Here is a 72,089-nt window from a genome sequence, read left to right as displayed (position 1 = left end):
GTTGGCTGCACCTCCATGATACGAATCCCCCGTAACCCGTTCCACCACACCCCAAAGGTGCTCTATTGGATGAGATCTGGTGACTGTGGAGGCCGTTGGAGTACAGTGACCTCATTGTCATGTTCAAGAAACCAGTGGTGGTGAGATGACTTGAGCTTTGTGACATGGTGAATTATCCTGCTGGAAGGAGCCATCAGAAGATGGGCACACTGTAGTCATAAAGGGATGGACATGGACAGCAACAATACTTAGGTAGGCCGTGGTGTTCAAATGATGCTCAATTGATACTAAGGGGTCCAAAGTGTGCAATGAAAATATCTCCCACACCATTACACCACCAGACTAAACCGTTGATACAAGACAGGATGGATCCATGCTTTCATGTTTACACCAAATTCTGACCCTACCATCTGAATGTCAAAGCTAAAATTGAAACTCATCAGACCAGGCAACGTTTTTCCAATCTTCTATTGTCCAATTCTAGTGATCCTGTGCGAATTGTAGCCTTAGTTTCCTGTCCTTAGTTGACAGGAATGACACCCAATGTGGTCTTCTGCTGTTGTAGCCAATCTGCTACAAGGTTTGATGTGTTGTGCGTTCAGAGATGGTATTCTGTATACCTTGGATGTAAAGAGTGGTTATTTGAGTTACTGTTGCCTTGCTATCATCTCGAACAAATCTGCCCATTCTCCTCTGACATCAACAAGACATTTTCCTCCACACAACTGCCTCTCACAGGATATTTTCCCTTTTTCGAACTATTCTCTGTAAACCCCAGAGATGGATGTTTGTGTGTGAAAATTCCAGGAGAGCAGCAGTTTTTGAAATACTCAGACTAGCCCGTCTGACACCAACAACCATGCCACGTTCAAAGGTACTTAAATCCCCTTTCTTACCCATTCTGATGCTCAGTTTGAACTTCAGGAAGTTGTCTTCACAAAGTATAGAAGCCTAAATGCATTGAGTTGCTGCCATGTGATTGGCTGATAAGCAATTTGTTTTACCAAGCAATTGGATAGATGTACTTAATAAAGTGGCCAGACAGTTTATACATGCCACTATATTTTGTTTTTCCTTAAAAACCTTTATTCCTGCAGCGCTGTTGTGTGGCCACATGATCTTTCCTTGTTCTTTGGCATCTGCAGGGAAGAATCCTTGGGAGGGGCTTTGTAACGGATCAACCGCCACCCCGACCGGGTACCTCCGTTGATGGATGCTCCTAGTGCTTCCCGTGGGCTCCAAGCACTCCACCAGACACCATAAACACCTCAGACCCCACAAACTGCCACAGCTTGGTTAGGGCATCGCCGTCTCCTACCCACCCTGGACCTACGACAAGGCTCCAGGTTCCAGTGGGTGAACCTCTCTTTCCCCAGAGAGTGCAGCAGGAACAGGAACAAGCTATTACACAAGCTCTTACAAGAGCTTAGTGATTATCCAAGGGAGTAGGAAGGACATAGCAATCCCTTGTAGCATATTCCCCCAATGAGTGACAGGACTTTAGATTGAGGGTGAAGTATAACTCTTTATTGAACAAGAAACATACTTTTATACAGTTTTCCCCCACAAGGTTACCGCTCGGGTGAACCATGTGGAGGACTGGACATGACATTCACAATCCAATGAAAACAGAGTTTTACACTCCCTTACAGTGTACACAATCCCTCCCCCCTGGCTGATTACAGTATCATATGCAGATGAAAGTGTATACAGGAACAGAACTAAACAAATTATCTAGCCATCTGGACAGAACAATGTGAGGTCATTAACTACTTGCCGACCGCTCACTCACTCAAGCTCTACTGTGGCAAAGTGGCTAGTTCCCGTCCAGCGACGTAGATCTACGTCGCTGGACTCCTCCCCTTGTGGGCGGCGCTCACGCACCGCCAGAGGCTCGTTCCCGCTGTATTCATTCACAGCGGGAGTCGGGCCAGGGGAGGAGCGGCGGCGATCACCGCTGCTCTTCCCCGATCGTCGGGGAATCGAGTTTGGAGATCCGCCCGCTTGTGTAAACAAAGCGGGTGGATCTCCTAAGTGACAGACAGTCACAGATTGCAGGGTTCAGCATAGCTGAACATGCGATCTGTCCCTGTGTCACTCAGTCACCTCCCCCCACACACGTAGTAAGCACCAGGCATACATTAACCCCTCCCTCTCCAATAAAATTAACCCCTTCCCTGCCAGTGTCATTTTTACAGTAACAGTGCATATTTATAGCACTGATTACTGTAGTAATGTCACTGGTACCCCCAAAAGTGTCAAAAATGTCAGTCAAGGGTCCGATCTGTCCGCCGCAATGTCGCAGTCCCACAAAAAAATCGCAGTTCGCCGCCATTACACGTTAAAAAAAACCCACCAAAAATGACATAAATCTTTCCCGCAGTTAGTAAACGCAATAATTTTTGCGCAAACCAATCAAAATACGCTTATTGTGATTTTTTTTACCAAACATAGGTAGCAGAAAACAAATTGGCCAAAAATTAAAAATAAAATTAGATTTTTACATTTTTTTTGGGGGGGAATTTCATATAAAAAAATGTGAAAAATATTGTTATTTTTTCAAAATTTACGCTTTTTTTTTTGTTTATAGCGCAAAAAGTAAAAATCGCACAGGTGATAAAATACCACCAAAAGAAAGCTCTGTTTGTGGGGAAAAAAGGACATAAATTTAGTTTGGGTACGGCATCGCACGGCCGCGCAATTGTCAGTTAAATTCGCACAGTGCCGAATCGCAAAAAGTGGCCTGGACGTAAGACAGCAAAATCCTCCGGTGGTAAAGTGGTTAATATTTAACAATGGGACAGACACAATCCACATTCCCTCCCAATACACAAACAATAGGGAAGTCTGCCAATGACAGTCTGTGTCTCTCTCTCACAGACAAGTCCACTGAATACACATTATCTAGAAGTCAGACTTCATGGAAATTGTCTATAACAGTCTAAGTCTCCAAGTGTAAAGTGGGAATAAATCTTCATATTTCAATATGAGGCTATTGCTGACAAATGTTACTGTCCCATCTGAAGCAATTCAAACCATTAATTATCTGCTCCTCACCTTCAGTGACGGTGAATACAGTCACAGGCTTCTATTACTCTGCTGATGTATGCTTTCTACAGTATGAGTCTGTGTCTGGCCAGCCCTGATTGTCACATGACTAAAAAAAAAAAAGTTTCAGAAGAGCAATTCAAATTAGAATATAATTATCAAATACCTGTTTTACCGATCCCAAGAAATCTTTATTGACCATTAAATCTGTATTTTTGTGCATTAATATGGTGTAGGCGGAGTCAAAGATGACTGACACTAGCTTTCGTTTTGTTTAGACAGCATCTGCATCCAAGGCTCTTTTTTTACTTTACAGCTATTAGCAATCACATTGGATATGTTTAGTACAGATTTATATTAAAACTAGTTTTTGTGAGTTTCTTAGTGAATGTAATCAATCAGCGTACTATATCCCCCCATAGTGATTCGCAATAAGAGGACATAGAGGATGAGAGAAGGAGGTGAGTGTCATTTACCGCTGTGTATACACCTACATGTGTGACTCTATAGTCATATTGGCTGCACAGATAAGAAAAAGAAGGAAACGAAGAGCTTAGAGAGGGAACTGAAATTGAGCATGCTCCGTAGAGGACACCAGCTGGTCTACACAATCTCAGGCTGCAGTGGGGACACAGAGAAGTTCAGGGGGACAGCTAAAGGCAGACTAAACAAGTGCTTTGGTGGCTTTGTGAGTATGAACACTCTGTTATATAACATGTAATGAGAGTTTTTCGAAGTCTGGGTTTAATGACACTTTAAATTATATTTAAACCCAAGAACAAAAATGTGATATATTGCAGCTTACTGGTTCTTGGATGTGGTGGCTCCTTACTGCAGAAGAAATTCAGAGAATAACCATACACTAAATATAGCCAACTCCTTTCTGCCAATAAAATAAGAATGAGGACACCATCCACAGTATAACTGGAGGAAAGAAGATGGCAACGCGTTTCATGAGTCTGTTCAACTAAGCATATTGATTGTTCAGCTATCCTCTGAATTTGTCATGCAGTAATACAGTGGCAAGCTGAATCAGCACCTGGACTAATTTGCGGCAAACTGACCTGTAGCAGTATTCCATTACACATACAGTATACTGGTTGTGGCATTCGTTTTCCTTTATTAGGCTACGTACAGAAATATACCTAGTGGCCCTGCCGGGAATCCTGCGTCCTTGTAAATTTCTGTATACTGAACTCAAATCTCTGCCATAGTTGTCAGCTTTTTCAGCTACCTTCTGTGAACTTTTAGTAAATCAAGCCCGTAGTGACAACGCTGCTCCTCTATATATAAAGTACAGTGAGTGAGGGTTGTCACCCTAGAACAGGAAGTATGTTACCGACAGAAAAGAAAAAAAATGGAAAAAGAAAACGAATGCAGCTATCACATTTAAAGAACATCTGTAGAATTTTTTTTACCCCCTCTCATTTCATATCACTGATTGCTGAAAAAAAAAAAAATCTAAATGCCCATTTCACTTTTTCGCTGTCTTTAAGGCGCAGTCACATTCCTCCTCTTCTGCCTGCCTGCCTGGATGACATGTAGTAGACACTTTCCATTGGTAATGGCAAAGCTTTCAGTGGTGGGCTGTCTCAAATCTCTCAGCACCAGAAGACCTACATGGGGGTGGTGAGGCAGGTTAGTTCCCAAAGGGTTAATGACAAAAATAAAAAGATAGGCTGGCGCTCTGGTGCACTGAGATACGGTTTAGTGAAAAGGCAAGATCATGGATCAGAACATAACTGAGTGAACAAATAGGTTACCTATATAACAATAGGCAGGGGTGAAGTCCGTATGGTGGATGAACTGGAAGAAAGGTGAACAGTGGAATGGAAGTCTGCACGAAGGGCCGGCTCTGCTGCACAGGAAGTCAATCTGTGGACGGAGTGAAGCAAAAGACAAGCGGAGCGCCTCTAAGTGCAATACGTTTATTAGGTTTAAAGCATACAGTAAATAATAACTCACTAGAGGTAAGATGAGTGAAGGCTCAAATGCGGAGTCATGGGGTCAGACTGTCCGTAATGCTGCTGCCGAGAGGAGGGATATGATGGTGATCCTATCCGGTAGATGAATGGCGGGGAGATGCCACTCTCTCTTCCGGGACCGGACTCTCGAGGCAAGCTGGGACTCAGCGTCGACCACGTGACGTAGGCAGGGTCAAAGTGCACACGACGCGTTTCAGATCGTGCGCCAAGCTCATGGGGAGCTTACGCGCTCTTTTCTCAAGTGTAAAATCGGCAGCAGCATTACGGACAGTCTGACCCCATGACTCCGCATTTGAGCCTTCACTCTTCTTACCTCTAGTGAGTTATTATTTACTGTATGCTTTAAACCTAATAAACGTATTGCACTTAGAGGCGCTCCGCTTGTCTTTTGCTTCCCAAAGGGTTAATGGGAGGCACATCGTGGCCAGTCTACAGATCCCCATTCCCCATAGAGGAAACTGGGACTTTCAGTAAGGACACAATGGGATGGGCTATGAAGAAGTCTTCAGCAGGAACACTGAGGAGTAACGTAGATAATGCACTATTGATATTTGATTTTTGCCTTAAGTTGAACTTATGGGCTGTATATGTGTCACATACCTGATAGGAGACTGAAGTGATGAGGTCGGCTTCACTTGTATCCCCAGCCTGGGCCCCACTGTAGGTAGAACAGAGAGTACCAAGGGACAGGAGGAACACGAGTGCCTGCAGCAGGAGATGCGGTCCCAAGGAGACTTGCAAACCAATGGATCAAGGACAGTAGTAAGGCTCTGAGGTTTAGCCCTGGTTAAGGGGGTACTCCGCTTACACTGTTGGTTCAGGGGGCGCGGATTGTCAGAGCTCTCAACAGACTTGAGGCAGGAACACCCTGCAGTTCACAGAGCTGGGACAGCAGACAGCCAAACAGGCCCTTGGACAGGACAGGAAGCCAGCATCAGCGACAGAAGCCTAGTCACAGGAATAGCCAGAGTCATCAACAGGTGGGCAGCGAGGTACCAAATCATGAGCAAAGCTGAAGTCAGTAACGGAGCCGGGTCAAGAAATAATGACAGGTCAGAAGCATAATCCAAGATCAGGTCAAGAGCAAGTCAGGTCAACAACAAGGGAATCAAACAGGATAAACACAGGACACAGGGAACTGCTGAAGATCAGTCAGCACACAACATGGGTATGAGCATCCTTTAAATAGCCGGTCTGGCGCCAACAGGAATTGTGCATGCGCGTGTGCCTTTGTGAATTCTTGTGCTCATGCGCATATCTGTGCACTAGACATCTCACAGGGATTCCCTGACAATATGGCATTGTTGTTTTTTGAAGTTTTTTTTTTACATACATTTTAATTCCTTGTTGGTTGTGTCTTACAGTTACAGCTGTTGTCAGGCTGCCAAGTGATCTGATATTAGAATACCAGCTGCAGAGCCATGAGAAGGTGCGGGCTCAATGTCACCTCTAGGCTCCTTGCCTTCTCTCAGAGTCCCCATATGCCTTACACTTAGATAGTTTATCATGAAGAGGAAGCTGCAGAGCAGTGGAACATGTAACAGGAGACTGCAGATCCACCCAGAAGTACATGTGAGAACTTGTTGCATTGAGCTATAAAAAAAAAATTCAGACTAAGGTAGACTGAGCGAACCATCTCATTGCCTGTAGCACTGGATCAGGCAACAATCTCACTGATGTGGATGTCAATCAATTAATCAAATTTGTTCTGATCATTAAAGTCCCCTTGGAGATAAGCAGCCATAGTCACCTGCACCAGTCATACTTTCCCACCCCTCTCCGTTCACATAAACCTGTGTGCTCAGAAGATCCAGCTGTGCAGGTTTATGAAATACAGTGCAGGATCATTCCCTGGGCAGCTGTTTCTTGGTAGCAAATTCCTAATAAAGTAACAGAAAGGGAAGCTCTGGTGGACACAGCACCGCGGTCTCTGTTGCGTTCTTCCGCCTTGACCTTCTCACTGAAAAGAATAATTGGACTCATCAATACTCATTAAAGTAGAGACAAGACAGTCTTTGTTTTAAGAATCGATCTCATATACTGAAAACCCATCTAGTGCCTGTGTTCCCATTAGCTCTTATAGCCGCTCGCGTCACAGCCAGAACATTTATATACTAATAGTAGTCAAAAAATGCGATCGCCTTCCTGTCTGTGATTGCGGGTGCGGCCTGATTACAGTTCAGCAATATTTGGTGCTGATTGCCTCCGACAGATAACCATCACCTTTAAAGCAATGTTTGTAACAACTGTAATTTTTTCTGACTCATTGCAATCATTTATTATTATTTATTTTCCATCTGGAGAGCAGCATGGCCGTGTCTGTTTTCCAGCAAAAGTGACATGTTTAATTGGGTCACCAGCGAGGGCGCCTGTCAGACGCTTTTTATTTTATTCCCTGAAAGCAGAAATGCCATTAGGCTGGATAGGATATTTTCATGGTAAATTGATGCAGTACAAGGTGAAGTAAAATTGTTCCCACTTACCGGTGAACGATGGGGTAACCTCAAATCCGGCATTCCTGCTACGGAGAGAAAGAGAGTCCCACTTACTGGTGATTGATGTGGTGACCTCGGATTCTGTGTCCCCGGTACAACAAGAGAATAAGTTCCGCATTTATTCTTGGGGAATGTTAATGAGGTGCCCTGAGATCTGGTCTGCCCACTACAGAAAAGAAGGGGGGTCTATTTATAAAGGATGGTTTTCAGCATGTAATAATGGGGAACATTGATGGGGTCACCTAACACCCCGCATCTCTGCCACAGAGGAGAAAGGGACCTATTTTTAAAGGACACAGTTCAGCATTTAATCACAGGGAATGCTGGTGGGGTGACCTAGGATCCAGATTCCTCAATATAGAGGAGAAAGTGGTCTATTTATAAAGGATGCTGCTCAGCATTTATTCATGGAGAACATTGATGGGGTGACCTGACACACCGCGTCCCCACCACTGAAGAGAAAATAATCTATTTATAAAGGATGCAGTTCAGCATTTAATCATGGGGAATGTTGGTGGGGTGACCTGGGATCCAGATTTCTCAATATAGAGGAGAAAGGGGTCTATTTGTAAAGGGGGCTGTTCATCATTTATTCATGGGGAACATTGATGGGGTGACCTGGCACCCGGCATCCCCACCACAGAAGAGAAAATTTTATAAAGGACATCGTTTAGCATTTAATCACATGGAATGTTGGTGGAGTGACTTGGGATCCATATTCTCAATATAGAGTTGAAAGGGGTCTATTTATAATGGGCACTGTTCAGCATTTATTCAGGGGGAACATTGGTGGGGTGACCTGGGATCCAGATTCCCCAATAGAGAGGAGGAAGGGGCCTATTTATAGAGGACGCAGTTCTGCATTTATTTATAGGTAATGTTGATGGGGTGATCTGGCACCCGGAGTCTCCACTACAGAAGAAAAAGTAGCCTATTTATAATGGATGCAGTTCGGCATTTAATCATGGGAAATGTTGGTAGGGTGACCTGGGATCCATTATCCTCAATACAAAAGAGAAAATGGCCTATTGAGCATTTATCCATGGGGAATGTTGATTGGGTGACCTTGGATCTGGCATCTCTGCTACAAAATGAGATAGAAAGACCTTTTTTTTAAAGTGACCCACTTTTACTTGTAGTGCCATTTGAAGCAAAGGAAAGAGGAATATATGTTGTCCTGCTGGCCACAGGAATGGGGTGATGGTGTGAAATGTCACCATACAGTATATCTTACAAGCAAATGCCACCGCTCTCCCATCTCGGTCTGTATTGGTATGTGTGTGTGGTGGCTTCAGCTTGCTCCGCTCCACAACCTAAGGAAACTGACGTGTTTCGTCCCACCCATTTGGGCTTAGTTATAGAGCTCTATGTATAAGCCACGGTGGGTGGGCCGAAATGAGGCAGAGGGCGTGACTTGTGAAGCGAAGCAGGCTGAAGCCGCCACACACAAACATACCAATACAGGCCGAGCCGGGAGAGCAGCAGTATTTTCTTGTAACCTATTTATAAAGGACGAAGTTCCTCATTTATTCATAGGGAATGCTAAAGGGTAAAACTTGGATCCGGCTTCCCAGCTACAGAGAGAGAGGGAGGCATGTTTATGAAGGACACAGTTCCTCATTTTTCATTATAAATTATGATAGGGTGACCTGGCAGGTACCTGGTGTCCCCACTAAAGAGACAGAAACCTATTTGCAGTAGGATGCAGTTCAGTGTTTATTAATATGGAATGTTGAATTACATGGGTGAGCTGGGATCCAGGGTTCACGCTACAAAAAGAGAGAGAGAGGCCTATTTATGAAAGACACGGCTCAGCATTTTTTATGGGGAAAGTTGATGCCGTGACCTGGGAACTGATGTTTCCATTACAGAAAAAAGGAGAGGTCTACGGTATTTATAAAGGACGCAGTTCAGCATTTATTCATGGCGAATCTTGATGGTGTGACCTGGGGTCTGTTGTCCCCGCTACAGAGAGAGAATGAGAGGCTTAAAAAGAACTCAGTTCTGCTTTTTAATCATGGTGAATGTTGATTGGCTGACCTGGGGACTGGTGTCCCCACTACAGAGAGGGAATGAGAGGCCTATTAATAAAGGACACAGTTCCACATTTACAATGTATCTATGGGGAATATTAATAGGATGACCTGGGATTCCCCGCTACAAAGACAGCAAGATCTATATATAAAGGATGCAGATCAACATTGATTTATGGAGAATGTTGTATGTGACAGCTCTGCCTCGGGGAATCTCTCTACCCACATATCAAAATAACCCTTGCCCAGTCATTTTGCTTATTTAGAAATTGTATGCTTACTACACTGTAAACTGTTTGTATACTGCCAGTTTTAGTGCATTGAGTGCTGAAGGATGAATGTGTATATATATATATATATACTGTATATACCATAGAAGAAAAAAGTTCAGTGGCAGTTTTTTTCATCACCAGAATGGGAAGTTAGGAATTCAAATTCTCCAATTCTCTATTCAGAAGGAAAAGAAAAAAAATTGACTAGACATACACTTAGCTTAAAAAAGTGCAGGGTAAAAGCATAGAAAAATCAAGATTTTTTTAATACCTAATTGCATTTTTTCCTTTTTCTTTCTGTAGCAGTGCTCCCATGGGAGCTGCTGAGTGTGGGTGGGTTCCCCTGGGTTACCATTTGCAACAGTAGGGCGTTTCAGCATGTTTCCAAGTGTGATTACCTCAGACAAGAACCAGTCCTGTTTCTTTGGTTTTTAGGGTTTCTTGAGAACTTGGATAGGAGAAGGGATGAGTGGGATACTTCAACAACTGAACTATGCACAAAATAGGCTGGGACTATACAGAACTGCTGATTGATGCTGGTTAGCGCTGATTGACGCTGATTAACGCTGACTGACGCTGGTCACGGCTATGCCGCTTACTTTAGCTTCACCTTTGACTGTGAAAAGTCCTTTAAGCTCCCTAAGGTACTCTTTCCTGAGGTAGCTGACTTGTAGTGCAGACTGTACTGCTAAGACACTTTAGGGCCCTTCCTGGCGCCCTCTTTATTCCCTATTCTTCAGGGCTTGACAACTGGGCACCCCCTTTACTGCAACATCCCGGGTTAGCTGGCTCTCTGATCCCCTTGACCTCTGGGCAGATCTTGAGTACTCACAACACTGGTTTTCCAGAAGAATCCTGCCCAACAACTCCACTTGGTCAGCGCACACTGGATCCTCCACAGCACAGCTCATCCCCTGGTCCCTAGGCCGACTGCCTGGACTGCCTTTCTTAGCAACAGGAGGAGAGACAGCCATCACCCTCCTCCTGGGACCTGGCTTCCCGCCCAAAGACACTCTGTCACATGCTCCCCTCCTATTTATGTGCAATCCCAGGATGCATTGCAGGAATGCCCTCCCACTGGAACTGACATAAAACAGGGTGCGTCACTGGCTAGGTTTCCTCCACTGTCCAATGAGCTCCCTCATTGGCTGCAGTGGGGACACTCCCTCAGACCCAGTGAATGGCACTTGGAAACATGTAACAGGCTCAACTAACAGATCAGCCCCCCCTGATAAGCAGAACAGGGCCATAACTATGTTTTACCTAGCACCTACCTAGGAGGGTGCTACATCTCCATAAATTATTTTGTTTACTTGAAAATTGCCTTTGCACTTGCTAGAAAATTAGAATTCTTCAGGAAGACTCCTAGCACAGACTCCTCCCTTCCTGCATGTCATAGTCCTTGCCTCTTCTGGGGGCGTCTAATTACTGTCTGTGCTGGCACTGCTCCACTGCCCCTCTTCTTACCTACCTACATAACCTTTTATGTAGCTGCAGGAGAGGCATGAAGGTGAATGCTAAAGAGCAGGGGTCAAAGATCCTTCCCAATGCAGCAGTTACCACCCAATATCCCTTCTTAATCTAGATATGAACTCAATGCAAAAGTGCTTGCCAACAGGTTATCCCCTTCTTACCTGCAGTCATTCGCAAGGATCAGGTGGGTTCTGTCCTTGGACGGGAGGTCAGGGACAACACCACCAAAACCATCCATCTTATTTCCTACATACAGAGACTCAAACTAATGGCCTGCATTCTCTCCTTCGACACCAAGAAGGGGTTTGACCGAGTGAGCTGGCAGTTCCTACGTCTTTCTCTGGAACAGATTGGAATCGGCAACGCCTTTGTCACCAAAGTTATGTCACTATATTCTCGGCCTTCGGCGTGTTAGTTAATGATTCATCTTCTGACCTATTTCCTATCTCAAATGGAACCTGACAGGGGTGCTCCTTGTCCCCCTTACTATTTGTCCTAGTAATAGAACACCTAGCCCATGCTATAAGACAAAATGACTCCATTATGGGCGTTCAAACCCCCTCTTGTCATCATAAAATTTCTCTCTATGCGGATGACCTGATTGTATGTAAACAAAGGCCCCACACCTCTCTACCATCCCTATTACACAAATTCTGCAGGTATGGGGTGTTTAGTAATTTTTAAGCTAAAACTACTGTGAAACTTCACTCTCCCAATCAACATTGATTATTTTTAATCCTCATGCTGCTAGCTTTAGTAAATAGATAGGAAAGTGAATCATACTGTATTTACTTGTTTTAAACTTTTCTTTTTACATTTCTTCAGTTACTTCCTAGTTCCCTGCCTAGGCAAATGATATCATACACCCCAGGAGTCTTCAGGAGGGGAGGAAAGGAGGAGGGTTTTCTCAGCTAAACACAATCTCCTGCATGCATACTTGAGCTAAGGGCAGGAAGTAAATGCTACATGAATTATTTGCCCTTACTCAAAATGGCCATGACCAGAAATGCAAGAGGGTGTTTTTCAAAGTGATTTCTCACCAAAATAAAGCATGGAGACATTGATGGATGGGAGAGTTTGAATATTAAAAATAAATTAAATAGTGTTTTCGGTTTGTGGTGCTCCGATGCAGTGTAGATCTGGTTGAACATGTCCAAAACTGAAGCCCTAATATATCAGTACCAGGGCCCAATATTTCTTAGTTAAGTCCCAACTCTTTCCAATGGAATACTGAAGGTATTTCATACCTTGGTATTACATTTCCCTCCAATCTCTCAGACCTATATGCCCTGAACTATGCCCCAATGTTGGCCTGTATTCGAAAGGATCTAGATACTTGGAGTGCATTCTCACTGCCCTGGTTTGGCCAAATAAACACACAAAAAATGTACACTCTTCTGAAATGACTCTACCTCTTCCAGACAGTTCCAGTCACTGTACCTAAACATTTCTTAATTTCTTTGTGCTTTCTTTCGATACACTTTGTATGGAACCGGGGCCTTTCCCGCATGCGCCATAAATTGCTTACCTTTCCTAAACAACAAGGTGGAGTTGGGTTACCCGACTATGACTTTTACCACAGAGCAGCTTTGCTAGCGTGCATGCTGGAATGGTTCCCTCATTCCTTTTCCAAAGAGCCTATTATGGTGGTGCAGGACCTTTCCCCGATTGACCTCTAGGCCCTTCCGTGGCATCATAAGCAAGATATCCTAAGCTTTATTCCTTATCCCCTCTGAGCCTTGCCTCTTTGCATTTGTGGTATAAAAGAGGACTTTGTACTCTTTCGTCCTCAAATCCATCTCCTCTTACCACATTATTTGATAACACAGCATTTCCTCAAGTAATGGGCTCCTCTGCGCTAGGACTGTTTTCATGCACCACATGGCCAATGGCACATTCTTTTGTACACCCACACACTGGTTGTCCCCGTAGGTAGTGGTGCTTGGCTAACTGCCCTTCACTTGTCATCCTTCTGTACTAACCTGTTTATGTCAGCTTAAATACATCCATCGACCCTTGACTGAGTACGAGTGGTTATGCTCTTTCCGTGAGACACCGAGACATTTACTTTCTTTGCTCTATACATTACTAGATACATTATTACATGATTACCTTCCTACATATACCAGGCTGCGGTCCACTGACTTGCGGAAAGAGCTTGCGACTGCTGATTGGCAGACTTCGTTACACTTCACCCATAAATCCACGATCAAATCACGAGGCAAGCAAAGGGCTGTATCCCGCCCCTGGGTCCCAGTTTGGAGACCACTGCTATAGAGTGCAACATGAGTGACTGAGTGCTGCTGACATCACATTCAAGATTGCAGCCCCCAGAAGCAAAGCTTTTGAAAGTCTAAACAAGGGAGACTTTTACAGAGAAATGACATGCATGAAATATATTTGATGCATATATAATCTTATAGGACGTTTGTCATTGAAATGGTATTGTGACAGGGGTTCTTTAAGAATAGAATAAAATATGGTAGCCCTATATTTCTCCAGTGACAGTTCTCCTTTGCCCATGCACCTCTCTTGGAGGTACCAAGTGACCTTTTCCCCCTCTGTTATCATCTCTCTTTTCTAGTCCGCCATCATTTCTGAATGGAGCTCATTATTTAGTAGCCTCCGTAGTGAGATATTCAGTACAGTCTGGACACAATTTTTCAGAGCTTCTTTTGGTCCTCAGCAGTTTTTAGATAATGAATGATACTGCTCTACTGTCCTGCCTAATGTCAATTATATCACCACCCAACAGTATGAATTTGTCTTCTGGCCCCTGAGGGGATTCCAGGGTCTGGCCATCAATGATGTCATTGTGGAAGAATGTCAAGATTGCTGAAATTATCCCTTACTTATATTTCGTTTAAAGGATTCTTATACACTAAACAAAAATCAATTGTGCAAATCTTCAACCAGCAGTGGCAGATGGACAGACATAGTATACAGTCATTACAGGGGATAGAAGGATTCAAGGGCACCATGGGGGAGGGTATTGGGGAAACCAAATGGGCAGGGGGGGTTAAAAAGACCTTTCCATTGTTGGTCATCAGGGCCTTTCTGAAGAGGTCCACACTTTAATTAGGACTAGTGAAAATACATGCTGCTGGTAGGGACTGATTTGAGTATTTTCTGCTAAATTGATTTTACTGCAAATTTACCAATTTTCCCTGTTATTTAATTTTTTTTTCACTTCCTGTGGAAAAATATATAATATAATGAGGCTAATAAGATGCTGTTTTTTTGTCACAAGATTATGTCCAGGATAGGTGAAAGCAGCTTCCATGAACCTTTGAAGACAGTTAGAATCCATAGCACCCGGTTATTTACATTTTTAAATTTTTCACTGTCAGTATTTTCTTTATGTAAAAAATAATCAATAAAATGATGATGCTAGTGAAGGGCTAATCTTTCGGCATAAGAACAGGTCCAGGTATTACTTAAAACTGTACTGAGGCTAATGAAGGGATCGTTTTTTCAGTACAAGACCAAGTTGAAGATAGGGGAACGAAGCATCCTTAAGCCTGGTTCACATGGGTCGAATATTGACCGGTATTGCCCAGTTCAACAGAAACCAGCCGGCATTCAGCCTGTGTTTACATAGGCTTGTCCAACAAGCCTGTCAAACAGGCGTGCTGGGAAACCAGCATCCGATTAGCGCTGGCAGCCAATAGCTGTGAGCACTGACCAGTGTGTTCTGGCAGGTGGGGGAAGTCCCCCCTGTCAGAACACAATAGCTCAGCAGGGAGATCTCTGTACTAACCTCAAATAGTTAGTACAGCGAGCTCCTCAGTTTTTTTTTTTTTTTGTTCATCCTGCTGGGTTGAAAATCTTAGGAGACAGTAAAGCCCGGTACACACCCAGCGGGTGACCCAAAACAAACTTTGCAATGTTAGTACAGCGATCTCCCCATTGATCTATTGCTGCCCCCCCTCCCCAGCTCCCCAGAATGCATTGGCTGCCACCGATCAGATACTAGTTTTCCACCATGCCCATTCGACAGAAGCTGCCTGTTCAGCCCACTTCTATTGGACAGGCTGATGTACACACTGGCCACATGTCTGCCGGTTTCTGTTGAACTGGCCGATACTGGCCCGGGTGTACCAGGCTTTAGCGGCCATTGCCTCCTGACCTAAATTAACGAAACCAATGAAAGGCTAATTTTTATGGCACAAGAATTGGTCCAAGATAGGTGAAATGAGCATCCTTAAACATTAGGAGACTATAAGAGACTATTGGACTCTGCTTTTTACTTTTTTTTTCACTGTCTATTTTTTCCTTCTGCGAAAAAAACCCCCCAAAAACCTAAAATAATGAGACTACTGAGAGGCTATTTTTTTAGCACAAGAACTGGTCCACGATAGGCTAAAAAAGCATCCTTAAAGTGGTTGTAAAGGTAAAGAAAAATCTGCCAGCCCCTCTGTTCTATCATTTTATCCTACACTGTGCAAATGTTTCTTTTAAATGATGCCTGTAAATACCTTATCCCGTACCTTTTATGGCCGGTCAAGTGTACTCTGGCCACTCTCCTCCTCTGATCTAAGGGCTATAGCAGGAGGGGCCGAGATCCCCCTCTGACTTCAGCCAGGGAGGTCACGTGACCGCTGTGCTGGTGATCAACCCCTCTCGCTGTAGCCCTTAGATGGGGGAGGAGAGCGGCTGAAGGTCACATAAACAGCCATGAAAGATATGAGATAATTTATTTATAGGCATCATTTAAAAAAAAAATTACACTGCGTAGGATAGATTCATAGAACAGAGGGACTGGCAGTAATATTTCTTTACCTTTACTCCCAGCTAGTAATAGCTGCTGGAGGGGGGGTGGGGGGAGGATGGAGATGGCTCACCCACACAGAAACTGACAGACAGGGAGGGAGGGGGAGAGAGTAGAGCAGCGGCATGACAGAGTCATGTAAACTGACCACGGTAATCATGGATCAGCAGCCATAATTACCGTGGTCAGCATACACAGGGGGACACAGCAACAGGCAGGATCAACCATATTTTTCGCAGTTTAGAGAAGGACAGATTAAACAGCGCAAGCACTGTGCTGCTTAATCTGCTGTAAGGGAACAGAATCTCTCTTTTTTTTTTTAAGAGGAAATTGCACCTTGTTACTTACATTTTTTTCAATTTTTATATTTTTTCTGTCAGTGAAAAAAAAAAATATTAAAGGAGATGTACAGCCAAAGCTTGTTTGCAGTTCATTCTGCTGACGTCACAGATGTCGGTCCAGACACTGCATCATCGCGACCATGGAGTTGGGATCCACCAGGTGCCTGGACCGTAACCCGGCTCAGCCTGTCAGCGAGCTGCTGAGAGCCTAAACCTGCCACTCCCGCCCCTCCATAGCTCAGCTCTCCAATGAGCGAGGAGAAGGCAGAGCGGTGACTGACAGTCAGCAGCTCTCTGCTCGGGGAGCTGTCAGAACCGTGTTCGATTGCTCGGTTCTCAGAGTAGAGGGGGACAGATGCAGCATCGGATTGATGCTGCATCCAACTAGGTAAGTAAAAATGGGAAAAAAACACTGAATCCCATACTTCTCTTTTAAGGCTAATTATAGGCTAATTTTTCAGCACATGAATAAGTCCAGGATAAATGAAGGGAGCTTTCTTAAACTTTAGGAGACAGTTAGAGGCCATTGCAGTTTGCTATATAATTTTTTTCATTTTTATTTTTTTTTCACTGTTGTATTTTCTTTCTGTAAAAAAACAAAAACAAATGTGGCTATTTTTTCTTGCAAAAGAACAGATAAGGGATAGGTGAAAGAAGGTAAGGGATAGGTGAAGGAAGTTAAGGGATAGGCGAAGGAAGGTAAGGGACAGGTGAAGGGAGGAAAGGGATAGGTGAAAGAAGGTAAGGGATAGGTTAAGGAAGCTAAGGGATAGGTGAAAAAGGTAAGGGATAGGTGAAGAAAGGTAAGGGATAGGTGAAGGAAGGTAAGAGATAGGTGAAAGAAGGTAAAGGATAGGTGAAGGAAGGTAAGGGATAGGTGAAGGAAGGTAAGATATAGGTGAAGGAAGGTAAGGGATAGGTGAAGGAAGGTAAGGGATAGGTGAAGGAAGGTAAGGGATAGGTGAAAGAAGGTAAGGGTAAGGGATAGGGGAAGGGAGGTATTAGAGATAGGTGAAGGAAGGTAATGGATAGGTGAAGGAAGGTAATGGATAGGTGAAGGAAGGTAAGGGATAGGTGAAGAAAGGTAAGGGATAGGTGAAGAAAGATAAGGGATAGGTGAAGGAAGGTAAGGGATAGGTGAAAGAAGGTAAGGAATAGGTGAAGGAAGGTAAGGGATAGGTGAAGGAAGGTAAGTGATAGGGGAAGGAAGGTAAGGGATAGGTGAAGAAAGGTAAGGGATAGGTGAAAGAAGGTAAGGGATAGGTGAAAGAAGGTAAGGGATAGGTGAAGAAAGGTAAGGGATAGGTGAAAGAGGATAAGGGATAGGTGAAGGAAGGTAAGGGATAGGTGAAGGAAGGTAAGGGATAGGTTAAGGAAGGTAAGGGATAGGTGAAGAAAGGTAAGGGATAGGTGAAGGAAGGTAAGGGATAGGTGAAAGAAGGTAAGGGATAGGTGAAGGAAGGTAAGGGATAGGTTAAGGAAGGTAAGGAATAGGTGGCAAATGAATATTCTCAGTTTCCCTTCTCCCCACTGCTGGTAAAACATATTGGAGTGCTGCTGGTGTGGCAGCGGATGGAGCTACAAGGGGCTCTGTAAGTATTGAGTTGATTGTTACAGGCGGTCTGTGGGAAGATGGCACCACAGCAAGAGGACATGCCACAAACAGCAGATACAGGAAGCAGCAATGAGTTTCTGAATTATCAATTCTTCGTTCAATGCCTCTGCATTCTACATCCGCCGCTGGAGACAGAGTATGGTGAAATAAGGACCGCGCAGTACAAGTGGTGTGATTGCTCGCCCTACACGTATAGGCAGTTATGTGGGTGATACAGAGGACTCAGGCACTTGACTCACAGCCCCCATCATTCCTCACACCCCGGGAAATATTATGATTGTGAGATGGATTGGCTGCTTTCCATAAGATGAAAATGTTTGTGTGGTTTTCTTTAGGTCTGCATGTTGCTTGTGTTGATGGAAAACAGTTCAGGAGTCCCCCGCCAGGACCATTTCTCTCGGTCGGATGCCGCCGCGCGTTTTTTGTTTGTGTAATTGGCAGGAATATCTCACCATAGGCCAGGAAAGGACTTAACAGATTCATCACTTCTCCTGCGGATTAACCGTTTTCCGTCCACATCGCTGCCCAAATTCCATTCCCCACTCGAGGGTCCATAATCCCATTTTCCTTTATACTTACCATCGTACAAATCTAATAAGACTCCATAATGCAGTAATTCCGTGTTAACCTTGTACCATAGGACCCGCTCTGGGGCCCAATGTTTGTGTTGTCATTCTCTCCCGACATAATGTTTCTTTTTTAAGGAGTGAAGTTTGAAATCTTTGCTCATTAGTGAAAGTCAGAATTTTTTATTTTTTTGCTCGTGTTGTCTCATTTTAATCAACGTCGATACTGTCTAGAGAATTTGCTAACTCACGCTTGACTCAGACATGAAGTCTTCCAGTAAACACTCCTGTGTAGTACAAATTTAATAAACTTTCATGAGCTGTAATTAGTAGATCATCAACCTTTGCTAACACAAAAAAAAAGGGACATAAAGCAGTACTAAACGCAAAAGCAAACATTTATTATGTTGCAGTTAACCAGTTCTTAAAGGTGATGGCTGCATTAGTATCCTTTTTTAGGCTTTCTATCTTTGATTTTCATCTGGTGATCTAGCCAGCAAGTCTGCTATTTTTCAGACAGACCATTTAACACTGGCAGGGATGCTTACAATGGTCAGCTTTTATTCATGAATATAAAACCTTTTTCCCAAAAGGAACTGATTGTAAAGTATAATGAGGGGTACACACTATAAGTTATTTTTAGTTCAACCCAGTGGGCTGAACAAAAAATAACTGACAGATTGCCATAATAACACAAGCAATGTTAGTGCCGCGATTTCCCCCGTTAAGCTATTGTATTCTGACAGGGGGAATTCCCCCTTCCCCCTGCCAGAACACACTGATCAGGGCTTGCAGCCAATGGCTTTCCAGCATACCCATTCGACAGAAGCCATGAGACCAGCTTCTGTCAGAAAGGAAGCTGTACATTTGGGCTGAAAGACCCCCGGTTCCTACAGGACCAAGGGTTTTTGGCCAATTATTAGTCCATGTGTGCCCAGCCTTAGATGGAGTTCAAGCTCAGTTTGTTAGTGTGTTTAAATCTGTTAGTACTTCTAACACTCCCCTCCCTTCAATGCTGCTGTCCAAATCTGCCCCCTGTGCTCTTTCATCCAAATCTCCTCCTATGTTTCGCAAGTCGCATGATAAGTCACAGCAGTGTGAACCGGGGCTTATAAAGGGCCCCACCACGAAAGTAAAGGGCTCCGAGATCAGTAATAAGGGCAGCGGAGGGAATGGCCCCAGGACCAGAGGAAAGGGTCCCAGGAGAGGAAAGGGTCCAGAAGTCAGGGGGGGCCTTCATGGTTTCTTGCACCAGGCTTAAAGTGGTTGTAAAGGCTGAAGGTTTTTTACCTTCTAAAAATGTTTTGCATAAAAGTAAAAACCTTCCGTGTGCTGCTCCTCTCACAGCCCCCCCCCCCCCCCAATACTCACCTGAGCACCTTCTCCATCGGCTGTCCGGCGACTCCCTCTTCTCATTGGCTGCCAATCACAGCCAGTTAGCCAATGAGGGGAATGTGGAGGGCCAGGTCAAGCCCCTGCACTGTGTGTCCTATAGACCAGCCTTTTTCAACCAGGGTGCCCAGGCACCCTGGGGTGCCTTGAGGTTTCCTCAGGGGTGCCTTGGCAAAATGCCTAAAAATTGCCCAAAAAGTGTATACAAGCTGGCGTGTGGATGAAGGCTGCCTTTTAGTTACACAAAGCTACCGGGTTTCATTGTGCACCAATTCAACCTTCTTGCTGCTGGTGTCTCAATGACCAATGGCATCATCAGTTGATAAGAAGGATGTCAGTCGCCTGCATACAGGGGCAGACTGGCAACTTTTGGCCCAGGGGGCAAGTACAAACCAGAGACCCATGGTGCAGCAACTCGGCCCCCTCCCACTCTCCCTTTTCCCTGCCTCCTCCTGACCGCCATTCCATGCTGAAGCTCGGATCCTGGTGCTCTTTACTCACCAGCCAAATCTGGGTTCCCGACCTGGCCAGCGGAGGCTGATTGGGGGGAGCTGAGAAAGCTCAGTCAGGGCTGGCCGGGAAGGAGAGTCTCCAGTGGTGCATGGAACCGGCCTCTGCTCAGACACAGTTTACACCATCCATGCTGAGGGGGTGGGGGAAGGGGGGAGTCTTCATCCCACACTCAGTAGGTCAGCAGACTTTTTTCTTCCCTTCACCAGGAATCTTTTAGGCATGTCTCTGGCAGAAGCAGTTCAGCCTTTTTATGGGGAATCAGAGCAGCCCAGGGGGCGATTGCCCCCCTGCCCCCTGGCCCAGTCCTACCCTGCCTGCATATCATCCTTGTTTGACCCTCCCCTGCCCCTTTCCATCAGTGTTGGGGTCACATTAGCTGAGTGAGGGAGAAGAGAATACTAGCCATTACCAATTTGCAAACGTGTATTTGTTTTGGAAGAATAAATCACCTCTAACGTTTGGTTTCCTATGTGCTTAGATGTTGCTGCATTATGAAAACTATTAAAATAGTTTCTACATTTTAGAATGTGGTGCCTCAGGGATGTCCATAATTTTGGAGGGTGCCTCAAAATTGTCCATCATTTTTAAAGGGTGCCTTGACTGAAAAAGAGTTGAGAAACAGTGCTATAAACACATGGAGCAGGGCTCTGGAGCAAGCATGCTCCAGAGCCCTCATAGCAAACAGCTTTCTATTGGGGGCACTGGTTAAGGGGGAGGAGCAAGAAGCACCGGCGGGGGACCTGAGAAGAGGAGGATCAGGGGTGCTCTGTGCAAAACCACTGCACACAGCAGGTAAGTATAACATGTTTGTTATTTAAAAAACCGAACATTTAATACCACTTGAAGGTTCTAGTTAGGCCTCTGGCATGGTGCTATGCCATGGAGTGGTTGGGGCACAGTGCAACTTGGCGTTTGAGCTTCATTCGTTGTTATGGTGCTGGTGGCCGGCCTGCACCATGTCAATGCATAATATAGCAGCAAAGTGGCTAAGTTGTTAGCACTTCCACCAGGTCCCACTAGAGGGATTGGTTGTTATCCCAACCCCAGCACTACATGCTTGGAGGTTGCATGTTCTCCCTGCGCCTGCCTGGGTGTCCTCCGGGTACTCCGGTTTCCTTCCATACTCTAAAGACATGCTGGGAGGTTAATTGGCTTCTATCTAAACTGGCCCTTGTATATGTATACATGAATGTGAGATAGGGACCTTAAGCCTCGTACACACGGAACGATTATCGGCCGACCGATCTTCCGACTTTTGTCCAAGTTGTGTTTTGTTGGTTGGAATGTGCCTAGACTGCACACAAATTTTCTCAGCCAACAAAATTCTACTTCAGTAGTGATGTCATGTGTTGGTTTGTTTTCTTTGTGTTTTTTCTTCTCTGAGCATGCCCAGACTTGCTCATCAGATTTTTGTCTGCCGAAATCTGTACTGACTGCACGAAAATCGGCCGTTGTGTTGACGGCCAACAAAAATTTTATAGCCTGCACACCAGATTTTTTTCGGCCGAAAAAGTCGGAGTCGGTTGTCGGAAGCATCATACTAACAAGCCGAAATTCGGCAGATCGGAAGTTGGCCGAAAATTCCCTGGCAATTTTCGACGCGTGTGTACGGGGCATTAGATTGTAAGCTATATCTCCTCCCTGGGTCAGCTAATAGCCTCCCATGGCTTCCACTACCATTTCTATGCTGATGACACCCAAATCTACCTCTCTACCCCTCAGCTCACCCCATCAGTCTCCTCCCGCATCACTGATCTACTAACAGACATATCAGCCTGGATGTCTCACCACTTCCTCAAACTGAATCTATCTAAAACCAAGCTCATAATATTTCCTCCTCCACGTGCCCCTTCCCTGGAATTCTCTGTCAAGATCAATGGAACAACTATTAGTCCTTCCACACATGCCAGGGTGCTAGGGGTAACCCTGGACTCTTCAATGTCCTTTCAGACTCACATCCAATCCCTGTCCAAATCATGCCACCTTAACCTCCGCAACATTGCTAGAATACGGCCCTTTTTAACCAATGACACCACCAAGCTTTTAATTCACGCCCTGGTTATCTCTCGCCTCGACTATTGCAACTCCCTCCTCATTGGATTACCCTTACATAGATTATCCCCCCTTCAATCCATAATGAATGCTGCTGCAAGACTTACCCACCTTACCAACTGTTCAGTGTCCTCCAACCCTCTCTGCCAATCCCTTCACTGGCTTCCACTCACCCAACGAATAAAATTCAAAGTGCTAACAATAGTTTACAAAGCCATCCACAACTCTGCCCCCAGCTAACCTGATCTCAAAATATCAACCAAGCCGCTCTCTTCGGTCCTCCCAAGACCTCCTGCTCTCTAGCTCCCTTGTCACCTCTTCCCATACTCACCTCCAGGATTTCTCCAGAGCTTCTCCCATTCTTTGGAACTCTCTACCCCAATCTGTCCGACTGTCCCCTAATCTATCCATCTTTAGACGATCCCTGAAAACCCTTCTCTTTAAAGAAGCCTACCCGGCTACTAACTAATAACACTGTTTCACTTGCTCCATCAGCTCATCCCCCACAGCTATTGCCTTTTGTATCAATTGACCCTCCCTTTTAGATTGTAAGCTCTAACGAGCAGGGCCTTCTGATTCCTTTTGTTCCAAATTGTAATCTGCCTTCATTTTGTTAAGCGCTGCGCAAACTGTTGGCGCTATATAAATCCTGTATAATAATAATAATAATAAAAAAAGCTCCTTGAGGGCAGAGACTGATGTCAATGTACAATATACACTCACTGGCCACTTTATTAGGTACACCTGTTCAATTGTTTGGTAAAACAAATTGCTAATCAGCCAATCACATGGCAGAAACTCCATGCGATTGCTGAAGTTCAAACCGAGCATCAGAATGGGAAAGAAAGGGGTTTTAAGTGGCTTTGAATGTGGCATGATTGTTGGTACTAGACGGGCTGGTCTGAGAATTTCAAAAACTGCTGATCTACTGGGATTTTCACACACCACCTTCTTTAGTTTTTTTCAGCGAATGATCCGAAAAAGAGAAAATATCCAATGAGCGGCAGTTGTGTGGAGGAAAATGCCTTGTTGATGTCAGAGGTTAAAACCCCTTCAGGGATTTACCTCGGCACTGGGTCAGGCTCCATCTACTCTCCTCTCGGCTGACGTTAGCAGGGGGAGACCTAATGTGCATGCACGGCAATGGCCGCATAAGCGCATTAGACCTCCCCATAGGAAAGCATTATACAATGCTTTCCTATGGGGATTTTGGCGATGCTGAAGGTCCTCACATTGCGTGGCTTGCTGTAGCGCTCAGGCGGCACAGCATGAGGAGTGCTTCACTGGCCGGCGGCCGGTCCATTACTGATTCTGGGGGCATGATGCCGGCGCCCCCTGCTAAGTTGCACCCTAGGTCACCTTACAGGTAGCGCCATTTATCCATCCCAACCTGGAAGGTGCCACCACACTGGTCAGGTGTATAATTAGGTGTTACAGGTGTGCCCATGAGGAGCGCCGCACCGGCCGGCGGCCGGTCCATTACGGATTTTGTGGGCAGGATGCCGGTGCCTCCTGCTAAGTGGCGCCCTAGGTCGCCTTACAGGTAGCGCCGTCCCTGGGTGTACCTAATAAAGTGGCCTGTCAGTATATGTAACAATGTTGTGTAAATTGCTAGCGCTATACAGATATCTGAAATAAATTATGGTGATCCAGGGCAAACTACGCCTCATGTTAATGGCACCTTGGTTGAGATTCGCTGCTCTCGAAGTCTCCTTTAGAATGGACGTGGTCTCTAGTAGCCTTCTACAACTTGGCAACAGCATTCCGAAAATTGGAAGCAGTCTTTCTGACACTCTCTTCTGAAATGCCATCTCTATTTTAACACGGACATTTTATGTAATGTGGCGGCTTTTTTAACATTGCTAACAAGGGCAGTCTTGTGTAACATCGCTGTGTTTGATGTTGGTTATGTGTGCATGTGGCGTGAAATGATTAATACTACCCCAACCCCTTGGGATGCAGCCAATACTGCTGCCATTTATCCATCCCAACCTGGAAGGTGCCACCACACTGGTCAGGTGTATAATTCGGTGTTACAGGTGTGCCTTGTAGGGGGTATGGTGGGGGGGGGGTATCTGTGCTCCTGATATTGTTAAATGAGGACTCCAGACCCTTCACCGGCTGACATGTCATTGTATCTGTTCATAGTTCTGGGGGTGTGTGTCAGCTGTCTCCTTTGGCTCCGGGGTTAATTATTCAGCAGAGCTCAGGAAGCAGCTGATACGATCATCCAGACATGCAGCAGACACGAATGGCGTGTAACATGCTGTATCGGAGGACGCCTCTGCAATTAGCGCGGTGCTGGAGACACAGGGAGAGCGCAGCAACCTGCATTTTGTATCACCATAATATTTCACCTCCGTAACAGGGAGCCGGACCAGATTGCCTCATTTTTCACATATTACAAGTCAAGCGCAAGACACGGTGGGACCGCGCAACAGAGAAGACACAAATTATTCATCGGACTGCGGAGAAAGCAGGAAATATTACCCGTTGTGTGTGCAAGGAGCCGAAGATGACATGAAATCACTTGTGTGTGGAATGTCATTTTGACCATTAAACCCAGAAAAGAACAGTTGTGGGGGGGGGGGGGGTCTCTTCTGCTATAAGATTAGGGTGTCCCTTGTGCTCTGAGGAAAGGTAGAATGAGCCTGAACTCTTTCCATATCATATGTTGAAAGAAGAGGAAATGGCCCCCAAAGAGCTAAACCGCCGCTCATCAGTCAGTCCGGGCAATTTTCACCTACAGAGACTTCTACTGTCTTTCTTCATAGGACAGACTTTATTTTGACCTCTGCCATGTGTACCCAAATGCTGGTGTCCCTTATTCTGGGCTCTGACACACCTGGGACTGGTCTCCATACATGAAGCCTTAGATAAGGATCCTTGTTCTCAAAAAAATGTCCAATGAGATTTGACAATGACGGTCACATGGCTGCAAATAAAGATCCTTATCCATGTGTTAAAGCTTTGAGAACTGAGACTATGGTGGTGTAAAGCAAAGAGCAGGAGAAGTTATAGAATTTGAGTTCACCACATCACCAAAATTTCATCTAATATAATTTATAATTTTGGCATGTGAAAGACGAACATTATATTGTCAAAAGTATTGGGAGGCCTGCCTTTACATGCACATGAACTTTAATGGCATCCTAGTCATAGTCTGTAGGGTTCAATATTGAGTTGGCCCACCCTTTGCAGCTATAACAGCTTCAACTCTTCTGGGAAGGCCGTCCAGAAGGCTTAGGAGTGTGTCTATGGGAATGTTTTTACCCTTCTTCCAGAAACTCTTGGACTTTGCTTTGTGCACTGGTACGCAGTCATGTTGGAACAGGAAGGGTCCATCCCCAAACTGTTCCCACAAAGTTGGGAGCATGAAATTGTCCAAAATGTCTTGGTATGCTGACGCCTGAAGAGTTACCTTCACTGGAACTAAAAGGTCAAGCCCAACGCCTGAAAAACAACCCAACGCCATAATCCCCCCTCCACCAAATGATTATATATAGTGATATATATATATATATATATATATACTACATACATACACACAAGCACGGGTGTTGGAGCTATTGGGTGCACACCCACCCTAATGCAATAGGCTGCGTACATCTATGGAAAAAGGTGTAGCATTAGGGCTGTGATTAGCAGGTATTAGCACAAGAACAGATTCGGGATAGGTGAAAGGAGCAAAAACTACCAATTTCACACTTCCCTAGTGTTATATTGGATTTTGGCTTTTGGGTTTTCTGGCATGGTTGTTTTCAACATGGAGCTTTTAGAAACACACAACATGCAACCTACCTCTAACTCTTAAAGCCCAACTCCAACCCAGGAGGGGGGAGAAGTTACATCTGTCAGGCTCAGGGGGAACTCTCACTAATGGTGGCCATACACACTTGGATAAATGATGGATTTATTTTCCATAGCCTACAACCCATTCATTCGATATGCCACACATTGGATTTCAGTGGACAGTTGGAAGATGCTATTGCACCTTATCGATCGCATCTCCGTTTTCATCGTGCAATCTCATAATCTAAACAATTGAAATACGATCAGATTCATGACCAATGCATCTCAGTGCTGCCGACTGATGCAATATGATAGATTATTTTTTACTGACCTGCCTGACCAACTTAGTTTAAGGTTGATGGGAATTGAAGGGTTGGGAAGTTATGCCTAGTCAACTGTTTGCCAATTTAATTGCCTTGCACATTGATGGGATGATAGCATTGAATTGTGTATGACCACCATGAGTGACATTGGTGGGAATAAAAATCAAAAGCTCCAACTCTTCTCTCTCTTCCAAACCAAAGTTATAAGTTTTGGGTGGAGTGAGGCTTTAATATGACTGAAGTAATAACCCAACTCAAAATACACCTTTGTGATTTAGTGGACTGCATTAACACATACCATGCGTTGGCAAGTTGCTGTGCCCTTCATATTTAATGCCAGCTCAGCGCACTAAGGCAAAGCAATTCCAACACACATGCACTGAGCGCACCGCAACACACGGTAAGGCGCTACTGTGTGTTTGCGCTACATAGGAAAAAATGCTGCAGATCTGTTTTTTTTGGTCCATTCCCATGAGTTGGCAGCCCATTCTCTGTGGATGGAGCCCTCGCTTTGTGCGCTCTCTTGTTCTCTCAGGGAATTTCTGTGGTTTTATCCTTTGACTTTTCAATGAGAATTTCAAGTTCTTATTATGTTACATTTCCCACTTTAATCATTCTTCCTAATGTGACACAAAATCACAATAGAACACAAATCATTTCACTCCGGCTGCTTTTCAAAGGATGCAAATCCGCCAGGGTAAGTGTGAACGCGAACAGAAATCAATAGCCGCAGAGAAAAATAAAAACACTTTTATCAATAACACTCCTTCTACTCTGCATTCGTGCCTTCCAATTAAGCCTCTCGGCAGCATCTTTGTTGCTCACTTTTCGTAAGCCGAATTAAGGTGAACGCAGAGAGACGCGCTCTCTGCGCCTTCCATAATGTTATCATAACTTGACAAGCGCACAGGTTAGTTCTCCGTGGCCAGAAGGGAGATATTGGCAGAGTGATGGCGATGTGAGGCTCGGGTGACCCTTCAAATCAGACTTTTTCAATCTGCGCTCTGTACAAGTCTGGGGAGTTTAGCGGGTTACAAGGTCCTATTAGACCGGATGGAACATTGAAAGAGTCTGGATAATATCACGCAGGGCTGAAAACTGTTCCAGCCACATGTTTGGGGTTTTGTTTTCCCTGGGGGTATCCGAGGAAAGTGCAGCCTTCTGTGAAATTCGGAATCCTGTACACAGTAATGTGAAGAGCCAACAGAAGTGTAACACAGAAACTGAATTCATTAAAGTAGATGTAAAGCCTAAAGTCTGATATAATTGGTAATCTCTTGTTGCCGACATCATGCATATGTGCGGCAGCAAAGAGGATGAGCTTTAGTGCCCATATGATACACATACGGGTCTATGGATGGCCGAGTATTTTGTGTTGAGAGCACGCTCACTGCATGCTCTCAGCACAGTGACCATCATTATCATATCATAGAGAGCTCTTGGCATAGCAGGACGGGTTCCCAGACATGTGACCAATTTGACAGCCATGTGACAAATAGAAAGAGCCTGCCCCAGCTCAATGCACACGGAGGAAAAGGAAAAACCAAAAAGCTGCACACCAACAAAGCCCAAGGATGAAACTAATAAAAGCAGGTTGAGCTTGGCTCCATCCAGGCTATGTCCCAACGCGTTTCACCCCACTCACCTCCATGACTACGTTTTGCGGGCAGGGCAAACTATGTCAGGGGGTGTGGTCTGGATAGAGCCAAGCTGACGCAATTCATTATTTCTTATTCAGTCTTTGTTGGTGTGCAGCAATTTGTTTTTTTCCTTTTCCTCTATGTGCAACAAGCTCTTTTCACGCCGGCATCCTCTTGTGTGAGTCATGGGAGCTAAGGATGGGAACCTGAAGTGGTACCCAAAGGTTTCCCAGTTTATAGCCAATAACAGAGGTCAAATGATGGAAGTCAGTCCAGTCCCCTCATTTAAGACCCATTTAAAGGGATGCTGGGGATGAGCAGGAAGGGTATTCTTCAACTGGAGTAGGGAAGGGTTATCCCCGTCAGCCTATTTTTTGCTGTTTGTGTTCCCACTTCAAGATGTCACTTAACTTTCTCTCCCCCAGATGCAACGGGAAGTGAGGGAGAAAAGTTGTCACAGAGATGGGTGTCCACACTGAGAGATTTACCCTCGCCTTTTCATATGATGACAACTCCAAACACTTTTGTTCCAATGGTCACCAGAACAACTAGAGAGGGTGAATCTACGTAGCCTGATCACAGACAAAGATAAATACCTAAAGCACAAGAATGGCCGGCAATTTGGATTTCATGGTATTACTGTCGGCCGTGTACTCTCTCAATGGTGTTAGAAGACACGGTGTGGTATGAATTTTTTACATTAATAAAAACATCCTTATTCTGTCTTAAACAACGAAACATTTTTATGCATATATACATACTTTAACCTCCCTGGCGGTATGATTCTTTCGGATTTTAGGTGCCGAAAGTGGTACCATTATTTTGCATGTAATTCTTAAGAATGAACAGCCCAAACCAACTATTTACATATGATTTTGTTTTTACTGTGCGTTCTTCTTTATAACATCTCGGATATGATAAAGTTTGAAACAAAAAATTATAAATTATAATATAATAAAAAACTATAAATAAGTTAAAGTATGTATGTATACATATATATATATTGTGTATATATATACATATATATATATATATATATATATATATATATATATATACATATATATATATATATATATATATATATATACGTATATATATATATATATATATATATATATATATATATATATATATATATATATACTGTATATGTATACATATATATATATATATATATATATACAGTGCCTTGCGAAAGTATTCGGCCCCCTTGAACTTTGCGACCTTTTGCCACATTTCAGGCTTCAAATATAAAGATATACAACTGTAATTTTTTGTGAAGAATCAACAACAAGTGGGAACCAATCATGAAGTGGAAAGAAATTTATTGGATATTTCAAACCTTTTTAACAAATAAAAAACTGAAAAATTGGGCAAAATTATTCAGCCCCTTTACTTTCAGTGCAGCAAACTCTCTCCAGAAGTTCAGCGAGGATCTCTGAATGATCCAATGTTGACCTAAATGACTAATGATGATAAATAGAATCCACCTGTGAGTAATCAAGTCTCTGTATAAATGCACCTGCACTGTGATAGTCTCAGAGGTCCGTTTAAAGTGCAGAGAGCATCATGAAGAACAAGGAACACACCAGGCAGGTCCAAGATACTGTTGTGGAGAAGTTTAACCACTTAAGCCCCGGAGGATTTTCCTGCTAAACGACCAGGGGGTATTTTGCATTTCGGCACTGCGTGACTTTAACGGACAATTGCGCGGTCGTGCGACACTGTACCTAAACGAATTTGACGTCCTTTTTTTCCCACAAACAGAGCTTTCTTTTGGTGGTATTTGGTCACCTGTGCGATTTTTTGATCACTCGCTATAAACAAAAAAAGAGCGTCAATTTTGCAAAAATAGCAATATTTTTCACATTTTTTTATATGAAATTTCCCCAAAAAGAAATGTAAAAATCAAAATTTTTTAACATTTTCAGCCAATTTGTTTAATGCTACCTATGTTTGGTAAAAAAAATCGCAAAAAGCGTATTTTGATTGGTTTGCGCAAAAGTTATCGTGTTTACTAACAAAGGGAAAGATTTTTGTCATTTTTGTTGTTTTTTTTTTTAACGCGTAATGGCGGCGATCTGCGATTTTTTTGCGGTACTGCGACATTGCGGCGGACAGATCGGACCCTTGACTGAAATTTTTGACACTTTTGGGGTTACCAGTGACATTTCTACAGTAATCAGTGCTATATATATGCACTGTTACTGTAAAAAAACACTGGTAGTGAAGGGGTTAACTTTATTTGGGAGGGAGGGGCTGTGTGTGTCCCTAGGGGCGTGCTTTCTACTGTGATTGGCTGTGGCTTGAGGTGAAAGGACACTGATCAACGGATCTACATAGTAGATCTGTCTGATCAGTGTTTTAACACCGAGGAGAATGACAGGCAGCTTGTTTACACAAGCTGCCTGACTTTCTCCCTCTCCCCCGACGATCGCCGAGTGAGCGGCGGACATCGGGTCCGCCGGTCACACGCGCGGGGGGGTCCGTGACCGCGCGGGAGCGGGAGCGCGCCTCCGGCGGCGCGCGCTCGCTCCCCAGACCCTCCCAGGCTAGTGACGTTAATTAACGTCACTCTGCCTGGCAGGGGCTGACCGCCGCAGTAAATTTACTTGCGGCGGTCGGCAAGCGGTTAAAGCCGGATTTGGATACAAAAAGATTTCCCAAGCTTTAAACATCCCAAGGAGCACTGTGCAAGCGATAATATTGAAATGGAAGGAGTATCAGACCACTGCAAATCTACGAAGACCTGGCCGTCCCTCTAAACTTTCAGCTCATACAAGGAGAAAACTGATCAGAGATGCAGCCAAGAGGCCCATGATCACTCTGGGTGAACTGCAGAGATCTACAGCTGAGGTGGGAGACTCTGTCCATAGGACAACAATCAGTCGTATACTGCACAAATCTGGCCTTTATGGAAGAGTGGCAAGAAGAAAGCCATTTCTTAAAGATATCCATAAAAAGTGTTGTTTAAAGTTTGCCACAAGCCACCTGGGAGACACACCAAACATGTGGAAGAAGGTGCTCTGGTCAGATGAAACCAAAATCAAACATTTTGGCAACAATGCAAAACATTATGTTTGGCGTAAAAGCAACACAGCTCATCACCCTGAACACACCATCCCCACTGTCAAACATGGTGGTGGCAGCATCATGGTTTGGGCCTGCTTTTCTTCAGCAGGGCAAAAGGTTGCAAAGTTCAAGGGGGCTGAATACTTTCGCAAGGCACTGTATATATATATATATATACGTATATATAAAGTACAGTAAAAAACTGCAGGAAAGGGCACTGGGGGGATAACTAATGTGACTATATTTTATTTTGCATTGTATCAGTGTGTTTGGTGTGTTTTACATTTGAATTTGCCACCGGTTCCACCCCCCTGTGTCACGTCGCAGGAGACGGAAGCCGGGGCACAGAGAGGATCGGGAGGAAGATCCGCCGCCGCACACCGCCGGGATACATCGCTGGATCCCGGTGACAAGGTAAGTAACCCCTTTACCAGGATCCAGCGATCTTCCTGACGGTACCCCGACTGTGGCTCGGGGTTACCGCTTTTGGCACTGAAATTGAACCCCGAGCCACGCCCGGGAATACCGCTAGGAAGGTTAATGTTAATTTAAAAGTCATTGTCAATCTTTTTAAAGCTGAACTCCGGCCAAAACCTACAGTATGTCACAAAAGTGAGTACACCCCTCACATTTTTGTAAATATTTATTATATCTTTCATGTGACAACACTGAAGAAATTACACTTTGCCAAAATGTAAAGTAGTGAGTGTACAGCTTGTATAACAGTGTAAATTTGCTGTCCCCTCAGAATAACACACAGCTGAAAGTTTTCCATTTTATGGAACTTTACTTATCTATATCTCATACTAGTCAAGCAAGCCATCTTTCTATGTGCCTGTTTTAAATCCAATCCATGGCAGCAACCCATAGATGAATCTTTACAAATGATTTGTGAAGGCACTTATTCCACATTCATTTAAATGTATGGCATGTGGGCTTACGTTGTGTTTATAAGGAGTTGCACATGGTACTCACACCGCATTTGCTGTAAAACATATTTCTTTTCAGGTAGACTATGAACTATGGAGTACTATTTACCTGCCATAGGCACTTAGTTAATGTCAGACATCTATGAGCATACTGTAGACACTTTTGGATTTTCTACTTCATGGGATACTGAATGCGATATATATTTGCACAGACACGGCCAGAACATTTCTGCATTTCCATCCATCCTTTGTGTCAATACTCAATCAAGTGGGTGTTTATATGTCAATTGCCATTCATGCAAAGACTTCACTGGAATACACAAATGGACACAGTCATTGCAAGTGCATACTTTTCAGCTAATATCAGACCTCTATGGACACGGACATTTTTGAATTCTCTACTTCTCCACTAATTCCATAGCGCTCCACACATTTTGTGCAAAGGTGGCTGTTGGTAAGATTATAGTTATATGGAAGAATCATTCATATTCAAATATATCTTTAGCCAATGAAGTGGCTATTAGTATACTGAAAGTGAGCTGCTATTCATGCAGATTAGCATTGCGCATGCTCGGAGGGTACGGAATGTTCACGGTAGTGTGTTATAACGTAACACCGCCTCAGCTGTTGCAGCGGTTACATTAAAACAGCTCGGCTGCAAAATGAATCATCTCCGCTCCTACCACTGTCACTTCCCTGATCTCGGCTAGTAAATGTAAAAGCGGCGGCGGGTGTATGAAATCAAAATCACGAAGATGTCGGCTCCGTGATCCGCTTTTACATTTAGTAGCCAAGATCAGGGAAGTGACAGGGGTAGGAGTGGAGATGACTCATGTTGCAGCGGAGATGTTTTAATGTGGTGATGCAGTGTAACGTTATAACACACTACCGTGAACATTCCATACCCTCAGAACATGCGCACTAGTAAGCTCCTCAGCTGTTCACTGACGTAGGTGCTGACGTAGGTGCACCGGAAGTGAAGAGGGTATGGAATTTTTATGGGTATGTTTTTTTTCACGGAACACCTGGCTATGGACCTAAAAAGTATGTAAGGTGTATAAAGATGGTTACGTGCGGCTGCTGCCCTCACTGTGGACTGCTACCTGGTGGTAGTGTCACATAAATTATAAAAAAATGCTAATGTGCAAGTGAGTGGTGGCGCTGAGTATTATGAAATATAGACTAAATATAAATAATACTGTGAAATGTTGATAACAAATATGTTTGTAAATCAATAAATGGTTAGCACATAAACCAGCACACTAGAAAGGTGTATATATGGTGCTAAAAAGTTGTAAATAATTAATAAAATACATAGAAATATGCATACAATCAATATAAAGCTTCACGCAAAGGTGCTTATGTGCTAAGTAAATAATACAAGGTGCAAGGGGTGCAATAATACAGTGTGCAAAAAGTGCAATAAGTAGTGCAACGTGCAGAAAAAACAATATGCATGGAACAATGTGCAAATGGCAGTGCCAATGCCCAGTGAATGTTTTTAGCCACAGTAGATCCCTAATAGGTGATCCCTCTAACCATACAGTGGGAACAGTGGCAAACTATGATGTGAAGTTATAGTCCGTTTGTAAAGGGCTGATGTCCCTTTAAAAGCCTCCCACTTGACAATATATCTAATGTTGAAATACAGTTCAAGTCTTCTCTGGTAATTCTAGATCCAGGAATACACCCCTGATGTGCTGTATGTAGTGCTCTCACTCGTTCCTCCCCCTTAAGGGTTAACACTCACCAGATTCAAAACCCTTATAAGGAGTAACCAGCCCAAGTGTAGTGGTCTGACACGGGAGTGGCTCCTCTCCCCGCACTGTCACTCAGGAGGGTAGTTCCTCATAGGTGTAGAAAAAGAGTACCGTTAGTGTAGTAGTTTGGATGAATACTTTTATTAAATATACTGTAGATCACTTACATTTGAGAAAGCAGTTAAAAGCACTGGTATCATCTTGACAGGATGTCCGGGAATACTCCTGCGTTTCACGGACAAAAACCATAAGTGATGCTATGACGCTTGGCTCTGCCCTACGCGTTTCATCACTCTGAAGTCATCTGGAGCAGTGTCCCTTAATGTCCATGTATACTGCTTGAGCAAATATGTATAAGTATAATAGAGTATACTGCATCACATGATAATGATAGCAGAGAGAAAGGAGTATATATAGAATACCAAAATGGTACAGCAGAGACATGGGTGTATGGACAAAAGGAAAAGAAAGAAGAAAAAAAAAGTTAAAAGGAAAAGAAAGAAAGAAAGAAAGAAAAGTGAAGTGACCAAAAAATTAAAACACAGTGCCAAAAGTGATAACAAATAAAGGTGAAAGAATAATAGGAAGGTGTATAGGAGTAGAAACACCAAAGTGAAACCAGGGTGGTAGATAATGGTGCTCCGTGATGTCGTCATGGAGGAGTGGAAGAGGACTCCAGTGGCAAACTGTGAAGCTCTAATGAAATCCATGCCCAAGAGGGTTAAGGCAGTGCTGGAAAATAATGGTGGCCACACAAAATATTTACACTTTGGGCCCAATTTAGACATTTTCACTTAGGGTGTACTCATTTTTGTTGCCAACGGTTTAGACATTAATGGCTGTGTGTTGAGTTATTTTGAGGGGACAGCACTGTTATTCAAGCTGTACACTCACTATTTTACATTGTAGCAAAGTGTCATTTCTTCAGTGTTGTCACATGAAAAGATATAATAAAATATTTACAAAAATGTGAGGGGTGTACTCACTTTTGTGAGATACTGTAACTTACCCTCTATTACCTCCCTGTCTCCCCACTTCACCCAGTCATGCATGCCCTTTTACTTATCTTTTATTTGTTTTGCTTCGCACCCACCTTTCTTTTGGATTTGAAAAAGGCCACAGCAGACATTTATTAAATATCAATAAAATATAACTTAATAACAAAATATATCTTTTAATATCTGAACATCAACGAGAGCCATATAAGTACAGTAACTGACCTCCTTAAAGTGTAGGTTCACCTTTACAGAAAATCTAACCATGTAAGGTAACCATGGGTTGCAGGAAAGAAATTTGCATGATTCCCCAATCAACACAGACAGTGCTGACAGGGGTATCGGAAATTGTCTTCTCGAAGCGGTGGGGATGGCAGGATAGGGTGGGGGAAGCCATCCCCCCTGGGAGAAGTCTGTGATTATCTCTAGTGGCTATAGCATTCGCTTGCAATAATCGGAAGCCAATCCGGTAGGCTGGTAGTACCAAAGTTGATCGATCAATCGTTCAACTTGATACATTCAGCCTGCCCCTTAACAGTTTGAATTTTGACCGGTTCTTGCTGAACCAGCCAAGATTCGAACCCTGAATGGCCATCCCCCTGGTCCCGCTGTATCAGATTGCTATGATCCTCCGCTATCAGACACGAAATGCTGCTTCACCGGCCTGGGGATTTGAAATCCAGGTGGCTTTCTCTCCTCTCCTCGCAGTGCTGACAGTACAGGCTAGAAGGCTTCAGACTGGTCATTGCCATCCATTTGACAGTGGTGACTAATAAGAATCCCTGTAGCCCATGGGTGTCCAACCTTTTGGCTTCTCTAGGGCCACATTGAGTGTGGAGAAATTTTCTTGGGCCGCATATAAAATATATATAGTTAAGGTATATAAGTGATAAAACACTGCCACGCCCTTCCCGCACTGCCGCGCCCCCCCCCCAGCACTAATTTAAAGCGGTTGTATCCCGCTTTTTGACACTTTTACCTACAGGTAAGCCTATAATAAGGCTTACCTGTAGGTACAAATAATATCTCCTAAACCGGCACGGTTTAGGAGATATTTACAGTGCATGCAGCCGCTCGCGCGAGCGGCGCATGCGCTCTGAAGGTCCGGGGGGACCTTCAATTAACTTGCCGGGAGCTTGCCGGAAAAATCACTCCCGCGCGCATGCGCGGGAGTGACGTCATCGCGGCTCCGGCCAATCAGCGCGCTGGAGCCGTCTCTTTCGGCCAATCAGCGCGCCGGAGCCGCCGAACCCGGAAGAGACGACGAGGGATCATGGCAGCGCCCGCATCGATGTCCGGGGGTCCGTGTCGGGGCTTCGTTTTAAGGTAAGTTAAACATAATGGGCTAGTATGCGATGCATACTAGCTCATTATGCCTTTGTCTTGCAGGTTTTTTTTTTTTTTTTTTAATAGGGTTTACAACCGCTTTAACACAACTAGAGGATGACCCCTTCCGAGGCAGCCTACAGTTAGTTGGAAGCCGCTGTGGCCATGCCCCTGACCTGCCTTCCTTTCTCCCCAGTAAAAAAAAAATTGTCAGGGAGCAGTGGGCCGGGCTGCATGCGGCCCTCGGCCCCGCAGGTTGGACATGGCTGCTGTAGCCTGTACTGGCTTAGCAATATGGACACTAGATTAAGCTGCGAGGGTTTCAAATCCCCAGATCTATGAAGCGGCTTTTTGGTGTCTGACAGCGGGGGATTGCAGCAATCTGGTACAGCAGGACCTGGGGGAAACTGGGAGGGAGGAAGTCTAGTGTAAGGTAACCTTACCGATTTTCTTTAAAGGTGAACTTACGTTTAAAAGTCTAGGGTCTTTGAAGGCAACTTGTATTCGACCCAACAGCTATATCAACCACAAAATAGACTTCAAGGCCCTCATCCAAAAAATACACAGACTCGAGGACAGTTTATCATCAAGATACCCTCGATACAAACAAATCTTGACTTAACTTAAATAGGGAAGGTACACCCATACCTGGGATGGTCCCAACCCATCACTCTCCAAAGTTTTCTAACCATCTCTGCCATCAAAGATCTGAAAAAGACCCTGAGACCCCTGCCAACTGCTATGACAATCCCCGGAAGTGGAGATCAATGCCCACGAACCCCCCCCCCCCCCCCTTAGTTAACTGCATAATTGAAAATAAGGGAAGAAAGACAAACAGAAGGAAAGTCACAGAAAACAATGAGAAAGGAGAGGGGAGGGAGGCTTGTTCTTCGCTGTGCCAGCTCCAAATGACCCTAAAGAAAGGCACCACCCCAGTCATGTCAGCCTTCTGCTTATGGTGCTCATCTAGCTCCTGGCCTTATCCTATACTGCTCCTCCCTGGTGCTGCCATCTTAAGTTTTAATGCACACACACAGGCATACTTTGGGGGTCCTTGGGGCCGCATCCCCCGTCCATACACAGAAAGGCTGCCGGCCTTGCCAGTGAACTGGTGAAGACCCCGTAGTGCTTCTAGTCATGCAGATGATTCAGCAAAATGCTTCCTGAGATGCGTGACACAGAAGTCCCAGAAAGCATTTACAGTAATTGGATCCTGCTATGGCTCCTGGAGAGACCTACACCATGTCTGGCAATGCAGGTCTGGGTACATCAGGTGAGGATTAGGGACGTAAATGAAAAGAAATAAAATAATGGGGGGGAGGGCTGAAGAGGCAAGAGAGAGGACATTAACAACAGGGGTGAAGTTCCACTTTAGGACTTCAATCCCTTGTATTATAGCCTTGGGGTATTTCTATAACACCTTCTCTTTTGCATAATTGTTACTAATAAAGGTGGGATTATTTCTTTATTGTATTTTTATTTGGACAGATTACAGTTATACTCATTATTGGTAAAATTACATATACAGTACCTTAATCAACTATCACAAAAGAGCTGTAGGTCATTTAACATTGAACATTGCAGTGATGTGAAGAGCAGTGACCTGCAGCAGATTACAGGGTTTATTTACATAAAGTGTCAATCCCACAACAGCCAATCAGAGTACATCATGTATTGCTCTCAATCCATTGATGTGAATTTTGATTGTTTAGTTTGGATTACTGCACTTTTTCAGGTCATTTCTGCTGTTTTTGTCATCTTGGGGAATAAGACATCACTATACCATTCGCATGATAAGTTTATTACCTTTGATTATGTTCGCTGATGAAAAGTAAAGAAAATGGCACATCCTTTGTGCTGCCTTTACAGAAACATAATGAAGAGAAATCCATATAATAAATAATATACTGAGAATACCTAAAACTCCAAGGTAAGCTTCTGCAGAGCTAGGAACTATGGTGAAGAGGTCTTCCTATGAAGAGAAAGTCTCCCTATAGCCGCACATCCATGACACAAAGAGGTCTTCCCACTGGTGCTCCTAAAGCTTTAAAGGTCCCCATTCACACTTGTACGATTTATTTGCGCTTTGGCCATTTAGTTAGTGGCTGGCCCAGGCCTGGGGGGGGGGGGGGGGGGTTGATATGTGTGCTGCAGTTCCTGGGCTTTTTAGATTCAGCCCACCCACTGATGGTATAAATTTGGGGGAAGGCTGGGTTTGTGGCTTGTTGGTTCAGATGCACTGGTGCACTGGGAGGGCATGCTGTGAATCCTGTGTGGAGGAGGAGTGCTGTGCCTTGCAGTCTGTCAGAGGCACACAGGGGATCCAGAGATCAACCAGCACTGTTAGGATGGCAATATGGATTATTACCTTGCAGAGGTATGCCTGGGCAGTCAATCAGTCGTAGCTATAGTCAGGCTATAAACACTGATAATGTTGAACTGTATTTCCAAAAACTCCTTAAGTAAAGTAAAGTAAAGCGTGGTCTGATGCTCTTTAAAGGGGTGCACGTTGGTTCTGGAGTATCAAAAGAACCAGGGTCAGACTCAGTAAAGCACATGTGGGGTATGAAGCAAGGCTACTCGGCAAGTTAAGCAGGAGAAGTGAAGTAGTTGCCATGGGTAACCAAGGACTAGCACAAGGTACATTGCAGCCAGTCATGAAGAGTGGTACCTGGTAAAGGTGACAGGTCCTCCGGTAATGAGGGAGTCAATGATCTGACTCCCTCCCTAGTGACATGGGACAGCACTTTCAGGGGATTTCTGTATTTTTATTACTGCACACAATGACACGGCTCATCTCTAAGTGGAGAAACTGCCTTAATGTTAAACCTTCACATAACTGCAATCTCCTCCTGATCCCGAGCATTGGTAAGCACCTGCATGACGAACGGTACCCCCACATGCAGGGCGAGTGACCCCGCCCAACAATTGCATGGTAAGGGGAAACCCATTATTGTCTAGGAGCCTCTTAACACCTATGCAACAGGCTTCTGTGCAACCTGGGAAAAGGTCAGGTACTTCTTTTGGTGCATTTTTGGACCTGTAGACTTCAATGGGTGAACGTAAGAGACTCCACCTATCAGTAAAATATCACTTTTCGTGTGTTTAAGCCTTTCAAAATGAAGAATAATGTACAGAACGCAGTAATCTGTCTTTGTTCTAAAGCAATGAAAGGTGAAATTTGTTTGCTGTGATATACAGGATCATTAAATAATCCAGACATAGCTGATTGATACACTGACCGACGTACAGACCTCTCCTCAAGGTAAATCTCCATCAGACCTGGGAGTCACTTCTCTCCGGGGTTAAACAGCAAGATCTTAGAGACCTGCCATGGATCGCCATGTCTAATACTGTGTATCCCTCCGGGGATTCATGATCAATTATCCTCACAGAGAAAATACAAATATCAATATGCTTTTCTGTTCTGCTTTATTTATCCCTGAGAACACAGCCCCAAATTCCACTTTAAAACTCAATTTATACAAATCGAGTTCAAACAACCAAGCACCGCACCAATTGCAATTTATTATCATTAATTCTCATGAAGTCTGAATGAAATAACACATAATACACAGTCATAATGTTAAATTATAGCGGTTGATTGCCGCGGTACAAACACAATCAGGTTTATTGAATAAGGTGAAGACTAATGTGTGCAGTTCAATAAGCCAAAACAATCAGAATTCGTCTCCTTTTGTACCGACTACCTGGAGCCATGAATGGGGTGAGCGTTTAGGAAGGTAGCACTGCCATGATTGCTGACCTTAGTGGGGGTACTAAAGGACTTTTGTTGGGTTTACACACCTTGCAAAGATGGCTTCACTTTATTGCCCGTACCTGTTCTGCACTTGCCTGGAAGGAGAAAGTGGTAAGTGGTAGTAGAGGGCAAAACTGGCCTAATTGCCTAATTCGGATGTACCCTATGAAGTCACAGCAAAGAGCGCCTCCATAGATGGAACACGGCAGTTGAGTTGGAGTGGCATTTGAGGCCTGAAGTGACATAGAGAAGCATCTGTAACAAGTAAATGACTATACTTCCCAGAGATATACAGTAACTAGACTGCACTGTAGTCCAGTTATTGATAGTTATTGACTTATACCACTAACATAACACGGTTATGCCACCATCCAGGGAACCAAGTGACTCTCCAGAGAAATTTCTCCTTGCCCACCTCCTCTCATCTACATAAATGTCACTTTCACAAGATTGAATGCCGTTTTCTTCAATGAATCTCCAAAATCAGTTGGTCTTAGCCCTACGATGATTCAACTGGAAAGGTGACCACCAGAGACGTGAGTGATGTTATTTTCACACCTATGCTCTGTTACTATGGCTCAGTCCCTTAGTGGTTGTCCTTCCCCAGATTTATGACCTCACACAACCCCAACATTTCTCTCATACAGATGACATCACACAACAGCCACCCCTCCAATGTTTTCTGGACTGAAGACACATAAACCTGTGGAGTCTGTAAAGGAACCTTTCCTATTGCTTTTAATTCTTGAGATGTAGATGTATATTAGGAGCTGCGCCAGACATATATTAAACAATCTATCACAGTAATACAGTCCATGAACAATCTAATGGAGTAGAACTGCAGGTAGAAAGAAAGGACCCGATCCAATCAGCCAATCACCAGTGAATAGTGAGAGAGATGAGTTACACCCTGTGCTGACACCCGTAGCCTCTTACCGGAACTTTTGACCCTCCTGTCACAGAGTGGTAAAACAGGCATAAGAGCAAACAGCTCTTATGCCTCAAACGGCGTAAATGATGGTTCCTAGTCAAACAGTCAAACGGCATAAATGATGGTTCCTAGTCACATTCCTCACATTCCTTAGCAGGGAGAGAGAACTTCACAATTCACAGATGTACAATGCCTTCACAGGACCCCACAGAAGTGTCTCTCACGTGCAGGCTCAGAAAAAAGACAGAGGGGCAACCAATCGTGAAGTACATCGAGGCACATAAATTTATTAAAAAGTAATGCACTTACATAGTAGACATCATATTACAGCATCAATGGATAAAACCGCGGTATGTAGCATGCTCAGCTCCGATACGCCCGCCTTACGCGTATCGTCAAACATCTATGACATCTTCAGCGGGGTGGTATAACGTTGTGAGCATGCATTTAAATAAGCTGGCGCCCGGAAGTTCTTGAGATGTGACCAGCCAGCAGGGTTTTCCACTAATTTGCGTATTTTAGGCAGGTAGTAAAAATACAAGGTGTTGATTCACTAAAAGCGCTAATAGACTGTGCACTTTGCAAAGTGCAGTTGCACTCTGCAAGGGCAGTTCCTCCAGAGCTTATTAAATGAGGTAAAGCTTCACTTTGCAAAGAATACCCAATCACGTGCAAGGAAAATAAAAAAAAATGCATTTTTGCTTGTACGTGAGTGGATGATGGAAGTCAGCAGAGTTCCTCCTCATTTACTAAGCTCTGAAGCAACTGCTCTTGTAAAGTGCACAGTCTATTTGACTTTAGTAAATCAACCCCAGTGTGCTACTCTCATCTGGCAGAAGAAAATTGTTTTCCCTTTTATCTAGAACACCCTCTTTATAAGTCCCCTTTTACCAGCATTCTCAGTTTTTTTTCATAAACTTCGGTAGGGGTCTCGAGGTAGACGTCTATACGTGCCCTCATCCGCCAACAAACAAAGGGATTCCTTGAGATATTGGTCACAATCTTGGACCACACGGCCCTTTGTCTGCTTGGCAGATAATGATGTTGTTATTTGCCATAAGAGCTCTAAGAGCCTGAGATTCTTCCCCACAAGAGTAACTCTACTTTCATGGGAAAAATAATTGCAAATAATAAAATAATATAGCATATAGAATTGCAACACAAGTCATATTGTAATTAAATGTTATTAAAATTACCTTTCCTTTTCAATCTGCAGAGCTGTAATTTTATGTAAAATACAATGTAATATGGCTACCAGGAGGTATTGTGTGCACAGATGGAGAACAGAACGCCCCCCAGAAATGTAATTTCCTACTTGGCTTATTGATTTTCCCAGAAGTCTACACTAAAATTTAAATCAGATTTTGAACATTCTCTGCAAATAAAATGTAATTTTTTGTGAGATACTCTCAAAGGGGAGTCACATCTAAAGGGATGCAGACCCTGCAACTTTCCTCATTTGATCCCTGCAGGTGCAGCAGCTGACTGATAATGATACAACCACCCCCATACAGATTCAATGTGCACATGGACACAGACAAACTAACAGCTATTTCTTCAGAATAAAAAAAAGTAGGAATCTGCAACAAAATTTGTTAAAATCCTTGCAATGTACATAGATCACCCAAAGGGGAATGTTTTTTCCCAACAAAAGTCAGGTTACGCTTTAACCACTTCCGGACCGCCCGCCGTGTATTTACGTCCCTACTTTGACATTAAATACCGGAGTTATGGCAGCTGATTCACCAAGGGATCACATTTATGGGCGGCAAGAGAGGTGCCCACCCCCCTCCTGCCGCTTCCTGGTCCTTTTTCCCCGCTTACCGGAGCCATCGGTAGTGGAGAAAAAGGATCCAATCCCCTTGCCTGATGGGCAGGAAGTCGAGTGGGGGCCACCTTCCTTCCTGCCCCTGAGGCGTGGGAATCGGATTGTTTTTCCCACTATGTCCTTGGAAGACCAGAGCGACATCAAACATCACTTCCCGACCAACGGCCTTAAAGGGCCAAATTGTTTGCATATGTAAGACTGTTGCGCAAACACGGTGTGACATAAAGTACTGCACGACCTCCATTTTATTCTCTAGGGTCTCTGCTAAAAAAATATATATGTATATATATATATATATATATATATATATATATATATATATAATGTTTGGGGGTTTTTAAGTAATTTTCTAGCAAAAAATACTGATTTTAACTAGAAAACAAGTGTCAGAAATAGGCCTGGTCCTTAAGTGGTTACAGAGGAGCTGCAGTGTGCTCACATAATTTGTAATAAAAACATCTTCGCCATTCTTAAGCTTCCCTCCAACCACTTTGCATATTACTTTATATATGCTGTGATTCAGACACTCACACCACTGCACATTTCTCCTCTCTGGATTGCTGGATGAATAGATCTCTGCAGTCTCCTGTTATCTCTGCCCTCATCCAGCCCCCTCCAGCTCTGCAGCTATCATTGGCTTTCCTATGACTCACCCCTCCTCCCTTGCTGGCAGACTCTCACGAGAGTGAGCAGGGCCGCTGATAGGGAGGGAACCACCAGCCCTCTTGTAGGGGGCCCGAGCACACGGGAGGGGGGGGCATTAGTGATGAACAACAAATACGGAAATCTTCCTCCAGCACCTGAATCTGATCTGTCCCTCTCCCTGCTATCAGCTTTTATCTGTTGAGAAAGAGACAGTTGTCCCTCACTAATCCCCCTCCCTTGTGTGGGCCCCCCCTCCCAGCACTTATCTCTGCTCAGGAGTTTAGTTGTAAATTGTAACTTGGTTTCTCTCTCTCTGTCTCTCTGATCACTGAGCTCCAACTGCCCAGCCTGTATATTTTTCTCATCTCATCTTCTTTTTTATTTAACATAGTTTCTTTTTTAGATTTAGCAGGAATTATGTGAGTTATGTTATATTTGTGTCTGCTAATAGTGATTTTGTTGTAATTTTAGCTAAATATATCTTTAATATTTTCTTGGGGGGGCCCTGCCAGGTAGTCTGTACGGGGCCCCGCGATTTCTAACAGCAGCCCTGAGAGTGAGAGAGAGAGAGAGCTGTGCATGATGTCATTATCCTAGGCTAATCACCAGACAAGAAAGAGGAAGTGGGCTGTATAAGGTATTTACCGGCAGAAAAAAAATGCTTAACTATCCAAAGGTAAAACAACAAGGGCAGAGGATTTAATAGATGGAAAGATGAAAAAATGACTGAAGAGCAGCTTTAAGTTGGAATTCTTGCGTGAGTGATTCATCTCACAAAGTTTGATAAAATCCTTGTATGTGGCTTGCACCTTCCATACAGGCACACATTAGAGTTGCACTTGACCATCCTGGGATTGTTGAACCACTTTACAACACTGACACCAGGGCCGGCCCTACCATGGGTCCCGGTGGGACCATGGGACCCAGGCGGCACTTAGAGAGGGGCGGCCCCCGGCCGCCTCTTCTCTTCGGCTATTGCTAAAAAAAAAAAAAAAAGTCCGCGGCTGGCCTGACATGCACACTGCGCATGTGCCGCCGGCCGCCGCCGCTCGGAAAAGCCCGTAAAAGTTCGGCTATTTCCGGGAATAGCTGAACATGTACGGACTTTACCGAGCGGCGGCGGCGGGCGGCACATGCGCAGTGTGCATGTCAGGCCCGCCGCGGACCTTGTGCCGACGTTCGTTTCCCCAGGCACTCGGCTCTGATCGGAACTCCGCCTCCCCAGCACACATGGATTCCGCCCCTCCAGCTTCCTCCAGCCTTCTGAACTCCAGCTCAGCCTCCCCAGCCATTTTTAAATCTTAAGGCGCCCTTTAGGAACAGGTAAGTGAGACTGCTCCATACACAGCCACACTACCTGCCATTATGCGGGGCTGCATGCATGCTACAGAAGATGCAGTGCTGCGGGCATGGTACATGCTCACAGCACTGCATCTCCTGTAGTATGCCCGCAGACCCGCATTCTCCAGCACCATGCCCGCACCCTGCATTCTCCTGCACCATGCCCGCACCCTGCATTCTCCTGCACCATGCCCGCAGCCCCGCATTCTCCTGCACCATGCCCGCAGCCCCGCATTCTCCTGTACCATGCCTGCAGCCCCGCATTCTCCTGCACCATGCCCGCAGCCCCGCATTCTCTTGTACCATGCCCGCAGCCCCGCATTCTCCTGCACCATGCCTGCAGCCCTGCATTCTCCTGCACCATGCCCGCAGCCCTGCATTCTCCTGCACCATGCCCGCAGCCCCGCATTCTCCTGCACCATGCCCACAGCCCCGCATTCTCCTGTACCATGCCCACAGCCCCGCATTCTCCTGTACCATGCCCGCAGCCCTGCATTCTCCTGTACCATGTCCGCCACCCTGCGTTCTTCTGTACCATGCCCACAGCCCTGTTTTCTCCTGTACCATGCCTACAGCCCTGCATTCTTCTGTATTATGCCTGCAGCACTGCATTCTCCTGTACCATGCCCGCAGCACTGGTTGCTATTGGAAGCACACACATTGAACTGGATGTGATTTATTGTATTTTCAGTCATCACTTTATGATTTGTGCATCTCTGGCGCATCACATTTTGGTATTATTTAGAGTTATTGTGATTTGTGAAACACGATTGGTGTATGCTGCCGGACACCATTATTATTAATATTTATGTTATACTCATATGCACTTGATTTATGCACAGTGAATTGGTGTTGAGTTAAATTATCACATATATTTGGTTTGCGCTGATAGCTTTTTGATATTTTATTTGTTCTTCTGTACCATGCCCGCAGCCCTGCATTCTCCTGTACCATGCCCACAGCCCTGTTTTCTCCTGTACCATGCCCGCAGCACTGCATTCTCCTGTACCATGCCCTCAGCCCTGCATTCTCCTGTACCATGTCCGCAGCTCTGCATTCTCCTGCACCATGCCCGCAGCACTGCATTCTCTTGTACCATGCCCGCAGCACTGCATTCTCCCGTACCATGCCCTCAGCCCTGCATTCTCATGTACCATGCCTGCAGCTCTGCATTCTCCTGTACCATGTCCGCAGCACTGCATTCTCCTGTACCATGCCCGCAGCACTGCATTCTCCTGTACCATGCCCTCAGCCCTGCATTCTCCTGTACCATGCCCGCAGCACTGCATTCTCCTGTACCATGCCCTCAGCCCTGCATTCTCCTGTACCATGCCCGCAGCACTGCATTATCCTGTACCATGCCCTCAGCCCTGCATTCTCCTGTACCATGCCCGCAGCCCCGCATTCTCCTGTACCATGTCCTAGGCCCTGGGCACCACACCACTGCATCTAGCATTATTGGTCTAGAATGGTAGGGTGTCCTGTCCCTAGTGTAGTGAACAACCACTAACATTCTTCTGGAATAAATAAAGAGGAGATAGAGGGTTTTGTTGAACACTTGGCTATCAACATGTGCCCTGCAAAGCACAATTCCATGAAACTCTAACACCTATAGATCCTGTTTTTATTAGGCACAGGGGAATATCCAGTAGGATAGCAGTACCTTGCCCTTCTGTCCTTTGGCCATTGGTTGGGGTGGAGCAATGATGACTTTGGTCTTGCTGATGACCGCCCACTTGCTTCATCCCACATATACACATTTACAGTTCCAAAATTTCTCCCATAATCTGCTCAAACCATCTGGAGGCAGGTTGAATTGTGTTTGGTTATAGTGAATCAGCAGCTGGCCCAGGCTGGGGGAAAGGGTTAAATGTTGTAAGCTCATTTCCTGGGCTTTTTCTCCTAGCCAGCCCACCTGTGCTATAAAAAGGGGGACAGCTGAGGTCCAAGGGTTCTGGGTTCCAGTTTTGCCTGTGAGTCAAATTGTTTGGCGTTGCTGATGGCAAGGGGTTTTCTGAAGACATCCAACAATAGACAATGCCATAATGGACTCTTGTCTCACCAGATAGGCCAGGGCCACTACACTAGTATAGTTAGGGTTAGAGGAAAGACGTTCATATTGAACTGTTCTATCACATTCCTTCAAGAAGGGGGGGGGGGGGTCGATGTACTGGAATGTACTGAAAGTGAGGTAACAGAGGTATGCTGGACTGGTCAAGTGGGCACAGGCTCAGCCCATCCCTCCTAATGCAACATACAAGTTACAGTGTATAGTGAGATGGGAAAAGTCACTTTTCAGAGGAACTTTATTTTTACTGCACACAGTACAGGCTCAACTCTAATTTGGGAAACTGCCTTAATGTTAGATTTTTCACATGACCACAGTCTTCACCTTGTTCCGGGCATTGATGAGTGCTCTCAAGGCAAAGGGTACTCCCATGTGCACAGGCACAGATGACCCCGTCTTCACACCAATCACTGAGGATGGATGGTGTGAACCAAAGAGGGTCACCAATGGTTTCTATGAACACTCAGGAGTAGAACGTTCCACAAGTGACTCTTTTCTGCATCTTCCACTCTACATCAGAAAAGTCTAGCGTGCTCTATAAAACAAAACACATTGCGCACGCTTTGGGAACTGCGAACACCCAACTTCCTAACGGCATGTGTACTATGCGTCACACACTACAGCAGATACAGAATTAAGGATAACCACTGGTAACATTTTATGAAATTTACTATTATTACGTCTGGAAACTCTTACAGATGGCGCTCCATCTGGACCAAACATCTGCAGCCCATTTCGCCACTGACAACATTTTTTTATTCATTCAACATTAGGAAAGAATGGCAATCCCACATAACCATATATTGGAAATTTCTTTAAAAATAAAAAAAAAAGGTGTTAGTCAGGCAGAGACACGTGAATGGCTCTTCATCGCCTCGTGGTAAGCGGATTACACAAGCAACCATTATTCAGACGCAGAGGAAGAACAAGTAAAGGTGGAAGACCTGGGTGAACTCAGAGTCACCCTTGGCAAATGACAGCAGCCAACAGAAAGCGGGGAAATTGGACAAACACACAATCCGCCGTGTGTTGAATTTTCTTTATTGTTTGAGAGTTTTGCAGTAGTTTCCGATAAATGGTTTACTACGAACGCTGACGCCGGACGTGAAACTTTTATGCAGCAGCTAGGACGAGAAAAACACATTCAGAGAGCCACTCTTCCAGCTTGTGACAAAGTTCAGAGAAGAGGGATGAGTGTGTCATTGTGCCAGGGGTCCCCTGTGTGTGCAGACGCGTTCATTAACCCTTTCAGGACAGGAACAGCGAGATGCCATTGGAAATGCACACCGAGGTTCCTGTCCAGGATTTGTCCAGTTTGTGTTTCTCAAAGCTGGCAGATGCTGGTGTGGTTTCCATGGCGATGTGACCCAAGAAGAGAATTGGGGTTTTGTGGCTGACTTCCCCCCGGGCTGCCACAGAGGACCATTGTTCAGCCTGCACTGGCATCCCTTCCAGCTTGCTGATGTTGGGAGGAGATGAGAGATGGGCGCTCAGATTAGACTCTGCGTCCTTCTTCCTTTGCAGCATCTGATGTCATTGTCATAGAATGTCACTAACACTCCGCTGACAGCCTCCTTCAGTGATTGCAATCTGCGCTGGCCATGACTAGAGGGCAGACCCAGAGGATTATGGGTCCTGGTACTACATGCCCAACGTGACCTGAAAGTCCAGTGTATTCATTAGCATACTGACATTTCACTCTTCGTTGGGCTTTGATGGAATCAGAAGCTCGTTGGGAAGGAGGGGGGGGGGGGGTCATTACACTTCTGAACATCCCCCAAAGCATTCCACATCCATTCCGTACATCCTTATAGATAACAATCACTGGACTATCACTTCGGATTGCTAAACAAAAAAAAAGGAGAATATTACGAGTTTGTGAGAAATGAACAAGTAAATTGTTTGATGAGGAAGTACCGATAAAACTAGAAAATGTTACAACACAAGATGATTGTCAAGGGAATATCACATTTGTGGTCTGTTATTTTCTTTTGTCTCCTTTTTCATATGTTGAGAAATTAGGTGTGATTGCTCTATAATTACTCAATCATTTTAGTGATGGGAAAAAATTTTAATAGAATTGTTAAAGGAAACCTTTTTTTTTTTAATCGGATGGAGTAGGAGAGCATTAGAAACCCCCATAAGATTAGTATTGCTGGCAGATAAATTGATATAATTAGATGCAAACCAAATTCCATCAGGATTGAGCAAATGTACAGGTGGTGATGATTACAACTGAACAGAAAGTGATGGGAAATGCAAAATGTGGAGTTATCACCAGAACAGGAATAGAGGAAACTCTCCCAGTAAGGACAAATGACAGAGGTTCTAACCACTCCCTTTTCTATCCAATATTTAAAGCCAACGTTTAGTCAAACCTTTAAAAAGCACAATGGGTGATAGATAAATAAGAAATGAACTACCCAACAGGTGCCATCATCCAAATAATAACATTGGGGAAAAAATGAGGAATGCTTGGTTGGAAAACCAAACTATCATTCCACAGAAAACGTGGACTTTCACAGGAACATCATAGAATGAACCAACGCGACTCACAATTTCTTAAAAATTATAAATTTTTATTACATAGAAAATATGTTAAAATAGTGACGGAAAAAAGACAACCCTCACTCAAAAAAACATACAACAAAAGAAGAAACAAACACTAAAAGCAATATCCAAAATAGTCCTAAACCAACGTGTGTTCGCTGGAACAAATGGAATAATACTTGACTGTTACAGAAATATGTCTGATCAACGGGTCTACGCGTTTCGCAGCGTGCTTCTTCAGGACCGGTTTAAATCAAAACAGTTCTTTAATAAAACAAAACATAAATTAGTAACCAGTACATGAAATCACTCAAGACTGTACGTATATATACACATGTGCTCTGGGAACCGACCTGCTCCAGTAATGCAGCAAATGTCCCCCGGGCGGACATAGAGGATGCAGTAGGGAGAGAGAAAGGTTTTTTCACAATGGGTGATACTTACAGTCAATGCAAAGTATCCTTTGTGCTGCTGGCTGAAGATTTAAGGCTAGTACACATGGGCTGAATATTGGCCAGTATCGGCCAGTTCAACAGAAACCAGCTCACATTTGGCCTGTGTGTATAGCAGCCTGTCTGACAGAAGCTAGCCTAACAACCGTTTTTTGTCGATTGGGCATACTGGTAAACCACCAACAGTTCAGCGCTTGCAGCCAATGGCTGCTAGCGCTGATCACTGTGTGGTTACGGGAGGTAGTCCCCCTGTCAGAACACAATAGCTCAGTGGGGAGATCACTGCACTAACATCACTTCTGTAAGTACAGCAATCAGTCATGTTTTTTATCGTTCAGCTCACTGGGTTGAACGAAAAACAAAACTCCACATGTGTTCCAGGCATGAACTGAAATCCAAAGTCCTCTGCTCTCCCTAACACTACCCCCCCCCCCTCCAAGAGTAAGGGTCTTTGAGCAGCCATACTGTGAAAAAAGCACCTGGCTGAAAGTGAGTGAATAGGAGAATCTTATCCATGCCAAGTTGCCAACATCCCTTTTCCTACCCAGGACAGTGCAGTGCAGCTAGCTGTCTCCTCCCTCACCGCCAATAACAGTAGTATAGTTGGAAAAAAAAATGGTCCTGCTTTTAACATTTCTAGAATGTTAGGTTTGAGGTATATTATTATATTTGTGCCATCTGGTCTCACTATGTCTTAATAGTGTGTTAGCTATTTGTCCTGAAGCATCATTTCCAGTCTCCACTGTCCTCTTCGTCATGCTAGGACCTCCTTTCCTCCCTTCATTGTCCTCTGTGGTGTGCAGGGGCCTACTTTTCTGCCTCCAATGTCCTTGGTGTAGTGCTGTGGCCTTCTTTTCTACCTTCAATATCCTCTGTGGTGTGTTGGGGCCTCTTTTCCTCCAGTGTCCTCTGTGGTGTGCTGGTAACTTCTTTCCTGCTTACATTGTTCTATGTGGTGTGTTGGGGCCCTTATTTCCTCCAGTGTCCTCTGTGGTGTGTTGGGGACCCATTCCCCCCAGTGTTCCTTATGATGTGATGGGGTCTAATTTTCTCCAGTGTTTTCTGTGGTGTGTTGAGACCTTCCTTCCTGCCTACATTAGCGTAACCAGATGTCCCTGGTTACTGGGGACAGTCCCCGGACTAAGGACATGTCCCAGGAGCCAGTCTGTCCCTGGATTTATCCTAAGGTTGCAGGGACGGCACGAGGTGCAGGGCCAATAGCGGGCGGGTCCTGAGGCAGTGGAGGGTGCCGAAGCCAGTGGCATACCAACGGGGGGCGGTCCACCCCAGATGCCACACATAGGGGGGGAGTCAGGCTGGCGTCGTCCGCTGTATCAGCTTAAATTTCAATCTTAAAACTTGTCCAATTCCGGGACGTGTGCTGTCTATCATAGGTAGGACCTGTTCCAGGAGGCCGGGCTTGTGTGGCGGTGGGCTCCCGGCGATTCAAATTAAAACTGACACAACGGGCGACGCCGGCCTGTGTGATGATCCGGCCGGCTTCCCTTTTCGCTCTGATCCCCTGCACTGGTCAGGCTGCATAGATCAGCACTGGTGAGGCTGAATTGCTGGGCACTGGTGAGGTTGCATCGCTGGGCACTGGTCAGGCTACATCGCCGGCACTGGTCAGGCTGCATTGCTGGGCACTGGTCAGGCTGCATTGATGGGCACTTGTGAGGTTGCATTGCTGGGCACTGGTCAGGCTGCAATGCTGGGAACTAATCAGGCTGCATCGCTGGGCACTGGTCAGGCTGCATCGATGGGCACTGGTCAGGCTGCATTGATGGGCACTGGTCAGGCTGCATAGCTCGGCACTGGTGAGGGTGAGGCTGCATTGCTGGACACTGGTCAGGCTGCATTGCTGGGCACTGGTGGGGCTGCTCTGCTGGGCACTGGTCAGGCTGCAATGCTGGGCACTGATCAGGCTGCATTGCTGGGCACTGGTTAGGCTGCATTGCTGGGCACTGGTCAGGCTGCATCGCTGGGCACTGGTCAGGCTGCATTGATGGGCACTGATCAGGCTGCATTGATGGGCACTGGTCAAGCTGCATTGATGGGCACTGGTCAGGCTGCATTGTTGGGCACTGGCCAGGCTACATTGCTTGGCATTAGTGAGGCTGCATTGCTGGGCACTGGTCAGGCTGTATTGCTGGGCACTGGTCAGGCTGTATTGCTGGGCACTGGTCAGGCTGCATTGCTGGGCACTGGTCAGGCTGCATAGATCGGCACTTGTGAGGCTGCATTGCTGGTAACTGGTGAGGCTGCATTGCTGGGCACTGGTAAGGCTACATTGCTGGGCATTAGTGAGGCTGCATTGCTGGGCACTGGTCAGACTGCATTGCTGGGCCCCGGTCAGGCTGCATTGATGGGCACTGGTGAGACTGCATTGCTGGGCACTGGTCAGGCTGCATTGGATGGGCACTGGTAAGGCTGCATTGGGTGGGCACTGGTGAGGCAGTATTGCTGGCTACTGGTGAGGCTGCATTGCTGGCCACAGGTGAAGCTGCATAGATGGGCACCGGTGAGGCTGCATAGATGGGCACATCTGAGCCTTGCATTCTCTATGTAGGGCACTCCTGAGCCCTGCATTATTTTTGTAGCGCACTCCTGATCCCTGAATTCTTTATGTGGCGCACTCCTGAGTCCTGCATTCTTTATGTAGCATGCTTCTGAGTGCTACTTAGCCCTGCATTCTTTATGTAGCGCGCTCCTTAGCCCTGCATTCTTTATGTAACGCACTCCTGAACTCTGCACTCTGTCTTTTCTCTATCTTATCTTCATAACATTGGGTAGTCATATCAAAAAAAATCCAAGAAGTATATTTTATCTCATGGACGAAATGTGAGAAATAACGTATATATCATACAATCATTCCATAAACACATACCACATACACTGCATATATAATTTAAGGAAAATATGCTTATAAAATAGTTAACCTTTTGCCAATAAAAAAAAAAAATATATGTCCCCAGATTTTATTTTAAATATCTAGGCGCATTAGCCTACATTGTTCTATATGGTGTGTTGGGGCCTCATTTCCTCCAGTGCTTCTGTGGTGTGTTGAGACCTTCCTTCCTGCCTTCATTGTTCTATATAGTGTGTTGGGGCCTCATGTCCTTCAGTGTCCCTTGTAGTGTGGGCCCCATTTCCCCCAGTGTTCCTTGTGATGTGATGGGATCTAATTTCCTCCACTGTGTTCTCTGGGGTGTGTTGGGACCCCATTTCCTCCTGTGTTCTCTCTAGTGTGTTGGGGGCTAAATATCTCCTTCCATCATTCTATGTGGTGTCGTGGGGCCTCATTTCCTCCAGTATCCTCTGTGGTGTATTGAGGTCTCATTTTTTCCAGTGGTCTATTGCTGTATTGGGGTCTCATTTCCTCCAGCATCCTCTATGTAATGCTGAGTCCTCCTTTCCTGCCCCCTTTTACCTTTGTGGTGTCCTGTGGCCTCTTTTCCTTTAGTGTCCTCTGTGGTGTGCTGGGACCTTCTTTCCTGGCTACATTGTTCTATGTGGTGCGTTGGGGCCCTATTTCCTGCAGTGTTCTCATTAATATATTGGGGTCTCATTTCCTCCATTGTTCCCTGTGCCGTGTTGGGGCCTAATTTCTTCCAGCATTGTCTGTGTTGTACTGGGGCCTCATTTCTTCCAGTGTTCTCAATGCTGTGTTGGGGCCTTATTTTTTTCCCAGCATCCTCTCTGTTGTGCTGCTTCCTCCTTTTCTGTGTCCTTTGTGGTGTCCTCATTTTCTCCAGAGTCCTCTGTGGTGTTCTGGGACCTTCTTTCCGGCCTCCATTGTTCCCCTTGGTGTGTCAGAGGCCCCACTTTCTGTAGTGTCTGCATTGGCCTGTTCAAAATTTCCTCCCATGTCTTCTGCTGTATGTTGAGCCCTCATTTCCTTCAGTCTCCTCTGTAGTGTGTTCTCTATGGTGTGTTGGGGCCAGTGCCATCTTAAGAGCATTAAAGGGCCCCGGGCAATGCAGTGCACTGGGGCCCTGTCTACCCAATCACCCACGAGAATAAAAATGCAAATTATCAATCAGGCGATATTTATTGTTACAGCAGCGCAAGCCTAGTGCCAGCTTCCAAGTTAGGCGGCTGGGTCCGGTGAACACACACATGGACAGGAGTCAGACTCGGCTGTCCTGTGTGTGCCTGTTCCCGTGGAGGTGGACAGGCATTCCTGCAGTCGTGGGCTCCCCCTCCTCGGCCCAAGTGGCCTGACAGCAGCGCAGGGCCAACAGGCGCTTGCCACCTGCTAAGTTTGGCGGCGGGATGCACACGGGAATCTGGACTATTGCTTGGCTGGGGCTGGGTCGCTGAGCAAGTGGGGCCCCCGGGTAACTTCCCAGCGTGCCCATTCGGTAAGATGGCCCTGGTTGGGGCCTATATCTTCCAGTGTCGGTGCCTCATGTCCTCTAGGGTCCTTTGTTTTGCTGGGACCTCATTCTCTCCAGTGTTCTGTGTTTTGTTACATTATATCTCTGCTGTTGCTCAAATACAGAGCCAATGTTAACGTCTTGTGATTTGACAGGTATATTTTTCTATTAATAGTCATTCCTTTGTACAAATTATCCAGAAAACAATAAAAATTACGGGGAAAAAAATAGTCATCATACCTTCATTTAGCAGCTCAGGAGTTTCCAAAACTTTTCCTGTTAGTGAAACTTTTCCTCCTCTGAATCTGATTAATTCCCGAGAGAAAGCTTTTAATCATCTCCTGGTGGTGAGTCTAGGCTAGGTGTTTGCTCCTCCATACCCATGAGGCAGGGAAGAAAAGACACTTCTCTGTCTGCGGGCCGATTAGAGCACAGATCAGGGACATGGCAAACTCTGCTTCTATGCATGGTGAATTAAAGCAAGCCATGCATCACACTGACTCCATTAATGTCATACAAGTTGTCAGTGATTTGCTCTCTCCTTCATTAGTGTCTCTGTCTGATGGCAAGTTCCTGTTTGTCAAAGTTTCTACCTTCTGCAGTTGTGTTTCAGGTGGATTGGTGGGCAAAGGATCAGATCTGATTACTGCACGTCAGTGTCTCACTTGGGAGGCACCAGGAGCTTCTCTGCCTGGGGGGAGATTCAATTTCCTTATTAGAAATAGAGAGACCTGTGCTAAATCAACACCTTAATGCTGTGTATATCCAACAGAAGTGAAACGTGTTAGTGAATACATCAGAGGAGTAGGCTTTATACACATTGACCCTGGATATAGAAGGTTATGTGGTGTGTATATGTAGGGGTTGATTTACTAAAGGCAAATAGACTGTGAACTTTGCAAAGTGCAGTTGGACTCTGAAAGGGCAGTTGCTCCAGAGCTTAATAAATGAGGTAAAGCTGTACTTTGGAAAGAATACCTAATCACATGCAAGTAAAAAAAAAAAAAATGTTTGTTTGCACATGATTGGATGATGGAAGGCAGCAGAGCTTCTGCTCATTTATTCATTCTGGAGCAATTGCTCTTGCAGAGCGCAACTGCACTTTGCAAAGTGCACAGTCTGTTTGCCTTTAGTAAATCAACCCCAATGTCTCACTTGCCACTGAGACCTCTTCTGACCAGGTCAATAGGCTGGCAGCACTTTATCAAGTAACATTAGCATTGATTTAAAGGGTAACCCCACTCCAAAAATAGAAAAAACAATATAGCGTATACATTTGCGACACAAGTCATATTGTAATTAAATGTTTTTAAAAAATACTTTTTCTTTTCAATCTGCAGCTCTGTAAGGGAATTTAAAAAAGCATGCGGCCATTCAATAAACCTGGAGGAGAAGTGGTTTAACCTTAAACTGCGTAGAAGGTTCTTCACTATCAGAGCAGTAAGGATGTGGAATTCTCTTCCACAAGCAGTGGTATCAGCAGGGAGTGTCGATAGTTCCAAAAAACTATTAGATGGGCATCTTAATTATCACAACATACAGGGGTATACAATGTACTCTTGATACAGACACAAGCACATACTTCACAGGTTGAACTGGATGGACTGGTGTCTTTTTTCAACATCACCAACTATGTTACTTTGTCATTTTTTTAAAAATGCAATTCAGTATGGCAACCTGGAGCTGTACTGTACACAGAATGTATACTGACCACACCCCAGAAACATCATTTCCTGCTTGGGTGATTGGCTCACCAATTTTCCCAGAAGTCTGCACTAAGTTTCAAGTCAGATTTCTGGCATCCCCTACAACAAAAAAATTTTTTTTTTGTTTATAGCGCAAAAAATAAAAACCACAGAGGTGATCAAATACCACCAAAACAAAGCTCTGTTTGTGGGAAAAAAAGACATACATTTTATTTGGGTACAGTGTTGCACGACCGTGCAATTGTCAGTTAAAATAACGTAGTGGCATATTGCAAAAAATGGCCTGGTCATGAAAGGTATTACACCTTCCGTAGATGAAGTGGTTAAAATTTAACTTTAGGCAAATAGTTAGAAATTGCATTTCTGTCTATGAAGTCCTGAGATTTACACAGCACAGATCTGTATCTCTGTGGAGACCTAAGTTTTCTCTGCTGTAGTTAGGTAACACTTATAGGCAGGCCAGGACTGGCCATAGGGCACTCTGGGCATTTGCCCAGAGAGCCGGGGCCGCCGGGGTGCAAGTCCGGGCAAAAACCCTGTTTGCAACCAGGCAGCGTGGCGGGAGGTGAGCGGTGGTCCAGTCGGGGCTGACGTGGGCCACAGTCACCGCTCGCCTCCCGATGTGTGGCCGTGCATGCGTTTCCTCTCCCGGTGTAGCGTGAATATCTGTATCCTCTGCAGCAACTGCGCATGCGCCGGATTCAGGCAAAACAAGCCGAGAGCCGAGTTGCACCCTAAGAGGTAACTGAACTCAGGTAACTTGTTACACACTGAATGGTCAGTGGGGAAAAAGGCAGGGCCATCTTTAATATTAATTGGACCCTGGGCAAACATTTTCTTGGGCCCTCCCAAATCCACTTATCAACTATTTGCAGGCAGTGCGGTCTCAAGGTGAAGCTGCCTTGGGCCCCACAATAATGACCGGGCCCGGGGCAGCTTCCCCTTTTGCCCTGTGTTAAAGATGGCACCTTGACAGCTGAGTGGGGACACACTAGTGATACACGGGGAATACAAGATTTCACAGCAGCTGTAGCATGAAAACTGGGTGGGAACCTGTCAGTGGAGGGAGGGGGTGATATTTAGGGGGTTTGGGGCCGGCAGTGGGGGGTTGAGGGTCGGTAGTTGGGGGATGAAGGTCTGTGAGCAGGGGGTGGTGGTTGGGAGAGGGGATCTGTCAGTGGTGGGAGGGGGAGGTAGTTGGGTCGGGGGGAAGCGCAGAAGGTTGGGGGTCCATCAGTGCCCATCCCCTCCCCCCATCTCTGGTCCCTGGAGGAATTGGCTGCTCTGTCTGGAATGCCCAGGCCTGTTTTTTTCCCTGTCCGGGCCTGCATATAGATCTTGCCCCTCCTCTAGTTGGCCTGTGCGAGCATAAGATCATGAAGCTGATCTCTCTTTTATTATGGAGCTCACCTCTCTTTCACCCTGCCCTCTCCCACTATCAGCATATTCCTTCACTGAAGCACAAAGGACCAGTTTCTTGTGCTACTTCTCCCTGCCCGGATTGTATTTATAAATATAATTTGATGATATATTAATGACTGCAGTGCTGCCATAATAAAATAACATTTAACAAGACCCCCGTCCCCTCCCCTTCCCACCATCCATCCCTAGCAAATGTCATTTTATAAATACCGCTGATGGATGGCAGATATCTGCATTCATTACACTCCATAGGTTATTAATAGTGTACCCAGTCCTACACATATGATCTGCTACAGCAATTTCACATGAAGATTTCCCAACATAAATGATACTCCTGTCAGCTAATCACCCAGTTGGCTCATCTGTTATCAAACCAGCACCCCTGTACATGCACAAGACAAGGAATGTATTGACGATTTATCGCCCATACAGTAAGCTGTTTGGAAATATCACAGATGACATCTCTATCTCTCTCTCTGATCAACAAGCATTAGTGACACCTGAGCCAGAATAGTTGCTGTGAGACTGTGGTTGCCTCCGCTATAAAAATCATATAAAGTCTTTTGCTTAGGTTGACTGTAGAATATACCATTTAGATTATAGACAGATATTCATCATGGCAACGTGGTAATTATCATATCCGTATATCCAAGCTTTCGTCTCATCCCCTGGTAATAGTGAGTGCTAGAAGCTATTGAACCCAGGGCCGGGACAAGGGGTGGGCACAAGGGGAAGGCTGCCCTGGGCACTGTGGTAGCATGTGAGGTCGGGGGCACCTCCTGGAGATTGGGGGGATTTGTGTTGGGAGGGGGAATTTGGAGGTTGGAAGGGGATAAGAATTGTTCTAGGAGGGGAAATTAGGGATGAAGGTGCTAGGAATGGTGATTTGGGGGGATATATTTTGGGAGGGGAGATGGGGGAAGAGGATTTGTGATAGGAGGGGGGGATTTGGGGGTTTTTGCCAGAAGAGGCGAGGCGGGAGGGAATTTGTGCTAGTAGGGACGATTGGGGTATTTATGCTAATAGGGGAAATTTGGGGGGGAGAGGGAAGATTTGGAGTGGGGGGAGAGGATTTGTGAGAGGAGCAATTTTTTTTTTTTTTTTGGGGGGAGGGGATTGGATAGGGATAGGGAGAGTATTTGAGCTTGGAGCAGGGATGGAGGAGGGGGGGGCAAAGATTATGCTGGCAATGGGGGATTTGTACTGAGCGGAGGTGGCGTTTATGCTTAGGGGTTAAGCATGCAGACTGGTGCTCAATTTTTTTTTTTTTTTGGGGGGTGGAGGGTTGCTGACACATAATGCTAATACATCTTTGGGTGGGGTGCAGTTTGGTATGCTTGCCCTGGGCTCTAGATGAATTTGTCCTGGCACTGACTATAACATCTGTACTATCTGTTCCACATCTCTATACCACCACCATTGGATAGCTCAGAATCCTGTTCATATTAATTTTCCTTAAAGTGTTTGTAACCCTAAAACAAAAAAAAAATGTTTCTGTTCTTTTAAAGTATGACTAACAACATAGTGCAGTTGCAGTGTAATTTGTCCCTTTCTATGTTCAAAAATACCTGGTTGATCCTGCTTGTTCCTGTGTCCCCCTGTGTGAATTGACCACGGTAATCATGGATGCTGATCCATGATACCATTGTCAGTTTATGTGTCTCCGTCATCCTGCTGTGTTCTAAGTGTCTCCCGCTCTCCCCTTCCCCCTCCATCCCTGCTTGTCAGCTCCAGTCTGTGTTTGCAGAGCCAATCTGCTCCCCTCTTCTCTCTTCCTGCCTCTATTTCGCTGCAATACATATCGCCAATACTTGTACCCTCTCTGATTTATATAGCTATGAAGTACTGTGTGTCCGTTTTTTTTTTTACATTCTAATCCCAACACAGCGTTTCTGTGCAGTCACGTGACCTCCCGCTGACATTGGTGGGTAATCTTAGCCCCTCCCACTGTTCTCCTGAGATCAGGGAAGGAGAGTGGAGGGAGGTCACGTGATCGCAGCATGGTCCCAAAGAAGGTATTTGGGATTAGAATTTAAATAAAAACTGACACACACCACTTTATAGCTCTATAGAACAGAGAGGATACAAGTATCGGATGTATGTGACTTCACAACCACTTTAGGCCCCTTTCACACTTGTGCGACCTGAAAGTCATGCGACTTTGACGCAACCTCGACGTGACTTGAAGCAATTCCTGTGTAATCTTGAGGTCTATGGACCTCAAGTCACTTCAAAGTCAGACCAAAGTAGTGCAGGGACTACTCTGAAGTCGCTGCAACTTGAAGTCGCACAGATATGAACGATACTTATTGGATATCATGGGGCACGACTTGTCAAAATAGCAAAATACTGTGCGACCAAAAAATATTCTCACAACATTGGGAGGAAATTTACATCCTCGAGAGCATAAATGTCTGTTACAAAGGGAGAGATTGTCAGTAAAATTAAAAAGTTTAAAGCATAACTCCAATCATGCAATTAAGCATGACTATAAAATTGAAATAAAACATAATAATTCCAACAACTATGTAGCTAAAATGACCATTTGTTGTATATTGTACATATGTATGTGGCAGAAAATAAAACAGATCAGTCAGCACCATGAAAAAATAGTTTACAGAAGTAAAAATAAAAACATAAAAAAAACACTTGGATTTATTTTTTGAGTGCCGGTTCACACATATGCGATGCAGGAACCCTGCAAATCCACTGCGGGTTCCCACGTCGCACCCGACTCTCAGGCAGTTCACACTGCCATATGCGAATCACTGGGGGTGTAAATACAAAGTTAACGACACCCCCAGATCAGTTCGCATATCGCCGTGCGAACTGTCAATTCGGACATCCCAGATTGCATGAAAACCCATGCAATCTGATTCTGGTGCGGACCAAAAAAAGGGTCCTGTGTGACTTTGGTCCGAAAGAAATGCAAATTCAGCAAAACAATCTGTATGGCTAAATTCACAATGCACAGACATCGCATGTGATTTGCAATGCATTGCGTTGCGAATCACATGCAATGTCTGACATCACATATATGTGAACCGGCACTGAAGTGTAACTAAACTCCGCCATTTTTTTTTTTTTTTTTTTATAAATGGTCCGGGATTATTTATACCATGATGTACTGGTATGCATTGACTGTTAGCACAATATGGCAGACTTTCCTGTCAGAAGATGCCCTCTCGCACCACGCTGTCAGCACTCTCCACTGTCAGGGGCGCTTCTATCTTCCTTTCACGTTTGGTTTGTTCGGCTGCTTGAATGGCCAGGCCATGATGAAGTCACTCCCACACATCACATCATCACAGCACAGAGGGGGTGTCATCAATGTACACTGTAAGAAGGGTTGAAATTTAGGCGCCACACCACTGCTAAGAGGTCCAGATACAACTTTATTCCATTAAAGGTCAGGGGTACAGATCAAGAAATAACCAACGCGTTTCGGGGCTCTACATGCTCCCGTCATCAGGGCTTGACTGGCAACCAAGTGAACAAATCAGTAGTGAACTGGACCTACAATGGTATTTATTACAGTGTGAGTTGAAAGCAGAGGTCTAATTAGTAGCTTGTTTGGCAGCCAAGGAGACTGTGGAGATCCTCTGGGGTGTAGAAGCCGCCTGCCCAGGAACCAGATCATTTACAGCAATATTAATACCTTAATATAACAATAAAAATAAAATAAACCAACGAGTCCAGAGCTATCTTTCCACTTTCCTCAAATACAGGTACACTGAGCTGTGCATGCGCAGTGTACTGTACATTACCGCGGACAGGCAGGGAAAAGTATTAAAGTAGATGTAAAGTCTTGTTTTTTTTTATTTTTTTTCTATTAAAATAACAAACATGTTATACTTACCTACTCTGTGTAATGGTTTTGCACAGAGCAGCTCGGGATCCTCCTCTTCTCGGGTCCCTGGCTGAAGCTTCTGGCCCCTCCTTCCTGTTGAGTGCCCCCACAGCAAGCAGCTTGCTATGGGGGCACCCGAGGTGAGCCGCTGCTTTGTGTATCCATACAGACACAGAGATGCTGTTCAGCCCCGCCCCTTTCTCTCCTGTTTGGCTAACTGAGTTTGATTGACAGCAGTGGGAGCCAATGGCACCGCTGCTGTGTCTCAGCCAATCAGGGGGGAAGAATCCCGGACAGCTGACATCCCTGGATAGTTATGGGGCTCAGGTAAGTATTAGGGGGTCTAAGGGGGCTGCTGCACACAGAAGGCTTTTTATCCTATTGCATAGAATGCATTACTATAAAAACCTTCTACCTTTACAACCCCTTAAAAACAGCTGTAAAAAAAACCTGTAAGACAATTGTATAATGTGCTAGCATGCATCACCTACTAGCACTTTATTAACCACTTCAGCCCCGGAAGGTTTTACCCCCATCCTGACCAGGCCCTATTTTGCGATTCGGCTTTGCGTTATTTTAACGGACAATTGCGCGGTTGTGTGACGCTGTACCCAAACGAAATGTACGTCCTTTTTTTCCCACAAATAGAACTTTCTTTTGGTGGTATTTGATCACCTGTGCAATTTTTTTTTTTTTTTTTTTGCGCTATAAACAAGAAAAAGCGACAATTGTGAAAAAAAAATATATATTTTTCACTTTCTGCTATATAACATTCCCCAAAAAAAAATTCAAAAATCAAAATTTTTTAACATTTTAGGCCAATTTGTTTTATGCTACATATTTCTGGTAAAAAAAAATCGCAATAAGCGTATTTTGATTGGTTTGCACAAAAGTTATCGCGTCTACTAACTACGGGAAAGATTTATGTCATTTTTTTTGTTTTTTTTTTTTTGGAATGGCGGCGATCTGCAATTTCTTGCGGGACTGCGAAATTGCGGAGGACAGATCGGACCCCTAACTGACACTTTTGACACTTTTGGGGGGAACCAGTGACATTACTACAGTAATCAGTGCTAAAAATATGCATTGTTACGGTAATAATGACACTGGCAGGGAAGGGGTTAATACTGGGGGTGATCAAGGGGTTAAATGTATGCCTAATGCTTACTGACTGTGTGTGTGGGGGGGGGGGGGGGGGTTCTGTGACCGGCATAAAGATCGCAGTTTCAGCATAGCTGTCCCTGCCTGTCTCACAGAAGATCCGCCTGCTTTGTTTACATAAGCAGGGGGGTCTTCTCAATGTTTCCCGGACAATCGCGGGAGGAAGGCGGCAATCGCCTGTCTAAACACAGCGGGAGCGCGGCGCCCGCCACCGGAATCACATGCACTCCAGTTATGTAGTACTACGTGACTGGACGCAGGGGAGCCGCACTGCCGCAGTAATATTACTGTTGGCAGTCGGCAAGCGATTAAACACTTACCTTAGAATGAAGCCCTCCCATGGCGCTCTGTCACCGTTAAGAGGGTTGACATCTTCCCCCAGACTTTCTTCCGGTTTTACATGCTCCAGCTGTGTGGTTGGCCAGAGCCGCGATGACGTCACTCCTGCGCATGTGTGTGGGAGCCTTCGGTTCTGGCTCGAAGCTCTGAAGTTCCAGCAAGGTATGCTGGACTGTCTGAGTGCATGCGCTGGTGATGTCACTGGCTGCATGCAAGGTGATTATCTCCTCAATGGCACACATTTAGGAGATATTCATTTTACCTACAGGTAAGCCCTATTCTAGGCTTACATGTAAGTAAAAATCACAAATCAGGCTTTACTACAGCTTTCATGACAGAAGAGTCAGAAAGGGTCTCTTTTGTCATTAAAAAAAAAAACCCTACTTGTCAACGGATTTTATTTTTTTAGGCTCATTTCCACCCTAAAATAAAGTCAGTTTTGGGCAGCACAAATTCCATGGGGCTCTATTTTGTGAATAACGTATGTGTGAGAACATCCAGGAAAAATCAGGGATACACCACTTGCCGACCAGCTGCCTGCCAGTGACCCTGGGAGCGCGCCCATGCCGCTGGAGGCGCGCACCTGCGCCCATTTGCCACAGGCGATGCACTGGCCCGGCGGCCGTGATTGCCGCCGGGCACCCGCGATCGCTCCCTGTAGAGAGAGAACAGCGGTCTGCAATGTAACCACAGCAGACTGTTGTTCTCTCAGTAATCAACACAGGGCTCCTGTGTTTCTCCTATTTAGGAACACAGGTCCCTGTGTTGATTCCACAAGCCCATCCACCCCACAGTTAGAAAACACCCCCTAGGCTCACATTTAACCCTTTGATCACCCCTGGTGTTAACCCCTTCCCTGCCAGTGTCATTAGTACAGTAACAGTGCATATTTTTAGCACTGATTACTGTAGTAATGTCACTGGTACTCCCAAAAGTGTCAAAAATGTTAGTTGGTGGTCCGATCTGTCCGCCGCAATGTCGCAGTCCCGCTATAAATCGCAGATCGCTGCCAATACTAGTAAAAATAAATAAATAAAAATGACATAAATCTTTCCCCTAGTTTGTAGACATGATAACTTTTGCAAAAACCAATCAAATTTCACTTATTGGGGTTTTTTTCTTACCAACATTATGTAGAAGAATATAAATGACATAGTTACATTGTTTGTGAGGTTGAAAAAAGACATCAGTCCATCCAGTTCAACCTATGATGTGTGTGTGTTTGCTGCTAACCATACATTGTATACCCCTGTATGTTGTGGTCTTTAAGGTGCCCATCTAATAGTTTTTTGAAACTATCGATGCTCCCTGCCGATACCACTGCTTGTGGAAGAGAATTCCACATCCTTACTGCTCTGACAGTGAAGAACCCCCTGCTTATTTTAAGGTTAAACCATTTTTCCTCTAGTTTTAGTGAGTGGCCACGTGCCTTATTGTATTCCCTATCTCTGAAAAGTTTGTTCCTTATGCTAGGGTCCTCACCAGTACAGTATTTGTATATTGATATCATATCCCTTCTCAAGCGTCTCTTCTCCAGAGAGAATAAGTTCAATGCTGGTAGTCTTTCCTCATAGCTGATGTCCTCCATTCCCCTAATTATTTTTGTTGCCCTTCTCTGGACTCTCTCCAGTTCCAGCACATCCTTCCTGAGGACCGGTCCCCAGAACTGGACTGCATACTCCAGATGTGGCCGGACCAGAGTCTTGTAGAGTGGGAGAATAATTTATTTATTTCTGGAGTGAATCCCCTTTTTAATACATGCCAGAATTCTGTTGGCTTTGCTTGCAGCGGATTGGCATTGCATGCCACTGCCAAGCTTGTTGTCCACTAGGACCCCCAGGTCCCTTTTCCTTCTTCGATTCACCCAGAGGTCCCCTCCCCCTAGTGAGTAGCTTGCTTTCGTGTTTCTGACGCCCAAGTGCATTACTTTACATTTTCCAACATTAAACCTCATCTGCCATGTAGTTGCCCACCCCATTATTTTGTTCAGGTCCGCTTGTAAGGTTTCCACATCCTGCATAGAAGATATTGGCATGCTTAGTTTAGTATCATCATCCGCAAATACTGAGATTGTACTAGATATCCCCTCCTCTAGATCATTTATGAATAAATTAAACAGGATTGGCCCCAGGACAGAACCCTGGGGGACCCCACTTTCCACACCCGCCCAATCCGAGTACTCCCCATTAATCAACACCCTCTGGACTCTCCCCTGGAGCCAGTTCTCTATCCAGGTACTCACCTTATGGTCCATACCTACCTTCCTTAGTTTGAACAGTAAGCGTTTGTGGGGAACGGTGTCAAAGGCCTTTGCAAAGTCCAGATACACCACATCCACTGGCTTACCTTTATCTAGGTGGCATGAACGATTTTTCATGAATCAAAATTGGCCTAAAAGGATGAAAAACTTTGATTTTTCATTTTTTTAATTGGGAATGTTATATAGCAGAAAGTAAAAAATATTTATTTATTTTTTCAAAATTGTCGCTCTTTTTTTGTTTATAGTACAAAAAATAAAAAACCGCAGAGGTGATCAAATACCACCAAAAAAAAGCTCTATTTGTGGGAAAAATGGACATCAATTTTATTTGAGTACAGTGTCGCATGACCGCACAATTGTCAGTTAAAATAACGCAGTGCCGAATCGCAAAAAATGGCCTGGTCATGAAGGGAGGGAAATCTTCAAGTCCAGAAGTGGTTAAAGACGCGCCTCCCCTTGGTCCCCATGACATGGCATCCCCACTGTTCACTTCCATGAATACTAGCCCTCGACCCTGTGCTTTTCAATGTGCTTTTCAATGTGCTGTAACACACACCAACTTGAAAAACAACAAATTTCTGGAGAAGGACTGATATGGCGTACAGGAGGCGTGCAACTCCACCACTACCGGGAGCCTCGGAGCCGCTCGGCAGCGTTGATAAAACAGTTATTATTATTATTGATTTATACAGTGCTATCATCTCCTGCGGCGCTGTGCAAATTAATAGATAAAGCCAGGGAGGGTAGTAGAGTAATACAATACACAGCACGTTCCTGCGATACGCACGTACAGTTGTACAACACAATGGAAAAATAAAAAGAAACTGTAGGATGATGATGGCTGGGGTGGCGGGGACTGCGTGGGACTGTCCAACCAATCAAGAGATAATTGTACAAGATTTCTATTTTCTATGTCAAATTGTAAAGAAAATCAACACTTCTTTCAGTTCTGCTCACTTTATGCACTATAACAGACCACTTTGGGGTCTTTTTATCAATGTTTTTAACCAAGATTCACACATTTATCAATAAAATCCCATCAGAATTACATATGAATCTTAGGAGAAAGCTGTGTAAATTTTGTTTAATTACATAAATAAATAATAAAAATAAATAAATATAATATAATATTATAATATATTAATAATATAATATAATATTAATACATTTATAAATAAAAATAAAGTATGTTTAAGAGCCGGTTCACACTACCGCGACCAGAAAGTCGCCCCATAAAGGAGCGACTTTTTAACGCGACTTTAGCGCGACTTGTACACTACTTTGAATAGACTTAAATGATAGGCGACTTTGTCTGTGGGGAATGCCTGGCTAATCTTTTTCTTCTTCCTGGAAAGTCTGATCACAGTCCCTTGAAAATAGATAAGGATCCAACTTAGAGGCGACTCCCATTGAAGTCTATGTGCACAAGTCGGATAGAGGTCGCCTTGAAGTAGTACAGGAACCTTTTCTGAAGTCGGAGCGACTTCAGTAGTGCATATTAAAGCGGAGTTCCGGGCACAGAAGTCATTTTTTAACAAACATACCCTCGAGACAGTCAGGGCTAGTACATTCCACAATGGCTAGCCCGGTTCGCACTTACCTTTTAGAAGAAATACTTACTTATAAAAATTCTTCCACAGCGTTTCCATCTCTCTTGTGGGCAGCTGAAGCCGGCGCGGTCCTCTTTGGCGTCTTCTTCCGTGTCTTCTTCTCCCAGAATGCGCCTGCACCGGCCCCTCTCGTCACTTCCAGCGTCGCCCGGAAGTGACGAGCGGGGCCGGTGCCGTCGCATTGATTCCTGGGAGCGATGACGTTCAGCTCCCAGGAATCATCGCGAGACAGGAAGTGACGGCAGAGCCGCGGCGCTGAGGGAGGAAGTACACTGAGGTGAGTATTTACGATCTTCAATTATAAGGTGAGTAAACAAAAAAAAAAAACCTAATTATCCAATTCCTTTTCAGGTGATGTCGAACTAGCGGACGGGCACAAAAAAAAATATCGATTTTGTGCCCGGAACTCCGCTTTAAGACAGCTCTCATTCATTTACATTGAATTTGTAATGACAAGAGACTTGGGGGGACTTGAGGTCGCACAAGTCGCGCCCCAAGTCGGAGTAGTGTGAACCGGCTCTGAGCCAGCTTTTTTGTTTTAAAACAAAGCCACATCTTTTGTTGACTAGTAGTTGGTCACCTTCAACAGGACTAGTTCTGTAATGTGAAGACATTTTGTAGATTATCCAAGCCACATCTTTAGTTCCAATGAGTGTCGGCTCCCCGGTAGCCAGGTGCACAGCCCTGATGTAAATTTAGCCAGCCAGGTGCAAAATGTTACAATGTCTTAGTGTCGCACTGTGTCCTTGGGTTGACCTGGGAGCTGGAGGTAACTAAAGCCCCGTACACACGAGTAGAAATTCGGCCGGGAAATTTCGTCCGACGACCAATCTGCCGATTTTCGGCTTGTTAGTATGATGCTTCCGACAACCGACTCCGACTTTTCGGCCGAAAAATTCCTGGTGTGCAGGCTATATCATTTTTGTCGACTGTCAAAACACGACCGATTTTCGTCTCATTAGTACAGATTTCGATGGGGAAAAATCTTATGAGCAAGACTAGGCATGCTCAGAGATGAAAGAACATAAAGAAAGCAATCCAACACATGACATCACTTCTGAAGTAGAATTCTGTAGTGCGAGAAAATTTGTGTGCAGTCTAGAGCACATTCCAACCAACAGACACTACTCTGGACAAAAGAAGGAGGACCGGTCGGCGGAAATTCGTTGCGTGTGTACGAGGCTTAAGCTGGAAGGGTTAGCGTTTTGACCACCATTTTTAGCATGGTTAGCGCCCCCTACAGGTCAAACTATGTAAAAGGGGCCCACTCTGTTCCCCTGGGGAGTTCCAGCAAAAAAGACTGTGTAATAGATTCCCATCTAAAGTTTATGCCACAGCCGAATCTAACGCACTGCCGCATTAATGGTCAGAATACCCCGTAGATTGTCTGTGGTACCTGTAACCGGCGGTCCACTGACTTTTTTTCATAGGCCTGTTGTTTGGCATGCTACATTCCCTTGTTTGGGATGTCACCAGTGGCTGGAGATCCTTACCAGCTGGGTATGGCTTGCCTACAGTTGCTCTTCTGGATCGTGCCTGGCCAAACAATAGATATAGAGGATTCCACATCCCGCAAAGAGATCGGGTTGGTCCAGGGCTTTGATTCCCAAAGGACAGTTCTGGTAGAGTCAGCTCCCTGTGGAGGTAAATAAGCGCTCACAGTTGCCTTCACCTACACTACTGATCAACTAGTGCCTTCTCAGGAACAGGTGGATAGTCCTTCGCCTGCCAACACTGAAGAAGAAATGGACCTGTCTCCCCAGGTTGCTAATTTCCTTCAGATTCTGGAATTGGAACTGCTGGATGAGCTTTCCCCCTTCCAGAATAATGGGTCCAGTGATGCTGTCGCTACTGTCACACCTCATTTTACTGCCGTGAGGAAGCATTGCCCGAGATTTGGGAAATACAGTCTTCATTTGAGGGAAGTGTTGAGGCAGAGGCACATTCAATACCTGACCCATGGAGTAGCCATTGGAGGAACCAAAGTATTAAGGTGTCTGAGAGCCCCAGATGCTTATTTGCCACCCAGAACTAGGCAAAGTGAGCATCTAGTATACCTGGCTCCCCTACAACAGTATTTATGTCATTATGTTGTCCCCCAGTATAGGTGGGAGTTTCCCTATAAACCGGAAGCCCTGTTCCCTGACTTGGAGGAAGAACGTCAGCAGATTTAAAACCATTCCGTCTGGGATGCTCTGCGTGTCCCTCACCCTTTTCGCAATTGTCACTGCCAGGATCAGCAGAGCATCGTAGAGTTCCATTAGAAATATAGGAGCTTAACATTGGTTTGCATATGTACAAGACCAGGTGGAGATTATCCTGCTGGGGGTGGTTAAAGTGATTGTAAAACATCTTGTAAAACAACCCACTCAGCTTCAAATAGAAATGAAAGGTAAAACATTTGTGCATAGATATAAGCAATATTATAAATACCTTTTTTCTCTTTTTAATAAGTGATCACATTCTCTCTGTTCTCAGCTGTCCAAGAGCTGGGGGAGGAAAAGCAACAGCACACTGGTCTTCCCAGTTAATGGCTATATAGGGGAGGGAGAGGGGGGGAGCGTGTCAGCATAAGTCAAATCAATGGAGGAGAGCAGGCTGGGTTCCCAGCACATGGTGTGTTACCCTGCTTAGTGTGGTCAGTTTTTATAAATTATGACAGAAATGAAAAATAATCAGCTGAATCAAAAAGTTCAAATAAATGAACTTATGCAGGTGAGTGCATATATCAACCTAAACTAAATGTGAACCACAAGGTGCAAATATATACACATATACTACAATAAAATAAACTTATGCATAGATAAGGGTCTCAGTGCATAGTATGAAACATCATATAATAAGTTCACAACTTTGTGACAGTGCACATCTCAAGTGAAAAACGTGCATAAATATTGAGTATTCCACTCTGTGTTCACCAGTGCTCTGAGATTGAAAAAGGTGCTCCTTCAACCAGATAAATTGGCCTGTTACCGAACACAATGGATCCCTATTACAGAGATCAAAGCTACTTAGGAGGGAGTGACCACAGATGCAAATAATTCAAAAGCTGAATCTCCAAAATCTTGTAGGGATAGGCTCCATAGACCCAGAGATCATATATGAAACAGGGAGAAGCCTCATAGTGTAAATCAGCCAAAATATGTACTAAAAGCAATATAAGTTACACTTACATCAAGGTTAAAAGATTAAAGCAGTCATTATCTCTAGCAGTGGTGTCACCAGTCTTACTAGTCCTGCTGACATCACACCTACTCTCTGGTCCAAAGCGTTTCTACACAACTGTGATCTACTGGGGTTGGAGAAGGAGGTCTACTGGGGTTGGAGAGCGAGAACGAGAGCTGTAGAGGGGCCCTGGGAGAAGAGAGCAAGCACGGAGAAAGAGACAGAGAAAGTGTTTCTTGCATTCCATAGCAATCATGGGATTAGTCACTAGGAGACAGGTGACATGTAATGCTGGACTGGTGGAGACTGGTACAGGCTCTGTGGTACCAGTTCCTAAATGCTGTACACCTGCAGAGTGGTGTCCTCTAAGCAGAAGGCGTGTTTAAGTGTTAATAGCCACGGAGTGGAGTTGTGCCTTAATTTTGATTTCACATGACCGCACAATCCTGCCTAGCATGTAGGCATCACAGAGTGCAGTTTATAGTGCTGCCACTAGGGCGCCTCAAGCCCAGTCGCATAGCTCTCAACTGTCCCTGATTTTGAGGGACTGTCCCTGATTTGGCAACTCTGTACCTCTTTCCTCCTCATTTGTCCCTCATATTGGTCTGATCTATATAGTTTTATATAAAATACACTTTTTATCTTTCAAAAAGAGTTTCCCAGTGCTAAACCTTTCATCCAATTTTTAAATTGCTGCATTTGAAGATGTCAAAAGCCAATATAAAGAATAGCAGTGGTAAAAAACATTTGTGGGTCTTACTATTCTTTTTTTTATTTTTTTGGTATAACTCTCCTTTATGGGGTATGGCATTGGGTGTGTTCTATGCCTGGTTTTGACAAAGCATGTTTATCCTGTGAAACGCGTCAACATATTTCCATCCTTCCCTGCCCATATGCCTGCTTTGTAATGCTTTACATTTTTTGCCAATAAATTCAGTTTTGCATTGTCTTTGGGAGTGCAGCCATCCAAATTTTTTGTTTATCCTGATCTCTGTGGGAGTGATAGAGCGTGCATCCCTCACAGACTACTGACTTGGATTACAGCCTGGCCGGCTCATCTGTGAACAACGAGATCCTGCTCTCCTATGCCTACATACTTTTGCTAATAGGTGTTCCTCGCTCCTATCTCAAAAGGAGGTATGCTGCCTTTTCTATGAGCACGCAAAGCACTGCTCCAAGCCATCCAACCTCCTCCGGTGACCCACTACTTCCGGCGTCTGAAGTGCTCATCCTAGTCTGCTGTAGAATGTGTGATTTGGAGACGCCGCATTCCTAAGCACAGGGCTGCTGTTAGAAATAATGGGGCCCCATACAGCCTACCTGACAGGGCCCCCTAGTAACCTAGGACATAGATTTATCACTCCCTTTCTCTGCAGCCTCAGCTGCACAGATGAATGCATTGGAAGCGCTCTGAGGCTTCTTGCTCATTCACACAGTTTACAATGCTTTAGCAATGAATGGACACAAGAGTGATTGGTACAGATCACTCACTGTATTTCTTCAGGAAATTAAGGAACCAATAAATTATATATTATTATTATACATCCCCCTGTGTGCCCGCAGCAGCTTCTGGCAGGAGAGGAGAGGAGGGGAAGCCTGCAGCACTGCAAGGGAAAGGGGCATGTCAGAATTATTGGGGGAGATTAAATTAAAAAAAAAAATGAAATATGTCATATATAGAAATTTTGAGCAGTGGCGTCCATGTTGTAGAAGGTCACTGAAAGTTCAAACCTCCTTTTAGGCAAAAAGTGTCTATTCAGGAGATGTTTAAAAGGTTTACCCAAACATGCTGTGTTGACCTAAGGTAATAAATAAATAGTCTGTTTAACTTTCTTTAGATAAAGTCTAGCTGACGCTATACCAGGATAATCTTGTCTGTGTGGTAATCATAAACCTTAGTCAGTATTTTCTGTGTTTAGACCCATTTAAAAATAAGATTTAAAGATATATTATAATCCTATGTAAAGGATATTAACAATGAAATATATATATAACTAACATACATATATATGTAGAAAATCGTTATATATTATAATTGTTTCATTCTTGCTAAAATCCTAGCTTTAACTGATTTTGATGACTCATCTCTGTATGTCAAGAAAGAAAGGCTTCAGTAAACCTTTGTAAATTGTAAGAAAGTATCATAAAACTTTTCTGTCCTTGCCAAAGGATCTAGAAGGTTTGGATTTGTAAGCTCTTTGTCAATATAAGGTTCAAAATGTATTT

This window comes from Pelophylax lessonae (assembly GCF_965119305.1).
Source record: "Pelophylax lessonae genome assembly, chromosome: 12".
In the NCBI taxonomy this organism is placed as follows: domain Eukaryota; kingdom Metazoa; phylum Chordata; class Amphibia; order Anura; family Ranidae; genus Pelophylax; species Pelophylax lessonae.
The sequence above is the reverse complement of the archived record's forward strand: the minus strand, read 5'-3'. Positions refer to the sequence as shown.